General features: G+C 40.6%; 3 protein-coding genes across 3 annotated transcripts in view; 1 reads left to right on the forward strand and 2 right to left on the reverse strand.

The window, feature by feature from the left end:
- The first annotated feature begins 4937 nt into the window (after positions 1-4937).
- On the forward strand, positions 4938-16591 carry JCHAIN (joining chain of multimeric IgA and IgM). Its single transcript, XM_062199223.1, has 4 exons — positions 4938-5042; positions 9623-9749; positions 14850-14930; positions 15576-16591. Exons 1-4 carry the CDS (start codon positions 4979-4981, stop codon positions 15784-15786), a joined length of 483 nt encoding a protein of 160 aa, XP_062055207.1. The 5' UTR covers positions 4938-4978; the 3' UTR covers positions 15787-16591.
- Positions 16592-25035: 8444 nt separating this feature from the next.
- ENAM (enamelin) lies at positions 25036-42292 on the reverse strand. Its single transcript, XM_062198927.1, has 9 exons — positions 42221-42292; positions 40683-40751; positions 40530-40574; positions 39781-39822; positions 37282-37542; positions 36246-36308; positions 34852-34899; positions 28447-31284; positions 25036-25200 (listed from the first exon to the last, which is right to left on the reverse strand). Exons 1-9 carry the CDS (start codon positions 42272-42274, stop codon positions 25036-25038), a joined length of 3585 nt encoding a protein of 1194 aa, XP_062054911.1. The 5' UTR covers positions 42275-42292.
- Positions 42293-64681: 22389 nt separating this feature from the next.
- AMBN (ameloblastin) overlaps positions 64682-71729 on the reverse strand; it is a 12682-nt gene continuing 5634 nt past the window's right edge. The window contains exons 5-11 of the mRNA XM_062199224.1: positions 71242-71352; positions 69221-69520; positions 68339-68377; positions 68039-68098; positions 67892-67936; positions 67415-67459; positions 64682-65227 (exon numbers count right to left, since the gene is read on the reverse strand). Coding sequence (XP_062055208.1) covers positions 64682-65227; positions 67415-67459; positions 67892-67936; positions 68039-68098; positions 68339-68377; positions 69221-69520; positions 71242-71352 — 1146 coding nt within the window. The remainder of the gene's footprint in view (positions 65228-67414; positions 67460-67891; positions 67937-68038; positions 68099-68338; positions 68378-69220; positions 69521-71241; positions 71353-71729) is intronic.

Here is a 71729-nt window from a genome sequence, read left to right on the forward strand (position 1 = left end):
CCAAGCACTTGGGCCATCCTCCACTGCACTCCCTGGCCACAGCAGAGAGCTGGCCTGGAAGAGGGGCAACTGGGACAGAATCCGGCGCCCCGACCGGGACTAGAACCCGGTGTGCCGGCGCTGCTAAGCGGAGGATTAGCCTGGTGAGCCATGGCACCGGCCCTGAAACAGTATTTTACACTTTGTGTTTCTGTGTGGGTGCAAACTGATGAGCCCTTTACTTAATATATACTAAATCGATCTTCTGTATATAAAGAGAATTGAAAATGAAAAAAAATCATTTATTTTTATAGCTGATTAATGGATGTGGCATAATTTTTATGTCCAATTTGCTTATGTACCCTAAGATCGGTTCCAACTTTATGCTACTACAAATGATGATAGCACTTCTTCCCAGTGTCTTTTCTCTTCACCTACCCTGTTATAAAAACAGAATATTTTCTTGTTTTTCTTTTTTAAAATTTTTAATTTTAAATTAGTTTTTCACAGATTCACTGTGCTTTGTAGATAAAATTCCGAGAACACAACGATATTCTCTTCCTCCCCCCTCCCTCCACCTCTCTCCTTTCCACTCTCCTTCCTTCTCCCTTTATTTCTTCTACTTTTGGAGATAACATATTTTAAATTTATATTGCAGGAAAGAGGCTTGATACTTCACTGAATAAGAAGTTTCATGAGTAAAAAGCAAAAATACCCTGGTTTAGTGGTAAAATAGACGTCATACTTTGTATAGTGTGAGCACCTACCAACTTCCAGGTTCTGCATACCTGCAACCCCAGGGGACGTGTCAAACTCTTCCAGGAACACTTTCCTCAAGCTTCACTGCATTTGGTAGCTGCAGGCTGGGTATGCATTTTCTGCAACTCAGCAAGGAGCTAAAGATACAATGCTGCTGCTGCTGCTGCTGCTGTTGGTGATTGTAATAACTAGTGATTTTTTTTAAAAGTTTACTTTATTTGAAAAGTAGAGTTACAGGAGAGATACACAGAGAGACATCTTATAATCACTGGTTTACTCCCCAAATGCCTGCAATGACCAGGGCTGGGCCAGGACGAAGCCAGGTGCCAGGAGCTTCATCCGGGTCTCGCATACTGGTACAGGGACCCAAGCACTTGGGCCATCTTCTGCTGCTTTCTCAGACCATTAGTAGACAGCTGGATTGGAAGTGGAGCAGCTGGGACTGCAACCAGTGTCCATATGGGGTGCCAGCATTGCAGGCAGTGGCTTAACCCACTGCACCTCAGCGCCAGCCCCTGGGCTAACTTCTTCATATGAAATACTACACATTAACTCTCACAGGAATCCCATGAAGCATGTTTTGTTATTTTTCCCAATTTGACAGAGAGGGGAATTCTAATAGATCAAGTGATTCGTCCAAAGTTTGTCCAATATCACATAGCTAGAGAATGGTAGGATTGGCAGATAAACCCAGTCAGTCAGGGTCAGGGTTCTTTTTTCTTAACTATTATGCTGTATTGCTTTTCAATTTCTCCTTCTTTCGGAATCCCTGATCTCTTTGAGTAATGTTCTTGAAGTTCTGTCTCACTGACTTTGAAGAGAGGAAAAATTTCCCACTTTTTGTTCTCCCAAAGGAAAAGGAAAGGTGAAAAGTCTCTTAGCACAAACATCATTATTTACAGAAGGCTAACATCTCCCAGCATGCTCCCCTCTTTGGCCTAGCCCACCTCTGTGTTTGGAGAGTGAACCAGATGATTGATGAAAGGTGGCGAGACAGACAGACAAGAGATCTTCCATCACCTGGTTCACTTTTCAAATGGCTGCAACAACTATTTCTTGTCTAGGCCAAAGCTAGGAGCTAGGAACTTCATCTGGGTCTCCCATGTGGGTGGCAAGGGACTCATATACTTGAGCCATCCTCTGCTGCCTCCTAGAATGTGCTTTAGTAGGAAGCTGGACTTGGAAGTGGAGTCAGAATGTGAACCCAGACACTTCCAATTGGGATGCAGGCATTTGCTGTGCCAAATGCCCTGGGGTGCTTTTTGAAAATATATATTGCAAGACTACATCCTCAGAATTCCGTGTGAATATAGCTAGGAAGTCTGTATTTTAACCAGTCCTTTAAATGATTCTAGGTAGATAATCCTAGACAAAGGTCAGACACTGGTCCTGATCCTATATTGTATGCAGGTGACTCTCTTCTGATGAAAAAAGTGTCACATCGTATTTTTATTAAATTAATATCTTTTAGAGGCATAGTTTACAAAACAGAAACACAAAACTGCAAGATTGAAAGAAAAAAACCACCAAATATAGAATTTTTGTTTAGGTTGGTAATTATTTGTTAAATAGTCTTCGATTTTATAAAAAAGAAGCTTTTAGGAAAGCTTTAATTAGTTCCCAAGGATTTATCCAGTTTGTCTTGAGAAGGCAGTTCAGCTTTAGGTTTATTTTCAAGGAAATAATGACTTAAGAAAGTACCCAGCTAACTTTTAACTACTCTTTTTCTTGCTTCTGGAGCGGTAGAATAAATCAGAAACTACAGTTAGGTGTAAGCAATATTTCGAGTGGTTTATATTTGTTTTGACACCCTGCCACAAACTAAAATAATGTGCTTTCAGATCTGTTTCTTTTTCTAATAGACTAAATTGTTCATGTGACTCTAGGGTATTTTTCTTAAATCCAGTAGTTTCTAAGTCATATATAGATAGTAGCAATTAAAATGAGAATAAACTTTGGCAGTATAATAATATTCCATATTCTAGTACCTGGCACTTTGTTCTTATTGAAATTTGAATCATACTTTTTTTTAAAAATAAAAGTTTATTCATTTATTTATTTGGAAGGCAGAGTGACACACAGAGAGAAAAGGATGGGGGCAGAGATATCTTCTATCTGCTGGTTCCTTCCCAAATAGCCACAACAGCCAAGCAGGTCAGGGGGGCTTAAGCCAGGAGCTGAGAAGTCCATCCGAATCTTCCTCATGGGTGGCAGGGTCCAAAGCACTTGGGCCATCTTCTGGTGTCTTTCCAGGCACATTAGCAGGAAGCTGAATCAGAAGCAGGGTAGCTGGGGCTCAAATATGGGATGGAATGTCACAAGTGGCAGCTTTACCTGCTGCATCCCAACACTGGCCCCTATCTTTCTTCCTTCCCTCCCTCCCTCCCTCCCTCCATCCCTCCCTTCCTCCCTCCTTCCTTCCTTCCCTCCCTCCCTCCCTCTCTTCCTTTCTTCCTTTCTTCCTTCCTTAGATTTATTTATTTATTTATTTATTTTATTTGAAATGCAGAGTTACAGAGAGGCAGAGGCAGAGAGGGAGAGATAGGTCTTCCATCTGCTGGTTCACTGCCCAAATGGCTGCAATGGCTGGAGCTGGGCCGATCTGAAGCAAGGAGCTAGGAGCTTCCTCCGGGTCTCCCACATGGATTCAAGGGCCTAAGGACTTGGGCCATTCTCTACTGTTTTCCCAGTCACAGCAGAGAGCTGGATCGGAAGTGGAGGAACTAAGACTTGAACTGGTGTCCATATGGGATGATGCCGGCACTGCAAGCAGTGACTTTATCTGCTCTGCCACAGCACTGCTGCACCTACTCCCTCCTATCTGTCTATCTATCTACCTACCTATTTTTGAAATGTAGAGTGGCAGAGGGAAGGAGGGAGGGAGGGAGGGAGGGAGAGAGAGAGAGCGAGCGAGAGAGAGAGCTTTCATTTGCTCGTTCACTCTCCAGATTTCTGCAACAACCAGGGCTAGGCCAGGCTGATGCAAGAAGCCTGCAACTCCATGTGGGTCTCTGATGTGTGACAGGGACTAAAGTGCTTGAGCCATCATCTGTTGCCTCCCAGGATGCATTAGCAAGAAGTGGGATCTGAAGCAGAGGTGCCAGGATTCAAGCTGGCACTCTGATATGGGATGCAGTTGTCCCAAGCCATGACTTTACCCCTCAATACATGTTCTTTAGAGGAATACAATTACATATTAGCTTTTAATATCTATTTCATTCTGCCATTTCCTACATATGCTATATGAAGTGTCTGAAAAACTAGAGCTGAAGACAAAACAGTCAATCAGATTTGGTGCTGTTGCATATAAATATAACCAGCATATTCGTGGGACCAACCCTCCCTAGGAGACTGGAAGTTCTAGGATGTTTGGTTGTGGGTAAGGGGTAGGAGTGCTCTGTCTAAAAGCTAAGTTTTTTTTTATTTCTATTTTTAAAAATTAAGCTAAAAAAAGTTACACAAAATTCTGTAGTGATTCAGTTTTCTATTGTGGCATCTCAAATACAAATCTCATGGGTTTACAATTCTGAAAGGTGTTACTAGATGAGCAAATATAAGGTCTGCCTTTTATCAAATGAGAACAAGGCAATCAATTTATCTAGTATCCACCAGTTTCTAATTCCAACTCCATATTTGAGCTTATAAAATAGCTGAAAGTAGAGTATACATTATAAATTTAAATCTACTAGTTTGGTTAATTAAAGATTACTAGTAAAAATGGACATAGATTCAGTTAGGACCTTACAGTGCTTTCATTTCTTCCCTTACTTCATTCCTTCCCTTCCATTCCCAGCAATCATTGTTCCCGGCACAACAAATGTCAGATATTTGGTTGGAAGTCCAATGTTAATATATCTAAGTAGTAGAGCTAAGAACCCCTATTTAAACATTTTGAATGGGCTTTTGATCTGAAATGACTATTGGTCTTCTAGTTTACACATTTCTATAACATAAATATAAAATAGAAATGATTGCATCAAATCATGGTAGTTTTTCTGGGGGGTGGGGTTAGGGGAGAGGGGCTGCCTTGGAAGAATAACTTAAATGTGAATGATACATTTCTTTCCAGTGCAGCCTTTAAAGTTCAGACTTCAACCGCAGTTGTGATTGTTTTTAGTTTGTTAGTTGCCAGGAGTGTTATTTTAAGAAAGCGGAAGCACCATCATTTGCACACTCCTTAGCGATCACACACCTTAACCCCGACTTTCTGGCTACAGCTTTTCAAAAGAAGGAAGTCAAGATGAAGAGCCATTTGCTTCTCTGGGGCGTCCTGGCCATTTTTGTTCAGGCTGTTCTTGTCACAGGTATGTAGTATTTAGAAGAAGAACCCAGAAAAAGGGTAAATACAGCAAAGATCTATTTTTTTTTATTTTAAGATTTATGGGCATGCTTTGGTTGACCAGTTAGCCAGCCACTATTTTGTAACATGCTTTGGACTTTGTGTGGGCTGTGAACTGGACACAGACAAGACTCAGAGAGATTCTTTTTATTCTTTCTTTCTCTTCCTATTACAACTTACAGAATAAAAGAATAGTTATTTGTGGGTGACTAGCCATATTTTTGTCAATGTCCATATTGACTTAAAAATCAGTAATACTTCCCTTGAGTCTCTTTAATTAGTGTTCTGGAGAAATGAAGTAATAATTACTGTAAGTACAATATATGATACATTGGGGTTTTATTTCCCCAGAGACGCTGCTATCAGACCTAACAACTTTCTTGGATCAGAGCCCACAGATTTATGATGGCCCTTTAACAATGTTTAATGGTATATAGATTGCCTAGAACTTACTGGCTAATGTTCTTTGTTTTGTTTATTGACTTGCTCAACAACTGTAGAAACTAGAATACATTCTGAAAATAGAACTATAGTATTAAATGATTTTCATATAAAAGGGCACATGAATTAAAAGTGATATAATTTGGATTGTTTCTCTTATTGAGCCTATTCTTATTTCAGGAAAGAGCATAGTAGAAATATAATTAAGAATCATCATTTTATGGGCACCTTGGGAGGAAGCAGGTGATGGCTCAAGTAGTTGGATCCCTGCCACCCATGTGGGAGACCTGGATGGAGTTCCTAGCTCCAGGCTTTGGCTGGCCCAGTCTCAGTTGTTGTGGGCAGTTGGGAAGTAAACTAGCAGAAGGGAAATCTCTGCCTGCCTCTCTCTGTCTCTCTTTCTGCCTTTCAAAATAAGTAAAACTTTAAGAAAATATTAAAATAATCATTGCATATATATATATATATATATTGACAGGCAGAGTGGATAGTGAGAGAGAGACAGAGAGAAAGGTCTTCCTTTGCCATTGGTTCACCCTTCAATGGCCGCTGCAGCCGGCGCATCTCGCCGATCCAAAGCCAGGAGCCAGGTGCTTCTCCTGGTCTCCCTTGCGGGTGCAGGGCCCAAGCACTTGGGCCATCCTCCACTGCACTTCCCGGGCCATAGCAGAGAGCTGGCCTGGAAGAGGGGCAACCGGGATAGAATCCAGCGCCCCAACCGGGACTAGAACCCGGAGTGCCAGCGCCGCAAGGCGGAGGATTAGCCTGTTAAGCCACGGCGCCGACCAATCATTGCATATATTTTAATACTAAATATTAAGAATAATAGCTTTCTAATGATATTTTTAAAATATATAAAACAATATAAAACAGTAGTAAACCATATATAATATATGTATGTATATAGATATATAAATTACATATATTTAGAAACATGTCCATATGCCTATAAAATATCTGCAAAAATATAGTAATATATAAAATAGCTATCATTTATTGGATATTATATTCTGTTATTATGCTGCTTTATATATAGCATTCCAGTTAATGCTTATAATAATCAAATGAGGATAGGTTCTATTATTGTTTCCAACATATAGTTGAGATAGTTGAGACTTAGAGAGGTGAAATAACTTAGCTGAAGTTACAAAACAGCAAGTGGTAGTTATAACCTAGGCAATCTGACCCTGTAGCCCGAACTTAATTATTGTCCTGTTCTGTGGGCATAAGGGAATTGTCTTTTTAATAAACTCATTGTGGTCATATTTAGCATGCATTGTAATGTTAAGCCTATTTTCTTATTTTTGAAAACTGAATTAAATATAACACATTTATTGAGCACATACTTTGTCTCAGATATTCCTGGAATAAAGTAAGATACAGTTCCTATCAGTGAGAGAGAATTTTAAAACTGTCTTAATAAATTCAAACTATTTGTACATTTCTAGTAGATATATTAGGCTACCTGATATCCTTTTATTTATTTTTTTAATATTTATTTATTTGAAAGTCAGAGTTACAGAGGCAGAGGCAGCGAAAGAGAGAGAGGTCTTCTATTCACTGGTTCACTCCTCAAATGGCCGCAATGGCTGGAGCTGGGTCCATCCAAAGCCAAGAGCCAGGAGCTTCTTCCAGGTCTCCTATGTGGGTGCTGGGGCCCAAGGACTTGGGCCATCTTCTACTGCTTTCCCAGGCCGTAGCAGGGAGCTGGATCTGAAGTGAGGCAGCCGGGACTCAAACCAGCACCCATATGAGATGTCAGCACTGCAGGTGGCAGCTTTTCCCGCTATGCCACAGCTTTGACCCCAGCCTGATATTCTTATATAAAAACAGTACTGATGGTCTCTTTCTAAGTTGCTGGTAAAGAAATAAATTATATGCCATAATAGACTAACATTTTCTATCTAATACTAAGTATTTAAGTCACTTACTTGACTTAATCTATATTTTTGGTCATATATTACTGAACATTTTATTGAGGAAAATTGATGGCTCATGGATACAGAAGCAGGGAAGGAGATATATCATTAGAATCATTTGCTCTTTTTAGAATGTTAATAAGGGTCCTATCATTACCTTGAATGTCTCCATAACGTTTCTTCTCTAATACTATATAGACTCGTGTCTGGAGATTTATTAAGAACTATAAATAATAAAGTACATTATAAAGTACTTCAGACAATTATGAGTACAGCAAGACTGGTTTTAAAATGTCTTTGTAATGACTGTTATCATAAAGACTGCAATACCACAATGAGGTCCTCTCTGCTCTGGGAATCATCTCTGGAGAAATTAGACTTTCAGTTATGATGATATCTATCCTGGTCATTTAACCTGAAATTGAATTTGTGTACCAAATATTTTTAAAAATATTTATTTTATTTATTTGAAAGTCAGAGTTACACAGAGAAAGGAGAGTCGGAGAGAGAGAAGTCTTCCATCTGCTGGTTCACTCTGCAGGTGGCCGCAATGGCCGGAGCTGGGCTAATCCGAAGCCAGGAGCTAGGAGCTTCTTCTAGGTCTCCCATGTGGGTGCAGGGGCCCAAGGACTTGGGCCATCTTCTACTGCTTTCTCAGGCCATAGCAGAGAGCTGGATGGGAAGTGGAGCAGCCGGGTCTCGAACCGGCCGCCCACATGGGATGCTGGTGCCTCAGGCCACTGCGCCACAGCGCCGGCCCCCCCAAATATTTTTTAATTGAAGCTTAATGGAAGGAATGTTTAAAAGTCAGCTCAAATTATAGGAATGAATTTATATTTAATAAGATTATTATTTTGTTTGCACTATTGAGTAAAGCTTAATAGATAACCTGTTCTTCAAATAACCTGTTCACTGCTCCAGATTCAGAAAATAAGAACTTTTCTTGGTTTATTCTTTGTGACATTCACTGAATCTGGACAATAAATGTTACTCAAAATATAAAGCTTAAATGGCACCTGTGCATTAGTTCATTTATTCCTATTATATTAAGTTGAGCTTATACCACACAGTATTTTCTAAATTGCTTTTGCAAATTTCCAGTACTCTGTATGTAGTCTACTTTTTAAAATAATTCTTAAAAGAACTATTATTAATATAGCCTTTTCCAACTTGATTGAATGGTTGTACCATGGTAATTTGATTGTTGAGAAGAAAAAAGAATATATAGGAAAGTTGTGGTGGAGAATATTTAAAAGTCCTACAAAATAAGTTTATCTTGGGGATAAATATGCCTGTTCTTAGCTGTAATGCAATTAAAGCATTGCACACACATTTTTTTTATTAACAATTCTGACAATTAACTTTTTTTCCAAATATTTATTTATTTTATTTGAAAGTCAGAGTTACACAGAGAGAAAGGAGAGGCAAAGAGAGAGGTCTTCCATTTGCTGGTTCACTCCCCAGCTGGCTGCAACAGCTGGAGCTACGCCAATCTGCAGCCAGGAGCCAGGAGATTCTTCTGGGTCCCTGACCCGGGTGCAGGGGGCCAAGGACGTGGGCCATCATCCATTGCTTTCCCAGGCCATACCAGAGAGCTGGATCGGAAGTGGGGCAGCTGGGACTTGAACCAGCGCCCATATGGGATGCTGGTGCTGCAGGTGGTAGCTTTACCAGCTGTTCCATAGCGCCGGCCCCCACACACATTTTAAGTACAAATAAAAGGTTAAGAAGGATGTGACATTTCAAATTGGGTTTATAAAGGCTAATGCTAATTCTTGTTCATTTTTAAATGAATTCCTTTGGTCTGGGAGAAATCCAGTTTAGATTTGTGTTTTCTCACTCACTTTGGCATTTGCCACTGATGTATAAGGCCACGTCATTCAGAACACTTTGCCTCTATTAGAAGCGTTATCTGAAAATAAGAATCCTCCCAGACCAGATTCTTTCTCATAGACTGGTCCCAGGAAAAGAGAAAATTCCTTTTAGAGCACACTGGGATATCGTTCACTATGATGTGAGACTCCACTTAGTTATTATAGATTATAAAGAAAATACATGGGAAAAAGTGAGATTGATCAACAATAAAACTTATTTTTTTCTACAGGCAAGAAAGATAAATTAAATAAATATGATTATATAAATAGACTTTTGTTTTCTCTTCTTCTTAATATACTTTACACTCAAGCCCAAGGTGACGACGAGAGCACTGTTCTTGTTGACAACAAATGCCAGTGTGTCCGCATCACTTCCAGGATCATCCGTAATCCCGAAAACCCCAGTGAGGACATTGTGGAGAGAAACATCAGAATTATGTACGTGGCATCTTATGCTTTCTGTTTCCGGTTGTAAGCAGAGATACTTTCCAACGTTAAGCATTGTTTGAATGTCTTTACTCTCCATTTGGATATACAGCATCTTACATGAGATTCAACATTATTAGTGAGCTTGAGGTGATTTTGTAGAAGTTAAGGGCAGGATCAAAGGATTGCAGGCAATTAAAACCAGTCAGCTAGATCAAGTTACAACCAAAGGTTATGATGTGGTCATCCACTTGCTCTGTTTCTATAGAGTTGCTCCTATTTGAATTAGAACTATAATTGCCATTGGTCAGTTAAAACTGAAACTTCAGATAACACAAAAGCCTCCGTTTGTATCATTTGTGGACTACTGAGTATTTTACCCTGCACTTAAATATCTGCATGAAGACTAGGCGGAGTGATCAAATTGACTAATGGACTCAATCTTCACTTGTAAAATGGACTTCAGCTATTCGTTTCATTTTCCATATATGAGTGAGCAGTGCAGTTATATGCTTTGTAGCTCTTACTCAATGGCAAGACTACTAATAATATTTGAGACATGACATTTCTATGTAGTCCAATCAGTAAATAAGGTTTCCTTGTGAACTACTCCTTCCTTAAGAGTTTCCCCTCAATCAAATACCTCTTATAGAAAGAGAACATAGAATTTAATCTCATTCAGTTGATGGGAAAAGTTTAATGTGTTTAAGAATTGTGTTTCAAATTCAGACTGGGTCACCAAATAGCTCTTATATGCAAGTTCCTTATTCACTGTAAACTTCACCATCTTTTTCAAAAAGATTTATTTATTCATTTCATGCCTTCATGAAAGGCAGAGCGAGAGCGAGAGCGAGAGAGAGATTTCCATCTGCAAGTTCACTCCCCAAATGCCCGAATTAACTGAACTGGACCAGGAACCAGAAATCCCATCTGTTCTCCCATGTCGCTGTCTACTGAGTCCTAGGTACATTAGCAGGAATCAGGATGGGAAGCATAGAGTAGCCAGGACCCAAACTGACATTCCAGTAATGGGGTGTGGGCCTCCCAAGTTGGCAGCTCAATCTGCTGCACCACAATGCCACCACAACTTTATCATCTTTAAACAAGGGGAAGATAGTTGCTGTTTCGTAGGGTTATTATAAAAAATGGAGTTTAGCTATTCCTTTTATGGTTTGTGTAGTTTCTGACACATATTCAAAAATATTTGCTATTGTTTGTTCACCTAACCTATGTGCCAGTTATTATGTCATTATCCTGCTTAAAATCCTTTTGATGATTTCACCAACCTTGTTCTTAGGTTATATTACAAATCTTTGGCCTAACCTACAAAGCTTAGCATAATTCTTAAGATGATCCATTGCCACATTTCCTTTATTTTTAAACATCCAGCAATCCTGTGGTGCTTTATTCCTTTCTTATGTTTACAACTATGGGTCCCTCTAAGGAACTCTTTCTTCTGGCCCTCTCAGCCTGGTCTCTCCAATCTGTTTGTCTTAGTTTAGCTATCACTCCTTCTAAGGCCTTGCCCTACAAGCTCCCTGTTAGGGACAGGACAGTTAGAGAAGCAGGTTTGGAAGGGGTGCATTCATGACACTGGCACTTCAGCCATGTTGAAGAAGAGTGTCTAACTAATGTGAACATCTCTAGGGGGAAATTTTAAGAAGTTTTGAATTTATTCATTTTTATTTTATTTGATATATTTGAAAGGCAGAGAGAAAGAGATGGAGAGAGAGAGAGTGAGAGACATCTTCCATCCCCTGGTTCACTCCTCAACTGCCTGGAACAGCTGGGCTGCGCCAGGCCAAAGCCAGGAGCCCTGAGATCAGTCTGGGTGTCCCCATGTACCCCATGTCCCCAAGTACCTGAGCCATCATCTGTCACTTCCCACCTAGTGCGCATTATCAGGAAACTGGATTGGAAGCAGAGTAGCCGGGACTGGAACCAGGCTCTCCAATGTGTCCTGCAGGCATCCCAAGCAAACTTAACTAACCCTGAGCCAAATGCCCACTCTCAGGTGGAGAGTTTTAAAAACAGCCCTCCATGATGTTTAACTCATCTTCTTCTTTTATGACATTTTAAAAAACTGTTTTATATTGTTTACTGATAATAGGTAGTTCAGTTACTTCAGGCCACTTTGCCTGATGTAAATTGATCTTTCTTGATCTCATTTCTCAAAGTACATTAACATTGCTGTGTCACTGTGGCATCATTCCCAACTCCATCACTTACTAAAATGATGTGACTTTGGGGAAGTCCTTCAGTAAATTGACCCTGATTCCTAAATTATAAGAAAGAGAGAGTCATGTATGTATGACTATATACACATATTATTTATAGGAGGACTAAATATAGGAATTCATAAAAGAATAGTGTTCATCTCATAGTAGACCCTCATAAATGTCTATTCGCTTGCCTTTCTCATTATTTAAAGCCTCTTACTCAAGCTGTTACAACCTAATAAGGAGTAGGCACATTTATTCATTAATTCATTCAATAAGTATTTGTTTAGCAAATGCCAAATATTAAGGGTTTGTATTAGGCTGGGAAATACAACAGTTTATATTAAACACAGAGTTTACTGTTTAAGAGGAAATTTTATGCAATTAAAAAGGCAACCATAGGCAAGTGTTATGGCATGATGGGTTAAACTGCCGCTTGGTACATCTGCATTCCAGATCAGAATGTCTGATTTGAGTACCAGCTACTCCACTTCCAACCCAGCTTCCTACTAATACCCATCCTGGGAGGCAGCAGGTGATGGCCCAAGTACTTGAGTCCTTGCCACCCAGGTGGGAGATCTGGGTGGAGTTCTGGGCTCCTGGCTTTGGTCTGCCCCAGCCCTATCTAATGCAGGCATGTTAGGAGTGAACCAGTGGGTAGATCTGTCTGTCTCTGTCATTCTGCCTCTCAAATAAATAAACATTTTTAAAAAGGCAATCAAATACAGTAAATTGTATGATAAAAGAAGGCATAGATGTTACAGGGGCACTGAGGAAGAGCACCGAGTTCAATCCTGGGATAGAGTTAGTGTTGGGGGGAAGGAGTGTGGTAATGGGATGGGAGGCAGGAAGGATGTGTTTGGAATAGGTGAGATCTTCATGTAACATACTTAGCTTAGTATCAGGCACACTAAGTAGTTTACACACTAAGTAGTTTCTACAAACTGACCATGCTTTTATCATTGCCGTAATAAAAGTGCCTTGGCAATGATAAAAGCATGGTCAGTTTATAGAATTTTCTTTTTAAAATTATTTATTTCATTTATTTGAGAAGCTGAGAGAGATCTCCAGTCCCCTGGTTCATTTCCCAAAATGCCCACAATAACTGAGTCTGTGCCAGTCCAGGCCGAAGCTGGGAACCAGGAACTCAATCCAGGTCTTCTCTGTGGGTGTCAGGGATCCAAATACTTGAGCCATCACCTTCTGCTTCCCAGGGCACACATTAGTAAGGAATTGGATTCAGAAGCAAAGCTGTGAGTCAAATCCAGGAACTCCCGCTGGATAGGGGAGGAGGCTGTCCTAGGCAGGGGCTTAACTGCCGCAGCAAATGCTGACCCCAGTTTGTGGAACTCCTTAAGCAGTTGTATACAGCTGCCAGAAGAGGGTGGTGTGGTGGGAGATGAGACTGAGTTGGGAGCACATTATGAAGTGCCTCCTGTGCTCTCTTAAGGATACCCTATTATCTGTGGGAGATGATGTCGGTTTTAAGCAGAGAAAGAAATTAGGGTTGCATTTTAGAAGGGCCATTTTGGCAATAATGAAGCCAAGGCATCAAGACGAAAGGAGGGTATTGCTGCAATCTTGGAGGAGTATGGTGTGGTATACTGAGCCAAGGCAGTCATAATGAGAAGAGAGACAGAAGAGACAAGTGCATAGGTTTCATACAAACAAGGAAAGAGAATCAGCTGGACTATGAGACTGACTAGATAGAGGCCTCATAAGGAAGGAGAATAGGGGCTGACATCTAGATTTTTGGCATGTGTGAATGGTATTGCTAAATATTGTGTTAGGAAACACAAATTTTTCTTTGTTTCTTTTATAATTCCATTTCTTTTTAAAAAAAGATTAATTTATTTATTTGAAAGGTAGAGTTACAGAGAGGCAGAGAGAGAGAGAGAGAGAGAGAGAGAGAGAGAGGTCTTCCATCGCTGGTTTACTCCCCAGGTGGCCCCAACGAGCGGAGCTGTGCCAGTCTGAAGCCAGGAGCTTCTTCCAGGTCTCCCATGAGGATGCAGGGGCCCAAGGACTTGAGTCATCTTCCTCTGTTTTCCCAGGCCATAGCAGAGAGCTAGATCAGAAGTGGAGCAGCCAGGACTTGAACTGGCATCCATATGGGATGCCGGCCCTGAAGGTGGCGGCTTTACCCTCTACACCACAGTACTGGCTTTCTTTGTTTCTTTTGTCAGGGAGGGATACATATGAGAAGGGATAATGACATAGATGAAAAAATGCAAAAGGTTAAGGAAATCGCTTGAATTAGCTGATAACCATTATCTAATCTTCCTTGGGATATCAGCATGAAAAAAATCCCAGCTTTGCTACATAGTTGTTGTGGGTAGGTAATAGCCTCTCTGATGTACAGGGTTTGCATCTCTAAAATGTAGATAAAATGTCTATTCATCCCACAAATAGTGGATATATTCCACATGCCACACATCTGGCCAGGTACAAAGAATACATAAATGTATTTTGCCTCAAGGAACTTATGTAGCTAGAGAAGCATCCAAGTTATAGATAAGCAACTATGATATGGCATTTGTTGCAATACATATATGTGAAATTTAATGAGACCATAGAGAGAAAAATTTGTTGAAGGGTGGAGAGAGGATCAAGGTAATCTCACAGAGGTAAAACTTGAGGAGATTTTTAAAAGAAAACAGGGATTTGTGAAGTAAACATAGATAGTTGACAGAGGAGCAGCTTTGAGGTTTATTTGAAATGGGAAATATTTAAAATAGTGCAAATTATTGTAAAAATTGAGTAATGGTATTACTATATGGTATATAAATGCAATGGTTAGTGCCATTGCAATATAGTATTGTTCTAGCAATATACCTATTACCAAAAATAACAATATTTACATTTTACTCCTTTTTTTTCCTCTTATTTTTAGCGTTCCTCTGAACACCAGGGAGAATATCTCTGATCCCACCTCACCACTGAGAACCGAATTCAAGTATAATTTGGCTAACCTGTAAGAGATTTTCCTTCATATAAATACCGTTGTGGAAGTCAGTAACTTTAACCTTGTTAGTCAGAAGGTTTTTGATGATATGTTCAGATATAAACAGTTACAAATATAATCTGAACTTTCAAATACATTTATTCTTATGTTAATTATTAGTTATCAAATTTGTATAACTTTGTCACAGATTAAAATTAGCTGTAAATTTATTCTAAAGAAGAAATTACTGCCATTCATAAAGGAAGGACCAATTTATTTTAATAGTTCAGTAAGTGTTTTTAGCTTATAAACATGCAGATGTTTCTTTGGAAATGATATAATTTGATATCAAGCAGTTTATTAAAAAAGTCTTCCTTTCTTGTTTATTGCTTATTTAAGTGTACAATTGGGAATAAATTTTAACACAGTAGAACTGACTGTATTATATAAATAAAGGATTCATATATCATATATTATACTGCTTACTTTCACCTAGTTTTTGTACACTGACAGTTGAAATATATCGCAAACTCTGCTGTGTTGTAGAGCTGTTTAGGTTTGAAAGGAATCATCATTTGCTGCAAGAATTAATTGACTAGGAAAAAATGTGTAGTCACTCAGATGTTGATACAGAATTTGCTAGGGATTGTCTAATGTGCTTGTTCTGTCTTTCAGCTGTAAAAAATGTGATCCTACGGAAATAGAGCTGGACAATCAGGTGTTTACTGCTAGCCAGAGCAACATCTGTCCCGAAGACGATTATTCCGAGACCTGTTACACTTACGACAGAAACAAGTGCTACACAACTTTGGTCCCAATTGTTCATAGGGGTGTGACCAGAATGGTGAAGGCAACCTTGACCCCGGATTCCTGCTATTCTGACTAACTCAAGGGGTCGCTGACAATGCACGACTCTTGAGATGCTCTCCTTTTTGATCCAAAATGTTAATAAATTTACTACCAATGAATTTGAAAGCAAGATTTATTTTTTTAGGTATTGTAAAACTACCCCCCTCTCCCCAAGGTAATTGAATTAATACCATTGCTATCTTTATTAGGTAATTACTCCTGAACCACATGCTCCTACTTTTAAGCATTAAAATCTGTCAATCATCATGTTTGTCTGAAAGGGTATGCCTCCTTCAGAAAATGGTTTCTAGCATTTCAAAAAATACACAAAGGGAGAAAATGAAACTCAAGAAGTAAAAGTCAGGAGGCATAGTTAAATGTTGCACCCACCTCTCTTTGTTTTTGCATTTGCCTTTGCCTAGGAGAGCCAGAGCTTTGCCCGTTCCCTGCTATTCTCTTTAAAAACTTTTCACTGTGTAGAGAAAATGTATGTGTGGTTATGGGTCCATTAATTGTCTTTCTGAGAAAAATAATTATCGCAAAACATATTTTGGAACTATTTGTAAAAATAATTTAAAATGAGATCACTAATGTTTATGAAACCAATTAACCAAAAGTGATGTAATTAAATGCATAATTGAAAATGATATTTTGACTTCACAGGCAGACTTAGCAGCAGATGATACGGATTTTTATTTTTATGGACAATTTTTGTTTTGATAATCATGTTACTGTAAGAAATTCCTATTGGAAATCATCTCTGTTGTATCCAAATCTAAGTATGTATCCCAACATATGTATTCTCTTACACAGTTGAACAATTAAATAGATTTATAAGCATATATCTGTGTGAAATAGTTTGCTTGTGTTGAATTTTTGTAAGTTAAATATAATTTGTTATTGATGAACAGTTTGTAAGCATGATGTAGTTTCATTAATCACTGCATTCATGTCTGTATTGTGGTGGCTTTGTCATTTCACATATAAAGTTAAAAGGCAAAGTCTTCATGGCACTTAAAACTTCTTTATGGCAGAATGCCAAGGCTAATTGACACATTTAGGGACACTATGGAAAGTAAATGTTGACTCTGGATTTTTTTTTTTTTTTTTGACAGGCAGAGTGGACAGTGAGAGAGAGAGACAGAGAGAAGGGTCTTCTTTTTGCTGTTGGTTCACCCTCCAATGGCCGCCGCTGCCGGCGCGCTGCGGCCAGCGCACTGCGCTGATCCGAAGGCAGGAGCCAGGTGCTTATCCTGGTCTCCCATGGGGTGCAGGGCCCAAGCACTTGGGCCATCCTCCACTGCACTCCCTGGCCACAGCAGAGAGCTGGCCTGGAAGAGGGGCAACCGGGACAGAATCCGGTGCCCCAACTGGGACTAGAACCTGGTGTGCCGGCGCCGCAAGGCAGAGGATTAGCCTAGAGAGCCGTGGCGCCGGCCCGACTCTGGATTTTAAGTGATGGGAGATTGATCAGAAGAGACATTATTCTGTTTCCTTTTTTATTTTATTATTATTATTATCTTTTATTATTATTATTATTTGACAGGTAGAGTTATAGACCGTGTGAGAGAGAGACAGAGAGAAAGGTCTTCCTTCCATTGGTTCACTCCCCAAATGGCTGCTACGGCCAGCGCTGCGCTGATCTGAAGCCAGGAACCAGGTGCTTCTTCCTGGTCTTCCATGCGGGTGCAGGGGCCCAAGTACTTGGGCCATCCTCTACTGCCCCCTGGGCCACAGCAGAGAGCTCGACTGGAAGAGGAGCAACTGGGACTAGAATCGGCGCCCATATGGGATGCCGGCGCTGCAGGCGGAGGATTAACCAAGTGAGCCACAGCACTGGCCGCTTATTTTATTATTTTTAAAATATTTATTTATTTGAAAGGGGGAGAGAGAGAGATCTTCCATCTACTTGTTCACTCCCCAGATGGCTGTAGTGTTGAGGGTTGGGCTGGGCTAGTTTGAATCCAGGAGCCAAGAACTCCATCCAGGTCTCCTACCTGGGTGGCAGGGGCCCAGGCTCTTGGGCCATCTTCCACTGTTTTCCCAGGCCCATTAGCAGGGAGTTGGATTGGCAGTGGAGCAGCTGGGACTCAAACTGGTGACCATAGGGATGCTGGCATTGAAGGGAGACTGCTTCTGAAGAGGCCTCTCTACTCTCCTCACTCACAACCACTGTGTGTAGGAGAGCCCTCTCCACTCTTTACCCATCTTTGCCTCAGTTTCTCTGTGGACCCAGTGGGAAATTTTTTTGTTACCACATGGCAGATTCTTATATCAAAGACCCCTATTCCAGGTCCTGAAGGTCATCCTTCTTTCATAAGGTCATTAATTGTAACACCACAATGTTAAGTATAATTTAGTACTTACTATGTGCAAAGCATCAAACTAAGTGCTTTATAAATTTTAATGCATTCAACGTAAGTCCAATGTGGGATGTTGTATGCAATTGGGGGAGTGAATCAGCAGTTGGGAGCTCTTTACTCTTTCTGCTTCTCAATAAATAAGTGAATAAAAGCTTTTCTAGAGTACATGAGCCGTTTCCCAGAGATGCTGAGTAAGTCGTTCTGGGATGCAGCTGGGAAAATTGCAGTTCTCACACACTGAGAATTGCTTGGGATCCACAACTTTAGAATTATAAACCTTCACTTCCACCTAGTGGTTGAATTACAAAATACAATGAACATGCATTTTTAACATTCGTTTCACCTAATTCTCAAGAAGCCTATGAAATAAGCACTACCTCCATTTTGCAAATGACAAGACTTAGATGTAATGAGGAATAATCTGCTTAAAGTTTTACAGGTAATGTATGGAGAACTGATCACTGGATCCATGACAGGCTCCAGGGCCGATGATCTCATAACATTTGTATGTTATCCTGTCTATGCATGTTTTCAGACCATGTCCCAGAGGTGCAACTCCTGAGGAAATAATCAGAAAACTCCCACAAAGAAGAATAGAAGTATTTTTCACTATGGTGTTTGTGTTTATGAAGATTCATGAGAAGCTTTAAGTCCATCATCATGGGAATGATAACATAATGATACATTGCCCAGTGTCACTTCTTTGTCTTTTTAAAAAAATTTTATTTCCCACTTATAAGAGAAAACATGTAACATTTGTCTTTCTGTGTTCAGAGTTTTTACTCAATATGATGTCCTCCAGTTGCATCCATTTTTGCTGCAGATGGTAGAATTTCATTCTTTTTAATAGCTGAATAATATACCATTGTGTATAAATGCCACATATTCTTTATCCATTGATCTGATGATGAACACCTTGATTGATCCATATTTTGGCGATTGTGAACAGTGCTGCTATAAACATGGTGGTGCAGGTATCTCTTTGATACAATGTGTTCATGTCTTTTGGGTATATACCCAGTGGTGGGGTTGCTGAATCATCTGGCAAGTCTATTTCTAGTTTTTAAGAAATCCCCATACTCTTTTTCACAGTGGCTGGACGTTACATTCCCACCAACAGTATAAAAATATTCCCTTTTGTCCACATCATCTTCAGTATTTGTTTCTGTCTTTTGAATTTTAGCCTTCTGACAAGTGGTTTTGTCCCTGACAGCTAGTGATGTTGAGCATTTTCCGTACATTTGCTGGCCATTTGTATTTCTTCTTTTAAAAACTGTTGTGGTCCTTCACCTATTTCTTTTTTTAAAAAAGTATTTATTTATTTATTTACTTATTTTTGTATTTATTTATCAGTCAGAAGGGGGAGGGTGGAGAGAGAGAAAATCTTCCATTTGCTGTTTCATTCCCCAAATGGCCGGAGCCAGGAGCCAAGAGCTTCTTTAGGGCCTCCCACGTGGGTGCAGGGGCCCAAGCGCTTGGGTCATCCTCTGTTGCTTTCCCAGGCATATTAGCAGGGAGCTGGATCAGAAGTGGAGCAGCCAGGATGGGATGCTGGCACTGCAGGCTGTGGCTTAACTTGTTGTGTCACAGCCCCTCATTGCCTATTTCTTAACTGGATTATTTTTTTTTGTTATTGTTGAGTTTTTAAAGTTACTGATATATTCTGGATATTAATCTTTTGTTGGATAGGTAGCTCACAAATATTTTTTACCATTCTGTTAGATGTCTCTTCACTCTCTTGATTATTTCCTTCGCTGTGCAGAAACTTCTGAGTTTGATATAATCCCATTTGTTTTGTTTTGATTTTGTTGCCCATGCTTTAGGGTTCTTATCCAAAAAAATTGTCACCTACATCAATGTCTTAGAGTGTTTACCTTGTATTTTCTTCCAGTAACTTCATAGTCTCAGATCTTAAATTCAGGTCCTTGATCCATCTTGAATTGGTTTTTGAATATGATGAGAGGTATGGATCTAATTTTTTTTTCTCCCGCTCCCTTTCCCATTCCATTCATATCAAGATTCATTTTCAATTATCTTTTTTTTTTTTAACAGGAAGAGTGAACAGAGAGAGAGAGAGAGAGAAAGGTCTTCCTTTGCCATTGGTTCACCCTCCAATGGCTGCACGGCCTGTGCACTGCGACCGGCGCACCACGCTGATCCAAAGCCAGGAGCCAGGTACTTCCTCCTGGTCTCCCATGGGGTGCAGGGCCCAAGCACTTGGGCCATCCTCCACTGCACTCCCGGGCCACAGCAGAGAGCTGGCCTGGAAGAGGGGTAACCGGGACAGAATCCGGCACCCCGACCGGGACTAGAACCCGGTGTGCCGGTGCCTCAAGGCAGAGGATTAGCCTATTGAGCTGTGGCGCTGGCCCTCAATTATCTTTATATATAGAAGATCGATTTAGTGTATATTAAGTAAAGATTTCATCAGTTTGCACCTACACAGAAACACAAAGTGTAAAATACTGTTTCAGTACTAGTTATAGCATTACTTCACATTGGACAACACGTTAAGGACAGATCCCACATGAGGAGTAAGTACACAGTGACTCCTGTTGTTGACTTAATAATTTGACACTCCTGTTCATGGCATCAGTAATCTCCCTAGGCTCTAGTCATGAGTTGCCAAGGCTATGGAAGTCTTTTGAGTTCACCGACTTCGATCTTATTAAGACAGGGTCATAGTCAAAGTGGCAGTTCTCTCCTCCCTTCAGAGAAAGGCACCTCCTTCTTTGATGGCCCCATTCTTTCCACTGGGATCTCACTCGCAGAGATCTTTCATTTAGGTCTTTTTTTTTTTTTTTTCAGAGTGTCAGTATGAATCTAATTTCATTCTTCTGCATTTATACATCTAGTTTTGCCAGCACCATTTGTTGAGGAGACTATTTTTTAATTCAATAGATAGTCCGAGCACTTTTGTAAAAAACCAGTTGGCTGTATGTGCATGCATTAACTTCTGGGTTCTCTATTCTGTGCCCAGTATCACTTAGCCATTTAGAGTATGTAGTCCAACTCAGGCCATGGTTTTATCCATTAGACTACATTGGTGTCCCAATGCCAAGACCTGGAAAGAGTATTCAAGGATGCTTATCCTATCCCCCTGCTGACAGGCCAGCTATTATGTGTGTGTATGCATATGGCTATGCACACATCTGTGTATTTGTACATTTGTGCAGAGATGAAATTTTAAATATTCTTTTTAAAAAATATTTATTTATTTATTTGAAAGAGTTACAGAGAGACAAGAAGTGACAGAGAGAGATCTTCCATCTGCTGGTTCATTCCCCACATGGCCGCAATGGCCAGAGCTGGACTAGGTGTAAGCCAGGAGCCAGAAACTCCATCTGGGTCTCCCATGTGGATGCAGTGGCCCAAATACTTGGGTCATCTTCTGCTGCTTTCCTAGGCACATTAGCAAGGAGCTGGATGGGAAGTGGAGTCGCTGGGACATGAAACAGTTCCTATATGGGATGCTGTCATCCCAGCTGGCAGCTTAACCTGCTATGCCACAATGCCAGCCCAAATTTTGAATATTCTTAATTTTTTATAACTTACTTATACAATATGAAGAGGAAAATTTAAGATATTACATAAAAGAATGACCTTAAGAACATCCCCTACACATACATGAGAAAAGACTTGAGGGAAATCATCTAGATGTTATTTTTTATTTGCTTCCATTTACTTTTCAGTATTTTCCAAATGTTCCTTAATATTTAATATTATTTAATATTATAAATTAATTTTTAATTTAATAAGTTTTATGAAATTCTATTTTTACATTATAATATTTATATAAAGCAAACAAATTTCATGTATTTCATTTATGCAGCTTTTTAAATATATATTTTATTTAAGTTATATAAGTTTCATATATTTCCATATGTTCCTATAAAGGAACATTTAGGATTAGCCTAGTGAGCCATGGCGCCAGCTAACTATACTCTTTAGGAACAGTGGTTTTTCTACTTCTACTTATTGATTTCTTTATTTACTAGAGGATTAAGCTTGTGATTATAAAGTAAATTGAAAGTATGTCATTGTAAAAATAAAAAAAAATAAGAAAAGGAGGAGGGAGGGTGGAAGTGAGGGAAGGAGAAAGAGTAGGATGGGAAGTATCATTATGCTCTTAAAACTGTATATATGCAGTGTGCCAGCCGCAGCGGCCATTGGGGGCGAACCAATGGAAAAGGAAGATCTTTCTGTCTCTCTCTCACTGTCCACTCTGCCTGTCAAAAAAGAAAAAAAAAAAAAGAGTATAGTCAAGGACTATAAACAATAATCAAATCTCAAAATGTCAATTTGGCTGATATGCATTATATTTTCTTTTGTACTCTGTAGATAGTTACCACAAGTCAGGGAAGACATGGTATTTGTCTTTTTGGGACTGATTATTTCACTAAGCACAATGGTCTCCAATTCCATCCATTTTGTTGCAAAAGACAGGATTTCATTTTTTTTTAACGACTCAGGAGTATTCCATCATGTATATATACCACCTTTTTTTTTCATTCAGTCATCAGTTCATGGACATCTGGATTGATTCTGTATCTTAGCTATTGTGAGTTAAGCTGATATAAACATAGGGATTTAGGTAACTCATGTGCCAATTTAATTTTCATTTGCATATATATAGAAGGAATGATGTTTACTTAGGATCTACCTCAGCAGTGTCAGTTGCTATGAGATATTTAAGAATGTACCTACTTCTTCTATAGGCAAAAGTAACAAAGGTAAAATTTGGCACATGACATACAACTAATGTATGATTAAATGAAGATAGTGAGCTGCAGGATTCCAGAGAAGCTGGGAATGTTGCCATGGGGATAATCTTAGAGAAGATGTTAACTGCATAAGGCTGTGGAACTTTCTAGAACTATATGTGCCAGGCAAACAGGAAGGAACAACATAAATCAAGGAAAAAGGATCAGCCTACTCCTCTTTGTGTTCTCCATCAAGTCTTTCACTTACATGCTTCATTTACACACATTCCTTCAAATTGGTGAAATTGTTTTTCCAGTAGTGAAGACCTTTCTCTTTACTGATGAGTGTTCAGTTGTCATTCATTTACAGGAAATAGCTTAGCACTTTGCCACCCCAGGCTTGGTCCACCAGCTGGTTGAATCATCATCCACTGGAGACATGTTAATACTTCGAAAGGGTAATCTGCATTTTAACAAGATTCATATGTGCATCAAAACTTGTGAAAGACCAGTATGGCAGGGAACACTATCAGAACCAGGCTGAGCCCTGATTAAAGGAGGCAACTGTCCATGTGGTTTAACAATGGAAGGACTTGCAAACAAAATTTTCTCACATTATCATTCTCCAGGTATGCCATGCTTACACTCCTTTTTTTTTTTTTTTTAAGATTTATTTTCTTTATTTAAAAGCAGAGTGACAGGCCAGCGCGGCGGCTCAATAGGCTAATCCTCCGCCTGCGGCGCCGGCACACTAGGTTCTAATCCTGGTCGGGGCACCAGATTCTGTCCCGGTTGCCCCTCTTCCAGGCCAGCTCTCTGCTGTGGCCCAGGAGTGCAGTGGAGGATGGCCCAGGTCCTTGGGCCCTGCACCCACATGGGAGACCAAGAGGAAGTACCTGGCTCCTGGCTTTGGATCAGCGCGGTGTGCTGGCAGCAGCATGCAGGCCACAGGGGCCACTGGAAGGTGAACCAACAGCAAAGGAAGACCTTTCTCTCTCTCTCTCTCTCTCACTGTCCACTCTTCCTGTTAAATAAATAAATAAATAAAAGCAGAGTGACAGAGTTAGGGAGAGGTCTTCTATCTGCGAATTCACTTTCCAGCTGGCTGCAACAGCCAGGTCGGGGCCAGGCGTAAACCAGGAACCAGGAATTTCATCTGAGCCTTCCACCTGGGTGGCAGGGGCCAAGTTCTTGGGCCATCCTCTGCTGCTTTTCCAGGGTCTAGATCAGAACTGGAGCAGCCAACTCAAACTGGTGCTGCAATGTAGGATGCCAGCGTTGCAGTGGCAGCCTAACCTGCTGTGCTAAAAACACCGGCCCCTACACTCACTCTAGGGAGTGGTGCGTGATCTGGGAGGACTATGTATTAGTGAACATTTGAGAAAAAAACGTTTTTGCCAAGTTACACAGTGCAGAAAGAAATGATACAGGATTATTTGGATTAGCTCTGAGCTAATTACTGTCCAGGCTCTGATGAAGCACAGAACTGAAAGTGCTAGGTGTCCAGACAGATGAGGGCAAGAGGACCTTAACTGGGTAGGTAATGGGCACTGGCAGCAGCTTCATCTGTTTCACAATTACATGTGTGTCAGATGACATCTTGGTCTCCTCCTTGCTTCTTTGTTGGGAGATTTTCCTCTTCCAGCAGAGAATTTTGCCTGCGACCAGCTGAGACATGTTTCTAAATTAAATTGACTGATAAATACAAATTGAAAGAAAAATGTCCAGCAGCTGACATCATTAGGCTAGGGGTGAGGTGCAGAGGCAAGGAAGACAGGTGGACGAAAGCAAACGCTCTCCTCTGCTTTAAAACAACGACCACCTGTTTTCCATCAAGTGTGGCTTTCTGCTGGGTTTTAATTAGTCAGTTGGCCCGAGTCACAGCAAAACCTTGAAGGCTTAGTGAAGCAGGGAACAGAGCTGCTGCTTTTAAGTTCAACATTTCTGGTTCCCTTTTTGGTTCTTGGTAGAGAAGTTTGGTCTTCTAGTTCTTGGTAGTGAAGTTTGATTTTCTGGAGACAAGATGAATCTTCTTAGGATTTCTTAAGGACATGACTGAAGGAGATGGGGATAAGTAAGCAAGGGAAGAAGAAACAAATGGGCAGAGATCTAAAAAACAATTACTAAAATATCTTACAGGTAATTTCTTATCAATTTCTTTTAAAGTTAAGACTGATGTAAGTAACCCAATGTAAAACATTTTCTACATTTTTAGGTGCCTCAAAAAGCCAGAGGACAACTCTCAACTATGGTGGTTAGTAGGCTGAGTTTGTGTAGGTTTGGTGGAGCCTGCATTTCATCGCCCTCCTTTGCTTCCAACGTAGAGTGAGGCTGTGCAAGACTTCCCCCAGCCAACTGGGCACTGTTACGAAGAGAAGTCTGAGGCTGTGCAACAGGGAAGCATGTAAGACAGGTGTGTATGAGGCTTCCTGGATTATCTTATGTTCATGTAATCCTCAGATACTATTTCCTTCTTCTTTATTTACATTATCAACTAATGATATTGTAGGCTATAACTAGCTGTTTTAGAATCAGCAAGTGACATGACCCCTAGACATAGGAACTTGTCATAGAAACAAAGCAGTAGTCAAGGGTAGGGATATTAGAGACAATGAAGACCATGTTCAGAATCTCCCCATCTCTACCATGTGCACTTTAACTTTATTTTTAAAAAGTTTATTTGTTTATTTGAAAAGCAGAGAGACATACAGAGACAGGGACAGGCAGATCTACTGGTTCACTTCCCAAATGTCTGCAACAAACAGAAGTTGACCAGACCAAAGCCAGGAGCCAAGAAATCAATCCAGGTCTCCCATGTGGATGTCAGGAACCCAAGTACTTGACCCATTACCTACTCACTGCCCGGGTGCCCATTAGCAAGAAGCTAGAATCAGGAGTGGAGCTGGGATTCTAGCACAGGTGATTCAGTTTGGGTTGGGCATCTTAACTGCTAAGCCAATGCTCACCCCTACCTTAACTTTAAAGCAGAATTTAAAAGCTTTATCAATAACTTATCTAGGACACATAGAATAAATGATTTCTTTACTGGGAGGAACTCGGGTCTGGAAGATGCAGGCTTTCCAAAACATTCCTGAGCTGATGGGATGAAGAGTCTTTTTCTACAGGAACGGTTCCCCTTCTTTTTATTCTACTTGTATGTTCTCAAATTCAGTAGATATTTGTCTTACTTTCTGCATTACCGAGGTCTCAGACGATAATTTAAGCAGTAGCCTGTCATAGACTCAGAAGTGTCAGCCTATGTGCCAAAATCACTGAGTGACCCATACATTTTGGTGTACTATAAGAAGAGAGTGTTTTGCAATGAAAGTATTCATATTGAGATTTCCAAAAAAATTGAAAAAAGTAGTGAAACATAATAATAAATGTAGTTTTATTTTGAGTCGGTAATTCTTAGAGAATAAGTCAATGATTTTTCAACATGTGTTTAAAATATAAGACTGGTGGGGCAGGGAGGACATTAAACAACTAGTGGATTGCATAGATCATCTGAAATTTTATAAATCAAATGTTGCTGAATATATCAAGCTACTGAAAGTGGTGCCTCAATCAGTATCCCAGACAGTTCACTTCAGGAGAAACAGAGTGGTCTTTTCATGGGAGCTCTGAAAGCCATTCAAACATCAGCCAAGTAATAAACATTTATTGAGTACCTTTTATGTGAAAACCACTGTGCTAGGTACTTTAGAAGACTCAAAGGCAAGATTCCTTTTCTCCTCAAGTTCTCAATATGGTATTTCCCCAAATTTCTGAGATCTTATGAACTCTGTCCCAAAATTTTCTCCAAAGAGATTCCTTAGAGTTAGAAGGAAACTTTCTATGTAATTCTGAGAATTTTCTCTTCTAGATTAGGAATATTCAGAGAACAGATCAAAATTCCATTAACAATATTAATAATAATAATAAAAATAATAAAAACCTTAAGCAAGACATACTACTTTACAAAATAATTTACACTATGTAATCAAGGCTCCAGGTAAGTGTGTCTGAATAATTCTACAAGGATATGAAGAATGAGTTATTAGTAGTAGCATATATGGTGAATCACTTAGGCTGCAATAGTTATAAAACACTAAATAGTGAGTGTTTTATTTGTTTACAAGAGTACTTTCCAAAATGCCTCCCATAGACCCTGCAGATTCTGAGCTGGTAACAGGATGTGGCAAGTCCATGTCTTTTCTTCTTGATGTTCAGTCCCAGAGTGGCAGTTTCTTCCGTTTGCCATTCGCTGCTTTCCTAAACCTTTCCCCTAGGATGCTAGTTCTGGTAACTAGCCTGTCTCCCCTTCTCCATGAATGTGTTACTCTAACTGAGCTGTGTCTACCTTGTAGATACCATAAGAAAAAAAGTAGATATCATTCAGTACTATTTCCAAAATATATTCTACAATGATGGTTAGGCTGGGTCAAGAAAAAATTTAGGTAGAGTTTAGAAAATAGAAATAAAAAGGGGGAAAGTGACATGCAGTATTAAGATATGAAAATGGCATAGCAGGGAAAAAGAATTGAAGGGAAGAAAGGAGTTAGTGAAGAGAGGGATTAATGGACAAGTGACACATTAGGAGACAGGCAATATGATAGGAGTAGAGGAAGACATAACAGAGAATATAAACATAAAGGAAAGACTAATGGTAATTAAAGATAGCTAGCTTAGAATGCAAGAATTGACACTGGAAACAAAAGAAGGGGTGGAAAATAGAAAGATAAATATAGGATGGTTCTGGGGGACAGAGAATAAGGAAGGATGGTAAGAAAGGAAATGGTAAAGGAGAGGCAATAGAAGAAAAAAAAGCCAAAAGGGAATGTAAACTAGGAATAAAACCTGATAAAGACCAACTCAAGAAAAAATGTACAGTGCATTAGGGTTTATACCAACATGTAGATCTCCATACGCAACATGGGACATTCATCTTCCAGTCTAGGAAAATCAGACAATTTTCTAAGCATGAAACTTTGACAGAAAAAGGAGGGGTAAGCAAAAAAAAGGCAACTAACCCAGACAAGTGTCTTCCAAGTTGCAAGGCAAGATTGATCACAGCCTGCCTGCCTTTTTGTAGATCTGCAGTAATTTGTGATAGTGTTGGATGTAGCCACCTCCAGTGGACAAATAGCATTAGTTCCACCTGGGTCTTTTATTTCTTCTTAAAATTTTATTTATTTTTATTTATTTGAAAGGCTAAGTGACAGAGAGGGAGGAAGGGAAAGGGAGACAGATTCACTGGTTTGCTCCCCCAAATGCCCACAACAACTGGGATTGGGTCAGACCAAAGACAGGAGTCAGGAACTCCATGCAGATCTCCCATGTGGGTGGCAGGGACCCAAGTACTTGAGACATCACCTGCTGCCTCCCTGGGTGTGTGTTAATAGGAAGCTGGTTCAGAAGCAGAGGCGGGACTCAATCCCAGGCACTCTGATATGGGATGCCAGCATCCCAAGTCGTGGCTTAATCCACAATGTCTGCCCCACTATTTCTATTTCTGAGAGGAAGAAAAGCTTAAGGGTCACTAGGAGGGTCAGATAATGAAATCTTGGAAAAAAATGTTTGGAAACCATTGGTATTGAATGTCAGTTATTTTCCTTTCCCAGGGATGCTCGGTTGAGATAATCCCTATACCTGAAGTAATAAGCAGTCTTGTACCTGGTCTTGTGGATTGGTTCCTGTTTGAAAGGATTCATATGGAGTGTGTTCATTTGCATTAAATGAATTTACATTTATATGTTTAAACTGTTCTCCAGTAGCTAACCCAACTGATGTACTAGGATTTCCAGTAGGCATAATTAGATCCCCATCAATTGGGTCTTGTCTTCCACTGGTAGAGGGAGTTCCAGTGCTGACAGAGTGATGGTCTGCTAATTTGGAGCCAAAGCATGGTACATGCAGGATTCTTGGTGGTCTTTGTTGCTGCTTTTCACTCTCATTTCCTTGGACTTCACTTTGGATACCTTCTGGCCTGGGACCTTCATCAGGTGTACCCATAATGAGCTGCTCAGGTGTAAGGGCAACAGTTCTCTCATTGAGCTGATTGCCTTCAAACATTTGTTTCACAATGTTGTTCCCATCTCCTCCAAGATCATTTTTGAGACAAGGTGTATTCTTTGACTGAGGGGAATTGGACATAATTTCCAATTGGCTCAGTTGATTCTTCATAGAACATGGTATATTCCTTCTTAGAGTAGACACATCATCTCTGAAAGAAATTGGGCTTTGGATCTCTCCAGGAAGTCTGTTCTCTGAGCTGTTTCTTTGGCCAGGCAGGATGCTTGTTGGGGAGACAATAGGGCTTGGATTATTGGTATGACTACTTTCTGTATCTAGAGGATTGGTGTCTTGTTTCTCCTCTGGCGCAAGACCATAGGATGATGTGTAGGCTTGTAGAGACAGTGGGTTGTCCTTGGGCCCTGTGGAGCCTCCAGTACAGCAGGGACCCTGCTGACTTTGGTGATATAAATGTATTTCTTTTTGACTTGATGGGTAATTTTGAGTGATTAAATCTGAATAAGCCAAATAGTCCCTGTCTGGTGAATTTAAACTAGTGATTTGCATGCCATAATTCAAATTCTCATCTTCATGCCACTTTGGGTTTTTCTGAAGCCCAGCTGGGGAACTGGTGTAATAGAGCTGAGTCTCTTTCAGGTCTGGTATACTAGCTGGGGTTTGCTGTAAATTTGTTGCCTGATCCCAGTAATTTCTGTTATAATATGGCTGTTTTTCTTTCTGCTCTTGAGCTTGAAAACTGTAGTCCCAGGAGTTCCATGATGGAAATAGAGTGCTTTCTTCTTGTCCAACAGCACTGGTAGTATAATAACCCTTGTTCTGCATGGGTGGGGTTACAGTGGGACCTGTATTATATGATGGGAAATTCTCATCTGGGTTCCAGGGGTAAAACTCGTTATAGGGAAAATCCTCCCTAGGTTTTGATGGATTATCTGCTGGATAGGGGAAATTTTCCTTTGGCTGATTTAAGGCATATTGTCCACCTCCATACTGCCTAACTGTTGGGTCTCTTTTAAAGCTCAACTCTTCCTCACCCCATGTACTTTGCCCTGGAAAAATTTCATCTCCAGTTGGATCTATAGGGTCCTCTTCATTATAAGTCTCCTCCTGGTCTGGAGTATTCATGGGGTACCGTGGATTTTCTGGTTGCCGCATAGTACTAGGAGAATCAACTATCTCACCCCACGTATTGCTCCTATGGTAAGGCGGATTTTCCCTGGGATCATAGGGGCTATATTTCTGGAAGAAAACATTTCCTCTAGAGCCATGAGAAGAAGGAGGAGAAGGAGGTAAACGTTTTGCCTGCCACCTAGGATGTTCCTTAAAGCGTGGAGAGATTTCTTGGTGATTCCAAGTATTTCTTCCAGTAGGAAAATGTTCTCTTGTAGAAGTAGGGATTTCTTTAGGGTATACAGGCTGATAAATTCTGTGTTTTAATTCTGGCTGATTAGTATGTGGCTGATATGGAGTTCTTTTTGGCTCTAAAACAATCCCTTTGGGCAAATTCTGGCTTTGGATTTGTACACCAGAATTTGGGATTCTTCTGGAATCTCCTCTTGGGTTATAAGAATTTTCTTGTTGACCCATAGAATTAAAATTTGGGCCTTGAATGTTACCCTCAGACCAAGGCAGTTTATAATTTGGTTTATTCACTCCATAAGACTGAGAGTTTTTCCAGGGGCCAGTTGTATCCTTTGTGGGAACAACAGTCCTTTCTTTTTGACCTATTGACTTCTCCTTTGGAGTCTGGATTTTTTCATTGCGGCCGACACTACCTTGTTTGGGACCCAATGAGGCAACATTGGTTCCCATAACATTTTTATTTGGTCCCTGAGGCCTTCTTCTAAAGTTTGCTGGATTTCCTGCATAATTAGTATAATAGCCTCTGGTAGTGGAATGGAAAGTTTTGCGATAAGTTGGATTTCCTGGCTGTGTGGCTTGTTTGCTTTCCCAAGCAAAAGAATTCCATTGAGTACCTCTTTGAACCTGTTGATTTCGGTAAAAAGGCCCATTTGGTCTGTGCCCCACAGCAGTACCAGTGTGATGCCATTGTCTTTCTGAAGGAAAATTTCGGGTGTTGTGATTTGGATAATTTTCATAAATATTTGGCTGACTTGGTCTCCATGGGAATTGACTTCTGGGTGCTCCCTGGCCTGAAGTATTAACTGCAGGGGATGGGTTGACTCCATTCTGAGCTGTAGGATTGCTCCCAGTGTTCTGCCCTGGGGCACCGTTTCCTACTGGACTGGTGTCATTTCCGCCCTGACTCCCTCCAGCGTTTGGTTGGGTAGAATTAGTCTCATTTACTGTTGCATTTGTTGAAGTTTCTGTGGCTGGACTTTCTGCTTTAGGGGGATCTTCTTCTTTGGGTTTTTCAATGTCATCATACATCTCTTCTGAGTAATAAGGGGGGCGGCCCCCAAAGCCATGATATCCAAAAAATCCAAAGAAAGGATTCTGTAGGAAAGAAATTGGAAATCAATAATTGTTCTTAGGTTCTCCCTATGATATTAACTGGAATTTTTTTGTGTAATAGGGAAATCTTACCAAGCCACGTGCTTATTTTACCACCATTGGCTATGTATTCTTTCTCAAAATTTGACTCCTTGGTTTGTGTGACTCTACAGTCTTGTGGCTTTCTCTTCTGGAACATTTTCTGGCCTTTACCTCGCAGTTTTCTCTTCCTAGGGGATCCTAAATCTGAAGGTTTCTTGTTTGTTTTTAAGGAATTCCATCCTCTGTCCTCATTTTTCTGTTGGCCTCATTATTACTTCTAGTTGATTGTACCCATTCCTGGGCCCCTCTCCTCCAAACCTCTTTCTCTGGTGATTTATATTTAAGCAACTCTTATCAATATTTACTCAGTTTCCCAGGTTTCTGCTCTTTTATGTTCCTAGACAATTAATGGCCAAGCCCTATGGAATTTAAACTCTCATCCTTGTCCCCTCTGCTGTCAACCTCAGTACTTTTATAAATACCATGTGCTACCGATTGTGCAACTGGAGCCCTCAGTACTCTTGAACTCTCACAATAGTGCTCCTGCTGGCTACTGTGAATCCTCCTGGGTTTTGATGGATTATTTACTAGATAATCTACCTACCAGATCTTCTACTCTTGCCTTTCCACTACATCACAGTTGTGGAGGCTGGGGGTGGGTAAGTGGGAATCCTGCCACTTTCTGCTGTGGTATGTATTTAAAGATTCTCTTATCTTATTGGATCAACTCTAAACCCCTTAGGATGACATATTAAGCAGCACATCTTGATGTTAAACAGTGGGATTCTAGACAGATATGGGTAAAAATCCTTATCCTATCAATATTAGTAGTGTGACTCTGGGCTAATCTCAATTTATTCATTTGTAATATAGAGATAATAATAAAATAATATTGACTTTGTAGATTGTCATGAAAGTCCAATGTATGTCCAATATATAAGACTCAGTGCCTGGCACTTAGCAAGTGCCTAATTAAGTGTTACATATAATAATTTTTAATAACTGGGGCCGTTGCTGTGGCGTAGTGGGTAAAGCTGATGCCTGCAGTACTGGCATCCCATATGGGCACCGGTTTAAGTCCTGGCTGCTCCACGTCTGATCCAGCTCTCTGCTATGGCCTGGGAAAGCAGTGGGGGATGGCCCAAGTCCTTGGGTCCCTAAACCTGTGTGAGAGACCCAGAAGAAGCTCCTGGCTCCTGGCTTTGGATCGGGGCAGCTCTGACCATTCTGCCAATTGGGGAGTAAACCAGTGGATGGAAGACCTCTCTCTCTCTCTCTCTCTTTTTCTCTGCCTCTCCTTCTCTCTCTGTATAACTCTGACTTTCAAATAATTAAATCTTTCAAAAATATCATCTGTGCCATAACTATTACAGTCAGCCTCATTTCTTATCCACTGTACTTTATGCAATTGAAATCAAGTTGTTCTTAGTTTTCTGGATGCTAAATTCTCTGTTTCAGTACCTTTGCATACATGGCTTCTTTACTTCAAAACTTCTACCTGTACACTTAATCTCTTGTGGCAAACTCGACTCATCTTTCAGAACGCAGCTTGACTTTTACCTCTGTGTCCTGACTTTTGTGGCCATAACTGGACTGTACTCCTAGATGCTGACAGCAATACAGACTTTTTTTTTTTTTTGACAGGCAGAGTGGACAGTGAGAGAGAGAGAGACAGAGAGAAAGGTCTTCCTTTGCCATTGGTTCACCCTCCAATGGCCACTGCGGCTGGCACGCTGCGGCCGGCGTACCGCGCTGATATGATGGCAGGAGCCAGGTGCTTCTCCTGGTCTCTCATGGGGTGCAGGGCCCAAGCACTTGGGCCATCCTCCACTGCACTCCCGGGCCATAGCAGAGAGCTGGCCTGGAAGAGGGGCAACCGGGACAGAATCCGTCACCCTGACCGGGACTAGAACCCGGTGTGCCGGCGCCGCAAGGTGGAGGATTAGCCTATTGAGCCATGGCGCCGGCCAGCAATACAGACTTCTATCATAACCATCATCCCACTGAATTTCAGTTTCTTGCTTTTCTGGGATTCTCCCACATAAACTTTTTGAATGAAAAAATTATGTTTTCCATCTTTGCTTTCCAGTACCTACCACAGTGGGAAGTGCTTGGTACATTTTCATTTAATGGATGATTCCATCATCATGAGCTCTGTCACTTTGTTAGGCATTTGTAAAGCATTTAGGTCATTTAGCTTTTCTTTAAAAACAAATGCATTCTGGAGAAAAAATGTTTTTATCCCCATCTGCAGATAGAGGTGATGAGAGAGACAGGTGAAGTGATATCTCCAACATCATACAGGAAATCAGGTAGTATCCCAAGAGGAAGAATTTAACTTCTTAATACTTGTGCCAACTACCTGGTTGCTCTGTTTTACTTTCTTACGTTATGTTTATGAAAATTTGAAATGCCAGTCTAGGTTGTATATAATTACCTGAATCATTTTTATTTGGATGTTTTAGAAAGCATCTTATATCATTAGTGACACAGTAGACTTTAATGCAATTATTTTAAGAAAAACCTAGCCCTCCCTTCCCCCTGCCAACCTATCAGTTCCCTGCATTTCACTGAGGTATCCATATCACACATTTAGGGGAAAACAGAGAGTAACCTTCAAGGCTGGGGTGCTATGTCAGAATCACTAAAATGACTGTTGACACAGTGCCAGAGTATTTTACAGGTATATTACTGGGTGATACACATTTGATTCTTTTTGTTGATGTGGAGAAAAGCAATTGGATAGGGTATCTAAAGATGTGAGTTCTGGGTTTAGATCATCCACTAGCTCAGTAAGTGAAATTAAGTAGTAATTTCTCTTCTCTGACCTTCAATTTTTCTGTACAACTGGGAAGTTAGATGACTACTGAGGATAACATACTTATACTTCCTTTTCTGTTTATCACTGTCTAGCATCAACCTTGCCAAAGTTCCTTATCTGAGAGAGGGAGACAGGAAGAGAGGCAGAGAGATTTCAATACAGGTAGAGAAGAAGAAATGATGTGTCACATTTTTTTAGGTCACTGTCTTTTTTTTATTTTTATTTTTTGACAGGCAGAGTGGACAGAGAGAGAGAGAGACAGAGAGAAAGGTCTTACTTTTCCGTTGGTTCACCCCCTAATGGCCACTGTGGCTGGCATGGTGCGGCCGGCGCACCGCGCTGATCCAAAGCCAGGAGCCAGGTGCTTCTCCTGGTCTCCCATGCGGGTACAGGGCCCAAGCACTTGGGCCATCCTCCACTGCCCTCCCGGGCCACAACAGAGAGTTGGCCTGGGAAAGGAGCAATCAGGACAGGATCTGGCGCCCCGACCGGAACTAGAACCCAGTGTGCCGGCGCCGCAGGTGGAGGATTAGCCAAGTGAGCTGCGGCGCCGCCTAGGTCACTGTCTTTATTGTTTCACTTTTCTTTCAATCTTTGGAGCTTGAGCTATGGGTTCATGTGTTAGGTTTTGTCTTTCATATTAGATGTGGGTCACAAAGCAGAGACTACTAGATTGTTGTTCCTGATGGAGCATGCTGTTTACTTACCCCACCTTCTTCATTGCTGAGACGTCCATAACCTGGTGGTGGCATCCTCTGCAAGGTGAAAAACAAAATGAACACAGGAGAACCGCTTTCTGTGCTACCCTGTGTGTAAGCTCCAAGTGTCTTAAACTAGCTCAAGCCAGTGACAGGGTGGTAACAGTGCGAGTGTGTGGCCTTTGAGTTGTTAGCTCTCACAGTGTAGCTATTAAGAGTTATGATTCATCAGTGAATACTGGTAAAAACAAAGGTGTCAGCTGGTTCCTGGCTTATTACACTCAAAATTCCCTGTATGGCTGTGTATTTAGCAATGACCCCACCCCACCCCCTCCAGCACTCATTAACACTCCCTCCCCCCATTTTCCTTGCTCTTCAATCACACACACAGAGGATGATGAGGGGTAGGGAGGTGGGGGGTAGTGAGGGTGTGGGAGAGGGAGTTGGGCAGGTGGGAGGAGAGAATTTCACTGCCATTGTGATTGAATTCTCCATATTAGAACATTTAACAACAGAGATTAAATGATATTGTAAATATTTTTATTTATTGTAAAAATTATTTAACTTATTTATTGAATATACACAGACACATACACACCTCCTATCTGCTGCTTCATTCCCCAAATGCCTGCATGCTGAAGCCAGGAGCTGGGAACTCAATCCAGATCTCCCATATGGGTAACAGAAACTCAGTGACTTCAGTCATCACTGATACCTCCCAAGGTCTGCATTAGCAGGAACTTGAAGTGAAGTGCTGTAGCCAGGTTCTGGACCTGGGTACTTCGTATGAGATATGGACATCTTAACCAGTATCTTAACTGTTAGGTTAAATGCTGACCCCTGTCATTCATATTCTAATGCCCACAATACAATTTCAATGTTTTGATTTATTTTAATAATTTTAAGAATTTAAGGAATTATTTGAGAATTGTTATGAACATAATTTTATAAGATTCTTTAGGATGATATACCTATGGCTAGAAACAATAATATATAATAAGAGATCTTAGCCTAACCATAGTTCATGCGATGGTTTTCAAACTCCATTTTGTCCCAGTTTCCTCATTACATTAAATGAGGGTCATCTTAGTATTTTCCAATCTCTTAGGAAAATGGATAAATAGTAATAAAATAGTATAATCCTTTGAAGTTAACTTATTTCTAAGCTATTAGTAGCTCTTTTCTGACTTAAGCTGGGTTCACGCCACTAATCAGTCTGAACAAAAAATCCATTTGAAAATTCCTTATCTCTCCCCTGCATAATGACTGATGTGATGATTTTGTTAGATACTCTCTACTAATTCATACATGGCATTCTCTTAGAGTGCATGGACTGATATTGATGTAAAATAAAACATGGTAGTATTATTTTTCATTTTAGTATAAAGAAAAAAAATTCTCACCTGTGGAAATGGCCATGGTGGTTGTTGATAGGGAAATAGTCCATTGTTGAATGGTGGGAATGTCTAGAGAGAAAGAAAGAATCATAGTTATGTGGAAATGATAAGGATAAATGAAAAACAAAATAAATCAACTAAATAAAATTATTTGAATCATATGTGGTCTATATCTCTCTTTACATTAAACTGTGTGTGTGTTTTAGGGTAGAGATGATAATTGTAATGACAATAATAGCAATTAGGGTTACTGAACACTTATGTTCCAAGCTCTGTGCTGAGCATTTTATATTGTTAAATTCATTTTATACTCATATAACCATAGAAGATATGAACTATTATCATTCTCATGTTACCTAAGAATTTGAGGTTGAGAAAAGTTAAGTCACTTGTCCAAAATCTCAAGGCAAGGGAATTATCGAAACCCGGATTCAAATCCAGGAGTGTCTTTTTATTCAGTTTTGTGTTTCCTACATATCTAATGCTGGCTGATATTAAATAACTGAAAGCCATTTATTTTTGAGACTCCACATAGGACGAGATCTGAAAAAATCATTTGTACCTCTTGCTTTGTGTCAAGACTACAGTTATGTCGTCCTGAAGTACTAGAGGCAGTGTTAATTTCAGAACAATGTTTTAGAGCATCAAACATAGATCTGGAAGGGCTTTGCAGACCATTTGGTTTATTTATGGGGAGATATGATTTGATGAAGATCATATAAATGATAAGAGCTGGGAATAGAACTTGAATCTTTGATTCTTAGATTAGTGTGCATGTTATTGTACCATGTTGACTCTGAATTTCAGAAGGAGATTCTTGGAGGCTATGGTGTTAGCGTAATTTTGAACCAGACAAAGCTAGAAATGACTTTCCAGGCATTTTGGATAAATGTCCAAACTACATTTTGCATTGCCACCTAGTAGCACCTGTACTGCATCTTGGAGGAAGTGTTTAGGGGATGGGGGAGGAAGGACATGACTCTCCAGATCTCTTTGAGGCTATGGATAACTCAGATCTGGAATTTCTCTGGACAAGCCTCACCTGAGTTGGCTGGGTTTCCTCTTTGGCTGGAGTTGGGGTAGGTGGCTGGTTTACAGGCTGCTGTTCTGGTGGTGTTTTTGTCTGAGGCTCGTTGGGTTTCTGGGTCTCTTGGGCTTGGTCAGTATTGCTCTGGCGTCTGAATCCTGCGGGTTTTGGTGGGAGCCACATGTTAGGTGGTGGTTGAGGCCACATAGGCATCTGGTACGGTGGGAACTGCTGAGGGAATTGGAAACCATTTCCATAAGGGCCCATTGGTGACATCTGAAAGAGTAGCAAAGGCACGGAAATCACATTGGAGTCTGGCTCTCTCTACCTTCTAGCATCAGTCTCCAAAACTCAGCCAAAGAACTGAGTCTGTGGAACTTGACGATTAAATAATGGAAACTTCAAGATCTTTAGGTGGCATTTCTTCAAATGCTGTCTTACAGAAAGGAACTTTAGTCTCCCAGAAAACCAAATAACCAAAGTGACCAAAAGATACAATTAGATGAGAAATGTCAGTTTAAGAATTTGAGGATTTTCTAATTCTGAATTTCTGACCCAAAAATGTGCAAGCCAGGTTACAAAGAATTTGATGTCAAATTCAAAATCTGGGAGACTTGCTATAAGGCTGGACAAAGAGAGAAAAAGCAAAAAGAAGATAAATGAAGTGAGATTATATGAAACAAAAAATGCCCAAAACAAAAACACAGCAAAGAACAGAAAAAAAGGGATTAAATTAAAAAAACTCTGTATAAAACACCCTTAAATAGTGCCTATACTTTTTGGTTTCTGATAAATTCCTAGTAATTCCATTTTCATCATCAAAATCTTCACAACAGGAAGGTTGGACAGGTAAGCAAAAGTAGCTTTAATCTGAAAATTCTAATTTATGAATTGACATTGGTCTTACAACATTAGTCTCTATATTAACATTTCTCTCCTGGTTTAACACTACTCTCTTATCTGTAGTCTTTATTAATCAGTCTCTAACTATTGGATGATGTACCCATAATATAGTGCAAATTTTTAATTTTAATTTTATTTGAAAGGCAGAGCTACAGAGAGGCAGGGGCAGAGGCAGAGGGGGAGAGGGGGTGAGAGAGAGAGAGAAAGAGGGAAGGAGGGAAGGAGGGAGGGAGAGAGAGAGAGAGGTCTTTCATTCACTGGTTCACTCCCCAAATGGCTACAATGGCTGGAGCTTCGCCAATCCAAAGCCAGGAGCCAGGAGCTTCCTCAGGATCTCCCACATGGGTGCAGGGGCCCAAGGACTTGGGCCATTTTCTACTGCTTTCCCAGGTCACAGCAGAAAACTGGATCAGAAGTGGAGCAGCTGGGTCTCATACGGGAAGTGGGCACTGCAGCTGGCGACTTTACCCGCTACGCCACAGCTCCAGTCCCAGTGCAAATGTTTTGGGAGTTGATGGAAGGTAAAATTGCAAATCCTTTTTAAGATGCAGGATTTCTTTCTTTCTTTTTGACAGGCAGAGTGGATAGTGAGAGAGAAAAAGGTCTTCCTTTACCGTTGTTTCACCCTTCAATGGTGATCCGAAGCCAGGAGCCAGGTGCTTCTCCTGGTCTCCCATGCAGTTGCAGGGCCCAAGGACTTGGGCCATCCTCCACTGCACTCCCGGGCCACAGCAGAGAGCAGGCCTGGAAGAGGGGCAACTGGGACAGAATCTGGCACCCCGACCAGGACTAGAACCTGGTGTGCCGGCACCGCAGGTGGAGGATTAGCCTATTGAGCCATGGCATCGACTTAGATGCAGGATTTCTTGACAATTAAGTTGGTGAAAATTTCAGATTACACTCAGTAATTACAACCAAGAGTGAAAGTTTGAAAAGTTATGTGAGTAAAAAGTTGAGTAAGAGAAAATTGAAAATGATTTTAAGCCAGGGTCTTTAAAAGAAAGTGATTTAAATGAAAAGAATTAAGAGAAATCAATGAAGTCTTCAATCCCCCCGCCATGGCCCTCATGATCATGCTACAAAAATCCAATGTGTTGTGTTATTGTGCTATCATACAACATTGACAGAAAAATTATGTGCAAAAAAAAAAAAAAAACAAAACCAGCTGATAATTGATTCATTATTTTGCTCCAAAGATTAGCAAACAAGGACAAAGAACAGCCCAAATTCAGTTAAAAGATAAAAAGCTTATTTTACACTTTTAGTCTTATCTTTTAAGATAAAATAAAATTTACTCCCAAACTATATTTATTAAGCAATTTTTGTGTTCATTACTTGTATGATCTTTTCCTGGAACCAATTTTTTCTAGATTTAATAATTAATCAATAAATGACTTTGAGTTATGTGAAAGAGCAATAATAATGTGTAAGGGGAAAATTTGGGGTGAGGGGACAGGTAGGATGATTTTTCTCTCTTGAAACTGTTATGATTATATTGTAAATAACGCATAGGGGTAGCTACTGATGTCTGCTTAGCTAAGACAAACCTTATAATGTAGCTATCTGAATATAAACAAGAAATCCTCAGAAATAAGATAAAGAGGAACTTACGTGTGGGTAGTTCATAAAGGGGAATGGACCATACCGCATCATCTGCAACCAAAGGAATCCATTAATATAGCACAAAGTGAAAATTTTTTATTCGATCCACTCACAAATCACAAGAAATAAGTTTAATTTCTGATTTTAAATCACAGTAGTCATAATGTCTTTCACTAGTTATACATACATTTAAACTAAGAGTGCATTTAAAAATTTATAAAGCACTTTAATTTTTAAGTTAGATTTTTATTTTGAGAAGAATCAGTATCACTATAGAATGATAGATAAACGTTTGGTCTACTTTGAAGTTTTTCAATGTTCTGTTCATTTGGAGTTTAGGATTGGATAACAACTCCACAACAACATGATGATTCTTTTTGATGTGTATTGAATTTGTCTATTGACCCCTGATATGAGTGATGTAAAAAATGTTCATGTCTTTAAACATCTACTTCGATCGATCCTTAGAAGTGGCTATATTTCGTAGCTTAAGAAGTCAGCAAAAAAAGCTAATGTCAACTAGATTTTAACACAAATCCACATTTACCTTGACAAGAAATATCGAAGCATATAGGTAGGATGACACGGGGGAAATTACTACTTTGCTTCGATTTGGAGTTTAAGATTTTCAAGTCTCCTCCTTTCATGTCTTTCATGAGAAATTTTATGTGTCAGAAAGTTTGCCAATATTCTTGTTTTTAATGAACTTCTAGGAAGGGCCTGTAGAAAACTCCTTCCCTGACACTGAATATACATACCTCCTCACTTTTACTGCTAAATCCAGGCATTCGGGGCATGTGCATCTGGAAATGAGAGAATATCAGTGACAAATGCAGAACAGCAGTTGAAATGAGCTCAACAGTTGTCCCCAAGAATAGAAAGAGAAAGCCTACAATCTGAAAAATACTCACGGGCATAGCCATGGCATTACCAAGCAGACCTAGAAAGGTCAGGAGAATCTTCATTTTTCCACTTGGTACCTGGAACACAAAACTAAATTTTATTTTTGGACTGTGGACTAATGCTCAGGCCACTCTGCATTCATATAGGTTCTAGCCCCCTTGTCTGTGAAGAAGAGTTACAGAAATAAAAGGGCCTCTGCAGCCTTCTTAGTTTATGTTAAGAAACTATTATGGAGTTATTACCTGGTGTTATTCCAAGCTGACAGAAGGATCCGCTCAAAATGAAAGGTAAAGTAAGGAGGAGGGAGCAATGATGTTGGAGGAGATAGTGCACAGTACAAGAATGTGAAAACCAGATATTAGGAGGCTACCAAAATCTAGTGATATTGATGGTTTTGAGTTTCCATTTGCCAGACTGGTTTAGGAAGGCACAGTTATGACTGGCTATATTCACTGTATAGAGTAACCTCAGTTTCTGTGATTATACACTCCAAAGCCGGGACTTAGCACTGCTTTCTGAGTTTCAGACATCCATCAATAGAGGCTTATAATAAATAAACAGAAATATTCCAGAATTCTATTTTTCCTTCTTTTTCTATTCTTTCTATTATTGTTATTTTACCCTTTAAAAATCACTTATGGGGGCCGCCTAGTGGCAAAAGGGTTAAGCTGCTGCCTGCAGTGCTGGCATCCCATATGGATGTCAGTTCGAGTCCCGGCTGCTCCACTTCAGATCCAGCTTCCTGCTAACATGCCTGCGAAAGCAGCAAAAGTGTCCCAATCTTGGAACCCTGTACCCACATGGGAGACCTGGAAGAAGCTCCCAGCTCTAGGTTTAGCTTGGCCCAGCCATTGTGGTCATTTTGTGGGGTGAAACAGTGGATAGCAGACCTCTCTCTCTCTCTGTTTCTCCCTGTCTCTCTGAAACTCTGCCTTTCAACTAAATAAATCTTTTTTAAAAAAATCACTTGTGTGCAAGGATTGGTCACAATAGGAAGAAACAGGCAGAAATGTAAATTTATCTATTTGATAAATAACAGCTGAAGCTACTGTGTTTAGGAAAGACTACACAAGAAAGCTATTAAAGAGAATGTTGGAGAAAATTTTCCTTTCTATATGTGTTTAGGATTATGGTCCAAGATTTTGGTGAACTTTGCTTAATTGTCTCATCTTTATGGTGGATGTCAGAGGTTCTTGATATGTTGCATGCTCATATAGGAAGATGTGGCCTTTATTTACCAAGTATAAAATGCTATTCATTTTCTCATTTGTAAAATTAATGCATTATGTTGGATGACTTAAGACCCTCCCCATCTCTCAAAGTACATGATTGGATGGAATGTATTACTATATTGAACTGAAGATAACACTCGTAAGGATCACTACAAGTGCGATGATTCTAAGTTCTTCCTTCTCTCTCATTTGTGAACACAGATGCTCTTCAGTTCTGACATCTTTAAATAGTGTTTTGTCCCCTAAAGTATACTCCTGACAACACCTAGTTTGTTTGACTAAATGTACTGTGAAAAATGAATGAAAATACTCACCAAGTTATCTAGCTCAGGAAAAGAGGCTCCATTCCTGCACCAAAGCAGCAACATTTTTTCACCAAAATTTTCATAAGCCTTTATGAAAATAAAGATTTAGCATGAGAAGAAATTCAAATATAGAAATGGAACAAGTAAATGAAATAACTGGTGAAGCTGCAGCTCTAAAGTAGCACATACTGTGTTAATTATTTCATCTTACCCTACGCTTGTCAGAAGGTCCTCAAAATCAAGTTTAGTCTTCTGTCATTTTAGGATTAGCGCAAAAGTTAAATCAGAGAGAAAATGACACAGCCACAGAGACTTCTAGAGAGCACTGTTGGCAAAAGCACTGTTTTAAAGGAGGTATGAATAGGTTGGAAGAAAACTTTAAGAAAAGCAAATAAACCTAATAAACTAAGGAGTTTAAGGTTTTGTCCAAAGATTAGTCTGCAAGCAGTGATTACATAACTAACATCAAGAAATGTAATAAGGAATAAATACCTTTGAATTAAGTTCATTATTCGGTACTATATAACATATTGGTCATCTTAAATACTCACCCAATGCCAGTTAGAAGCAGCAATATGTGAAAAATAATTTTTACTTGAACTTTGCTAGCCTGTCTTTGAAATACATTCTTAATGGTCTGTAATGGAAATGACTAAATTGCTGAAGCCTGGGAGATCTCAAGGAGCAAGGCACATTTATTTCTTAATGACAAAACAAAAAGTCTTCATGGAGATGTCATGTTCAGTACCCAAAGAGCTTAAGATAAAAAGATCCTTCCTTGTCAGAAAGCTTGGCACTGCAAGGTCACATTTAAGCACTGCTGTAGTCATGCACAACCAATCAGGTGTAAGGAAAATGACTTTGCCGTCACAAGAATTTACGCTTAAAAAACACATCCAGTGTAAAATTGATAATGTGTTATTATAGAAACAGTCAAATGAAGTCTCTTATTATGTATAATAATAGTCCAGGAAAATGAGCTTACAGCAGTAAGATTTAGAAGATGCTTTGCTTGGTGAATTTGAATTTTGAAGCATAGAAACTTTGTTTATACTAAGATGAACCAAAGTGAATATTAACTATCTGCTATTGTCATAAATCACTGGCCATCATGAAAAGGTAGGCATCTGTGTGTTTAATTTAATATATTTAACATGTAATTAAAGTGAACTAGAATGTGAGATCCATGGACAACTCAGTGACTTCTTTTGATTTGTATTGTATAAGGCTATCAGAACATGATGTTCTTTTCTCTTTTCCCATTGGAAAAGTTTTACTGAAAAAAAAAATACAAGTAAATTCTCAGTTTGACAATAACAAAAGCCTATGTTCTCCTTTCACTCCCCATGTTTGAAAAACTAAAAAAGGGGAAAAAATGAACACTGAAGTGCACCCCACCCTGAGGCCTGGTGCCATTGTTCTTGACCACAAGCTGCCAGAAGCGACTCCTAGGAGCTATTTCCCCATCCTCCACACAAGGGCAGCACCCTTTGGGGTGGGGTGCATGGTCCTGGGGTGCTGCAGCAGTCAATCCTGTCGATGGGGGAAGTTGACAAGGGGCTGAGGTAGAGCCAGGTAGAGCCCAGAAGAGGGCTGGGTTGAGTCCCCAGCTTGAGCTCTTCTCACAGGTGGGAGAGTACATAGCTGTGAAATGCACACTGATCGAGAGGCAGGCTTCATTTGGGACTTTGAGGGCAGGGCAGCATGAATAAGACCCAAGTGCAAAGGGCGTGGAGTCTTAGCATCATGGTATCTGGGAACCCGTACCCAAGAGGAATGATTTTTATCTGGGGAGTTCTGCTCAGGCACACCAGAATCTAGTCTATTGTTTCATCCCCACACCCAAGAATCCTCGTCTGGTTATTTCTCCAAACTCCCAAGAGAGGACTCATGTTCTAAGAGCTTTCTGCAGCCTCTCGCCCTCTCATACCCTCTCTGGGGTGCTACAGTGCATCTCCCTTCTTGTCACCCTGTGCCGGCCAAGGCAGGGAGCCAGGGAGCCCCTTTCAGTGTTCTCACATCAGGGAGATAAAGGGTTGCTCAGTGAAGAACAGCTTAGGGCGGTGCAGCTCCTGGCACTTGTAGATGTCCCAGAGAAAGGAGCTACCCTCTGGGTCCCACTCAAAGTGGGTGGTATGGAACAGGGTGAGCAGCTGTAGGTTCTTCTCATGGTCGTGCCCAATACGTCTGCCTTGTTCTTGTCTGTGGCAATGGTCAGGCCCACCTAGTCAAGTGTTTCTCTACATCATTGGTCACCTCCATCACACCCTGGGGCAGGAATATGGTCAGAGCTGCCTTCTGCAGCAGCCCCACACAGATCCTTAGCTGCTCCTGGTTAGCAGCTCTTCAGGGTGCCCAAGGGACTCTGCCTGGTGGTGGAGGAGAAGGATGAGGTGTGACAGCACACGCAGGTGGACTGGACGCCTCTGATTTGCAGCTTCTTCTTGTTATCAGCACAGTAGTTCTAGGGGCCTGCCCAGTGCACGAGTCACCACCATACCTTGGTTTTCTACTATCTTATGACAGAAACATGTTGAGGAGCAGGGTACCATCTTTGTAGTGGGTTTAGGAGGTGACCTTGAACTATCTGCTTACTGTGGTGCTGCTTGCTGCTGTGCAAAAAATGGTCAGTGAGGCTGGCACGGTGGGTCCAGGCTGGTGACTACTCAGCTTCCAGGTCATGGTGTAACAACTCACTCAGGCCTGCCCTGTGACTGTCTTTCCACACAGTGGCATGAGGTCCAGTGATGAGGCCACTACCATGGGTGTCAGCAGGAAGTTCTCCTTTGGCCCTTGGCCATGGCCTGGTACAGGCCAAAGGAGGCCAGGTTGGTGTGGCACTTGGTCGGTGTGGCCACCTTGGGGTACAGCTCTCCAACAGCACCAGGGATTGCTGTGGCCCTGGGTATCTTAACTTTGGCTGCCAGGGTCAGACGTGTTGAGAAGCTGGAGGGAGTGCACTGCTGGGAGGTGGGCCTATGCACTGGGGTGATTTGTAAAGGCTGACACTATCTCACAGCAAGGTCAATGACTGCCCTTTTCCTTCTGGGCTGGATTGGGCTGGTGCTGGTTTGGGAGTTGTGCTGTTGGACCAGATAGTTCTGCTCTATGATTTTTTTTAGTCTTACATATAGTTTAGTCATTAGAGATTCAGAGATTCAGGAGAGCTGGGTAAAATGACAAACAAACTCTGAGCTAGTCATAATAATACAGCCTCATGAGAAATTCACCCAAGGGGTTATGTTCTGGATTATTTTCTGAGACTTTTCATAATCAAGATTTCACTTCTAAATAAATGGGTCCAATATACTTTTTATTTATTTATTTATTTTGACAGGCAGAGTGGACAGAGAGAGAGACAGAGACAGAGAGAAAGGTCTTCGTTTTCCGTTGGTTCACCCTCCAGTGGCCGCTGTGGCCGGCGCACTGAGGCTGGCGCACCACACTGATCTGAAGCCAGAAGCCAGGTGCTTCTCCTGGTCTCCCATGCAGGTGCAGGGCCCAAGCACTTGGGCCATCCTCCACTGCAATCCTGGGCAACAGCAGAGAGCTGGACTGGAAGAGGGGCAACTGGGACAGAATCCGGTGCCCCGACTGGGACTAGAACCCGGTGTGCCAGTGCCGCAGGTGGAGGATTAGCCAAGTGAGCCACGGTGCCGGCTCAATATACTTTTCATTGACAAGAGCAAGATTTGCCCTTTGCTGTTCTCTTAGGATTCCACAACAGAAAACATTTGTTGTAATGATGTTTGCTTATTTTAATGTTGGCATTTAAAAACTAAGAATGATTTTGATGTCAAAATCAGTTTCCTACTCTGAGTGTAGAATTTAGGCAGTAGGAGGGCACAGGAACATGGCAGAGAATCTGAAGCAGTTTACTCCCTTGAGCTTATTTTTCAGGGAATATTCCAGGAAAGTTTATCCTGCAATATTGGTCTCAGGGCTAGAGGGCAAACCTCCAGGGACAAGGAGAGCTGCAAGAAACTGGTGTCAGTGAGACTCTTGAACATGGAATGTATGGTACCTGTTGCTTGAGCAGGAAGGGTCCCCCTGTGAGCCCTTTTCCACTTCATGGATATTCACCTAACCCTTGCTATAAAAGCCCTAGAAAACTGCTTCTCTGAAACAGTCTTCGGGGAGCTCTATCTTCCCACTGTCTCCTTGATTTGTCACAAGTGTGTGAAATGCTCCTCTGAGAAATCCCCCAAGTGAACAGATCCCTGTGTCTGCTGATACTGCTTGGCATGACTGCGTGTATAGGTTCATCCAGTGGGTGCACGTGGTACTGTTCTTCCAAGGCATCACAACTGCCTTGTCCTTTCTCTTGGACCAAATAACACTGCAGGTCTCCCCTTTGCTCCCCATATTGAGTGCTACAAGAATAAAATTGAGCTAGAATCTTTGACTTCAGCCAAAAATATCTTTTCAGCCTGTGTGTCTCCAAGATGTGCAAAGATCACGTGCCTGGGACCTTTGTTGGATTTTGTGGAAACTGAGAAGTGGCTATAACCTGTGAGTGCATTGAGATAAATGTGCAGTTGTACTAGCGGACAGTGTATTCATGGAAGTGAAGTGGGAGTTGTGATGCTGGATGAACCTGGCCAATGCCTGTGACATTGGCCTTAGCATAGATTATTGGGCATTGCCACTAACTCTCACTTTTGATCACTTTCTCTGTTTACCCTTGTTCTCTTTGCTGTAAGGGTGGTTAGTGTTCATGAAAGAATCCAGGTTCCCAAAATTCCACCAAGCTATTGAAAGAGTAGACTTGGATTACAAAAACAATCAACTCTTTGTTTTTTTAAATAAGTGCTTAATTCTGTAAAATGTTCTGAAACCAGTCCCTCATGACTTCCCCCTCCTGACTCCAGTGATCTCTATTTATTTTGCAAATCCTTTTCCCTTACAAATACAACCATTTGTGAACATATTTATGATTTGGATTTAAAAAATTTTTAAAGTGCATCTCTTTTTTATCTCCTCTATATTTCCCTTTTCATCCATAAAACAAGCTGTTTTAACTTGTGATCTGCATCTAAACTCAGGAAACTTTATATAAGTATCTGCATTTACATTTGTGTGTAAAAGCCTATTCTCTCTCATGCCCCAGAAAGAGAACCCATATCCTCCATGGACCTGTGACCTTCCCATTTCTCTCTCCTTCCAATTACTAGATTTTACTCATGTTTCTCAAGATTTTACTCCACCATGAGCAGAAAAGTCTTGATTTCTTAAGATAAAAGTGGAAGAAAGAGGATGAGTTTTGGAGTTGCCATATCTGAATTTAAACCTTCTATGAATTATCCAACTGTCCAAATTCCTGTTCTGTAAGATAGGGCTAATATTCCCTGCCCCATACATTTTTCAAAGAAATAAATAAGTGTGTTGAATGCCTGGCACTGGGATAGGTGTTTGGTACAGTAGTTAAGATGCTGCTTGGGATGCTAGTATCCCATGTCATTGTGCCTGGGTTCCCAGTACTGTCCATACTATGTTTACAGTAGTACCTGTATAGTAGTGAAGTTCTAGATGGGTTAGATTTCTTATACTTCCTATAAACTGATTATAACATCATCTCATCATGGAAATGACATACTTAATCACTTTTCTTAAAACTTTGTTATGGTTTATTTTCTCTTGTCCTAGAAAAATAAGTTGTAACATCCTGTGTTTCCTTATCACTCTGATTTACTAGGAAACTTGGAGCTAAATTTGAAACAACAAATATCTGGGTAATATAAGGCCTAAGCTAATAAAAATTTTAATGTGTCTTTATAAAAAATAAAATTAGGTAATAATAAGTAGTTGTTTTGGTAAGAAAAAAGTTGCAACATACTTCAAATTTTGAAAATATGACATTGTATAAATACAACATCCAGAAAAACAAATTTTTTTTCTAATTGCCTAAAATTCCTCTCTAGTAACACTGCATTTTGTACCTTTCAAGCCTAATTTCTCCTATGTTTTCCATATTTTTCTTGCTTAGGCCGAGAAGGATCCATTCATGTCATAATACGACCTCTGGCCCTGTGTTTTTGGTCACATGTTAGACTAATAGGCATTGATAGTTAGGCATGAAAGGTAGAAATATCCCTGGAAGCCACTCCTACATGAGTATGGCTGGTAACACCCTTTAACTACACTCAGAAATTGAGTGTGAATCAAATCAAAGTATTCCAGAAAACACTAAGCATCTGTTCATCTCATCTTCTTCAAAATGCCCATGGCTATTGCAACCCCATTTGATTTTAGGAGAAGTGTGATGAGGCAACATGGGAGTGGGAAGAGACAGCAGTCTTAGACAAATTCTACATGGACTCAAGGTCTTCTGAACACAGTGTCTGGGCCCCTCCTAGTGTATGGAAGGGGCTCTGCTTCATTTGTGTGACAATGACCCTGCCTCTGTCCCTGTATTGAGTTTGCCTGCGAACTTCCTTCTTTCCAGTGTTTACCTTCTGCGTGTACCAAACCTATCACAATTTCTTGCTCTAAGCTACCTAAAAACCTTTTTGAGATGAGAAAGATATAAACAACATAGCTAATCACCTAAAATAGTGACAGCAGACCCTACTTAATTTATTGCTCTCTGACAGTGACAGAACCTTGGAAAACATAACAACATGTTCACTTGCACTGTACTAAATACTTTTGATGAGTCCCTTAATATTTACAAAACCTTGTAAGATGGATACTATTTCCCCCGTTAACATTGTACTGTTGAAAAATGGAATCTTGATGAAGGTTGATAAGCTGACCAAGGCTAATTGGTACAATCTATTTCTGTGTGCAGTTAACCATTTCACTGCATATGGTGTTCACGTATGTACTATATTTGTTTTAATCAGTGGCGCCAGATATCAAGACCAGTATTCTACAAAAGCCTTCTCTGTAAAAATGAAGTAGGGGTATAAACTTCAATGAAAGAAGTTTATGAAATTTTAATTCCAAATACTAACATGAATTATATGATTTTTTTTAAAAAAAAGTCTGATCACATGGAAATTAAAAAAAAAAAAACCCTTTTCTCAAACGAGAAAATATTCTCTTAGTATTTGAAATGCAGTTCCTGCTGGGCAGGATGAATTAACTTTTAAATAAACAGTTAGAGCAGACTACATAATTGAGTAAGTTGAAGCTGGTTGAGTCTATTACATCATTTCTTCCTAGACACCATCTAATCATTTTTTCCAAAAATGTTAGCACCTGCACTGACACATCTGTGTTCAAATGATGCACACATTTCAAGCCCCTCTTCCTGAACAAGCCTGCACACAGGGAGCAGCCTCTGTGTAGTGTGTTGCTTAAGTTCCCCTTCCTACCAGTCCCTTCTTCATTCACCCACCCATTTGCAAGGAGTGGATCTCAGAAGCCCACCCTCAGGATGTGGGAAGACTTCTTGCTTCAGACATGTTGGCCTCCTCTCACAGATCTGAACAGTATGCATTTGACACACGGGGAAACTGAGGATCAGGTGATAAGGTTAATAAACATGGCCTTAGGATACACAGAATGGGGGGCTTGCTGGAGCGCTGTTTGCCATTATACCCTCATTGCAAAGTTACTGGCAAAGAGTGGGTTTTGAAAAAATGGATGCTTTTCCTTCATGCTTTTCTTTTCTTTCTTTCTTTCTTTCTTTCTTTCTTTCTTTTTTTTTTTTGCCAGGCAGAGTTAGAGAGAGAGAGACAGAGAGAAAGGTCTTCCTTCCGTTGATTCACTCCCCTGATGGCTGCTACGGCTGGTGCTGCGCCAATCTGAAGCCAGGAGCTGGGTACTTCCTCCTGGTCTCCCATGCGGCTGCAGGGACCCAAGCACTTGGGCCACCCTCTGCTGCTCTCCTGGGCCACAGCAGAGAGCTGGACTGGAAGAGGAGCAACTGGGACTAGTACCCGGTGCCTCAACCAGGATGAGAACCTGGTGTGCTGGTGCCGCAGGCGGAGGATTAGCCTAATGAGCCATGACGCCAGCCCCTTCATGCTTTTCTAAACAAAGGTTTTTTTGCTATAGACTTTATTGTAAAGTCTTCTCAAGATGGAAAAAATGTAAAAGATATATACTTTTAGTTTTTAGAGACTCATTTCTGAATGAGTGGGAAATTTTACCATGAAGAAAGAGAGCTTTTCCATGTCACCAAACCTCAGAGTCAGAAGGGGCCTCAAGGATCATCTAAAGAGTGCATCTCTGTTTTTCCAGTTCCATAGACACAAGCCTTGGCGTCATCCTTGATTCCTTACTTCTGTCATTGCCGGGCTACCTGTCAGCCCCCCCTTGAGCACAGATCCGGAAACAGCCCACTCGGCATGTCTCCGTCCACTGCGGTGAGATCCTGACACCTTATTACAGCCTGGGCTGCCTCGCCCCCTCCAGTTGATTTTCAAATGGCAGGCAGTGGTACTTGAGAAACAGAAGGCAGATCATGACCTTCCTCCAGTGGTTCTTTGTCTCACTCCCCTGGGTTCACACTAGTCTCTGTTCTTCTTCTTCTGTTATGGGCGTGTGGGCCTTTCTGCTTTATTATACCAGGCATGCCCCTGCCTCAGGACCTTTGCACTAGTCACGTCTTTTGTCTGGAATATTTTTCTCTAAGGCTTCGTGGCCCATCCCTTTGCCTCTTTCAGGCCTTCAATCAGATGCTACCCTCTTAGTGAGGCCTTATCTAAAAGAACATTGGAAACTCATCATCTTTCCTAATCACCTTTCTGGTTTAATTTTTTTCCATTGAACTCACTACTAATTTACATATTTTTTTCTAACTTCAATTTTGTTGTCTGTCTTCTTTTATTGCAATGTAAGCTCCATAAAGGCAGAGAATTTTTTCCCATTTTGTTCTTTATTCTATCCCTACTACCTGGAACATAGTACATGCTCAGTAAATATTTGTGGAATTAAATAAAATCTCACAATTCAGCTGCTTTATTAAATGGATAAGGGAACTAAGGAGAGATTAATACATTTTTCCAGGATATCTGCCACTGGTAAGGATCAGAATTCAGGTCACTGATTTTACTGCATGATACATTGTTTTGAACAGTTCTTAACAACTGATATCACATTCTAGATTTTGGAGTCAGTGCACCCTGTAATAATGAAGAGACACAGAGTGATGGAGAAAATGAGAGAAGAGTAAGATAGTGTAAAAATCACACACACACACACACACACACGGAGGTAAGGGACAGAAATAAGAAAGAAGAGGGTAGAATCAGCCTTACCTGGATTCGTGCCTCCAGTTACTCTTCAGACAAGCAAACCTCCAACCCTTCTGGCTAGTACCAGAGTAATTACCCCTAAACCTGTTATGATCTATAGCACCCTTGTTGGTTCCCGAGGAGTAATAGAACAAAATGTAAACTTCTTGGCTTGGCATACAAGTCACCACCTGCCTCCTCTTGTTTTTTTTTTTTTTTTTTACAATACAGCAACCCACGATTTCCTTCGACATTACCATAGTGATCTATTCCCCCTTCCCAGATTCTCCAGGTCTTTGCACAATTTTTGTCCATTTGCATGTGTAAGTTTGCTGAGCCTGATTCCCTCTCTACTTCTCTCGTGCGGACAGTTCCTCCATATTTTTTCAAAGGCAAGCTCAAAAATCCCCTCCTCTGTGATGGTCCCCCCTTCTTCCCCTTCCCGTTAAGCTCAGCTTTTCTGTCCTCTGCATGCCTTTGTCCCTTGAGTCCAGTTCTTGGTGGTAGAATTTACCACAGCATGTTTCCTATTTATGCTGATGTCATTGTTTATCCATATTTATGCTGGTGTTGTATGTTTATCCATAGTGCCAAGGCCTAGCAAGTGCTCAATTAGCCCCAATTGTGGCAACTTAACTAAAATGTGGTTCTTATGAAAAGTGATTTTGCGGGCAGGTTTTTAGCCTAGGGATTAAGATACCAAAGACCCATATTGAAGTGCCTGGATTCCATTCTAGGCTCTGGCTCCTGCTAAAGAAGTCCCTGGGAGGCCTCAGGTAACAGTTCAAGTAATTGAGTTCCTGCTACCCATGTAGAAGACTTAGATTGAGTTTCCAGACCCTGGCTTTGTTTATAAGCCCGGCCCTGGCTGTTTCAGATATTTGGGGAGTAAGTCAGAAGATGAGAGATATCTTCCTCTCTGCCTCTAAAATAAACATGAAAAAGTGATTATGGACAGTAAGAAATGAAGCATTATGCATACTACACTTAGTTGAGTACACAAAATAAATTTAGACTCAAACTTAAAAGTCTCTCTTGGGACAACAAATAGAGTTCTGGATCAGAACTTCAGTAAGTCACTGAGCACTGCTGGTTTTTAACTGGCAAATTTTCCATCAGCTTTGCTCTCCTATCCAATGGCTATGGAAAAGATGCATTTAAAAATTCATTAGTTAAATGTTTAAAGCACTTGTTCTGTGTCAGGCTCTGTTCTCGGGTCTGAAGACACAGAAGTAAACAAGACAAACACTGTCCCTGCCATCAAAGAGTTTATGGGCTTGCATTGTGGCTAAGTAATGAAAGTCAACAGAGTGCTTTCCCCTAGGAGGTTAACACCTCCCTTAGGATGTACCCCATGTGAAGAGATAAATAGGTCTGGGCCTCTTAACTTACAAGGCCTAAAGCCTACCAGATTATTATCAAGCCCCTTCTGTCAGGTTCTATTTGCCTCTCAATCAGAAAACTTAATTGTAGCTTAGACAGCACCTTTCTTAGCTCCTCTAATAATGACTCTGTCCTTTGTTCTAGACCCTGTCTAGTGTACTTGGGCCTCATTCCTTTGTAATCATAACCTCTACTCTACCACCAATGGCTCTACTCCCAACCTGTGTGTACTGATGGTCCTCTTCCCCACTTAATGCTGTATAATTGTTCAGGCCTGGTAAATGCCATTCTTAGGATCATTGGTTACTATCCTCACCCTGTCTTTTATGACCTTGTCTAAATATGATCAGAGTTGGCGAACTTGGAAGGCTTCCATAGCCTTGGCAACTCATGACGAGAGTCTAGGGTGGTTACTGGCGCCATAAACTAGAGTGTCAATTTGTTGGGTCAACAACAGGAGCCACTGTGCAGTTGCTCCTCATGTGGGATCTCTGTCCTTAATGTGCTGTACATTGTGATTTAATGCTATAACTAGTACTCAAACAGTATGTTTCACTTTGTGTTTCTATGTGGGTGCAAACTGTTGAAATCTTTACTTAATATATATAAATTGATCTTCTGTATATAAAGATAATTGAAAATGAATCTTGATGTGAATGGAAGGGGAAAGGGAGCAGGAGAGGGGAGGGTTGCGTGTGGGAGGGAAGTTATGGGAGGGGGAAGCCATTGTAATCCATAAGCTGTACATTGGAAATTTATATTCATTAAATAAAAGTTAAAAAAAAAAGATTTAGTAATTGTAATGACAGATGCTACCTTTAAACAGCACAACAGCATCTAGTATTTGCTGAGTTCTTAATATGTGAAACTCATTGTTGTAAGTTCTTCACATGCTAAATTGTAAACTTTTCTGGACCGTGAGGATTGGTTCTACTGTTATTATTTTGTTTTCAGATAGGGCAACTGTGGCACAGAATTTAGAGAACAAGGTCACAAGTGAGGAAGGGCAGAAGTGGGATTTAAACTACTATGCTACATTACTGTTTAGTATTCTCATCAAAGGGAGTATTTTCAAGTTCTAATGTAATCAGGCATGGTGTTTGGGTTGCTTTACACATTTCTTTCTCTCACTGGTGAAACGCCAGGACTAAGAAGATGCTTCAACTCGGGGCAGAAGGTAGTCAGAACACCAGACAGGATACGCTTTGGTCAGGACAACATCATGCTAGCTTTCAATTATGGGTCTCTTTTTCCTCTCTGTGCAAAGTTGAACAAGTTATTTAGATGGTTTAGCATTCATTTTTGAATGTATATATTTGATGAGTTGTCCCCTAAGGATCTTTCCATTTTGAAGTTGTTACATTCAAATCTCCCTTCCTTAGGTGGTCTTGCGACTGTCCCAACATCCCTTCTCCCTCTGTCTTTCCTCACTCTGATTTAATTCTCTTCTAAGGGTTTTTCGTGACCTGACACAGTATTATAAATTTGCTGTTTTGTTTACTGATGTATCCTGAAGGTCTAGAACTGTGCTTAGGATGAGGTGTTCACTTGAATTTTTATGGAACAAGTTTTCTAGGAGATGGGATAGAAAACAATCTGCAGAATCAGCATGGGATTTTTCCCAAAAATAGGTTTGGCACCAACAGTTATTGAAATGCAGAAACTGTATCTTTTAGAACTGTGTCTTTGTAGGGAAAACTATATTTCATGAATTTACTTAAAAAGTAGGAAACTGGGCCTACTTGAGCACTGGAGGAATGTGAACGAAAACCTTAGAGGTCAACACAGAGATATAGTCTCAATCAGGATTTCTTTCATTCTTTCATTTTTTTTCCCAAGGTGAGGACAAGAGTAGCTTGTCAAGTTCTGTAGGTTCTGACTCCTGGAGGTAGTGCAGTCTTCAACATTCACATTGAAATGCTATCCAGAGGATGCCAGACACATAACTCCAGGGTTGACTTGTTCTTTCATGCCAGTTCTTCCAAAAACACACCTCTACCATCCATACACGTCTAGTTTGTGAATAGATTAGTATGTAAATCCCAATCCACTCTGGAAAACCCACAGTCATTTCCTTCACTGTGCTTAAGGCAGCTTATCTTTAAGTCATCATCAAGGTGGTTGTTAGGCGGGGTCTTTGGGTAGAAAGTTGCTGAACCTTGGGGAAAGATGAAAGGGTAAGGAAGGAGTCAAAGACATCAGCAAAAGATATTATGGCAAACAGCTTCATAATAATCATATCTCAAAGCTGAAAATTTCTGTTTCTAATGTCTGGTTTCCATGGCATGTGGTTAGCACTGTTTCAACTTCCCTCCAGTCACTACTGTTTTTGGAAGAAAGGAATCGTCTGAACTTCTGTCTTGATCTTTTTGGCACGATGCAGCATAGTCTGTTGATGTAACTTGACTGGTAGCCACATGCTGTCCTCAGGAGTCAACCTTTGCATGCTGAGCAGTTTTGGATATAATAGGAAAACACTTAGAAGTTTAAAGGTTTTATGTGTTTGAGACATATTCAAGTTTGAGTATAGTTAAGTTGTCTTAAAATTCAGACTCCGAGTGGGGCATTTTGGATATTTACTTCTTTGTACAATACCAGATGCTGGTGGGTATTTTAATGATCAAATTAGGGTATTTTTTTTAAAACCTTAGATCCACAGAATTTATGGTAATTAGTCACTGAAATTATGAACAGTTTTGTGTGTTTTCTGTTTACTTTTTGGGGAAGGTGATCCATGGCTTTCATTAGACACTTAAAACAAGGCTTGACCATTGTGGACAGTGTACATGGGAAAGCATCAAATGGGAAATCTGGAAACCTGGGTTCTTCAGCTCTCATACCTTTTAGAACTTGAAAAAAGACATCATTACTCTTCTCACCTATAAAGGAGAAGACTGAATTAATTAGTGTTTTCCCCAAGTTTATTCATTTTCATAGGCATTTACAGATTCTCTTTATGATTTTTGTCATATCTGACTACAACCTGTACTACTAACTTAATATTTTCTTTCATCTAAACATTGAAAAATAAAATTTGTTTGAAAAGGAAGCTTTTTAAAATATCTGTAAATGAAAATCAGCATCACCTGATGTAAGTTTTTTCCCCAAAGAAACCTTTTATTTAAGGAATACAAATCATGCATATCATAAGTACAACTTTAGGAATATAGTGATTCTTCTCACCATACCTCCCCCACCCACACTCCCACCCCTTCACTTCCTCCCTCTCCCATTCCCAGTCCCATTCTACACTAAGATACACTTTCAATCAACTTTATACACAAAAGACCATCTCTATACTAAGTAAAGAGTTTAACAATTTCCACACACACACACACACACACAAAACCAAAACTTATTCCTCAACAGTCAAGATAAGGGCTGTTCAAGTCATTGCATCTCCAAGTTAATTTCACTTTTTTTTTATTTGACAGGTAGAGTTATAGACAGTGAAAGAGAGACAGAGAGAAAGGTCTTCCTTCCATTTGTTCATTCCCCAAATGGCCGCTATGGCCGGAACTGCGCCAATCTGAAGCCAGGAGCCAGGTGTTTCCTCCTGGTCTCTCATGCGGGTTTAGGGGCCCAAGCACTTGGGCCATCCTCCACTGCCCTCCTGGGCCACAGCAGAGAGCTGGACTGGAAGAAGAGCAACCAGGACTAGAACCTGATGCCCATATGGGATGCCGGTGCCGCAGGTGGAGGATTAACCAAATGAGCTATGGTGCCGGCCCAATTTCACTTAAAAAAAAAAAAAAAAACTTAGTTAACTTTAAAGAAGCACTTAAGAATGATACATATTTTTGGAGCACTTAGACATAACTATAACTTATGAGACATAAGAATATCCTCCACTTAATACATTAAAAGAAAGTAAGTCCTTGAGAACAAATTTTATCATTAATTAAGGAAGACCAGAATAAATAGGCAATGGACTTGAACACTTAGGCATAACTAAAACTTACGAGACATAAGAATTTCTTTCACTTAATACGCTAGATTAAATAAATCTTGGAGAACAAATTTTACTCTTAACTCTCATAATACAACTCTTTGAGGACAAAAGTCCTGCATGGAAAGTTAAAGTACAGTGACTCCTGTTGTTAATTTAAGAATTAACACTTTTATTTCTGACATAAGTGATAACCTGAGGCTCTTGACATGAGCTGCCAAGGCTCTGGAAGCCTTTTAAATCCACAAACTCCATCAGTATTTAGACAAGACCATAAACAAAGTGGATATTCTTTCTTCCCTTCAGAGTAAAGTACCTCCTTTTTTGATGACCACTTTTTTTTTAAGATTTATTTTATTTATTTGAAAGACAGTTATAGAGAGAGGTAGAGACAGAGAAAGAGATCTTCCATCTGCTCGTTCACTCCCCAGATGGCCACAATGGCTGGAGCTGTGCTGATCTAAAACCAGGAGCCAGGAGCCTCATCTGGGTCTCCCATTTGGGTGCAGGGGCCATCGAAGGAGGTAAATTTCTCTGAAGGGAGGAGAGAACTTCCACTTTGACTATGACCCTGTCAGAATAAGATCGAAGTCGGTGAACTCAAAAGGCTTCCATAGCCTTGGCAGCTCATGACTAGAGCCTAGGGAGATTACTGACGCCATAACAAGAGTGTCAAATTGTTAAGTCAACAACAGGAGTCACTGTGTACTTACTCCTCACGTGGGATCTCTGTCCTTAATGTGTTGTCCAATGTGAATTAACGCTATAACTAGTACTGAAAAAATAATTTACACTTTATGTTCTGCGTGGGTGCAAACTGATATGGGAGAGGGAGCGGGAGAAGGGAGGGGTGTGAGTGGGAGGGAAGTTATGGGGAGGGAAAAGCCATTGTAATCCATAAACTGTACTTTGGAAATTTATATTTACTAGATAAAAGTTAAAAAAAAAACCATGATTCTATATATAGGGGTCCAAAGGACTCCACTAAGAGGCCATTGGAAGTCTTAGATGAGTTTGGTAAAGTAGCAGGATATAAAATCAATACATAAAAATCAACAGCGTTTGTATACAAAGACAATGCCATAGCTGACTTTTTTGGTAGAACTATGTTGTGGGTATGTACAAGGAGCTCTGTTCAGTATTCCAGGGTGAAGGGAGTGTTAAGGTGACAACCAGGTCGGACACGGTAAATTTCTCTGTCTCTGTCTCTCTCTCTTTTTTTAATCAGAGGGAAGGTTTGTTTTGTTCTGTTGGCATAGGCTCAGCTCACCTCCTCTCTTCAAAGGACACCAGTGCCTGGCTGCTAGCCCCAGTAGATATAATATTTGTCCTCACTGCCACAAGAATCATATAAAGGATTTGTGCAGTCCTTGGTGTAAGCCCAGATTCCATAGCAGTGTCCCTCACCAGGGAATCAGGGAGCCCTGAGCATGTGGAGCCTCTGACAGTGACTGCCCAAAGGCTCAAGCACACCCTGAGCCCTCATCACATAGCCTGAGTGTGTCCTAGGACACAAGCCTCCCACAGTTATGATCACCCAGCCCTCTGTCAGGAGTCTCAGCTTGGCTGGTTGCTGGGTTCAGACATGAGCTGACATAGCTGTTACATATATCCAAAATGGTGCCTGTTCTCTGCTGGCTTGTTTCAGGATGCCATTGCAGGGTGATTGGGGAGAGAGAAATATGCCCCTCCCTTATTTTTCTGTTCTAAGTTAGCAGGTACAGTATCCCCCACAGGGCTCCAAGCGGGATTGCCTCCAGGCTTTTTCTACAACTTTATCACCAGTGGCTTGGACTGCTGCAAACTGGTCTCAACTCACTCTCCAAAGCTGGTGTGGAGGACTGCAGCTACTAGAGACCTGAGTTGTATGCATCCACACCCTCCCCGTAGGTCCACAGTGTCTCTCTAATTTGCGTGGAGTTCCCTCTGCCATTTTCTCCCTAACTTCCCTGAGACTGCAGTATCTCTACTTTTTAAGAACTATCTTCTTCTAGACTAGAGCAGTAAGCTACCTTCCTGCCCTGCCATCTTAATACTGATTTGTAAGTTTTGAAAAAGGTGATTTGAGGCAGGTGCTGTGGCATAGTGGGTTAAGCCACCTTCTGCAGCACTGGCATCCCATATGGGCTCTGGTTAAGTCCTGGCTGCTCCACGTCTGATCCAGCTCCCTGCTAATGCACCTGGGAAAGCATCAGAAGATGATCCAAGTAATTGGGTCCCTGCACCCACGTGAGAGACCTGGATGAAGCTCCTGGCTCCTGGCCCAGACCTGACCATTGCAGCCATTTGGGAAGTAAAGCAGCAGATGGAAGATCTCCCTCTCCCTCTCCCTTTCCCTCCCTCTTTTTCCTTCTCCCTCTCTCCCTCTGTAATTCTAACTTTCAAATAAATAAATAAATAAATAAATAAAATTTTTAATAAAAAAGGTTATTCATGCCCTACATAAATATTACTGTCTTTATATCAATGGTAGGTGTGCCACAGCTAACATACTGGTGTAATGTATATATTTATTATATTTACCATACTAGATTCACTGGCCACCTTTCTCTCTACACAAGAGACCAGGAAACTTTTCCTCTCCAAGGCAGTACAAAATTAAGGGCACTGTGGTTTCCTTCTCTATAGGCCAGATATGTTGGTGAGGGTGTTTCTTTGGAATCTCACTGGGACAGATGGGAATCGAACAGTGGTGGCTAGGTGGTGATGCTCTTCCTAAGAGGCAAGGAGCATCCACAGTAACATAGGAGAGAATGCTCTTCAGTGGGTTTTGACTGATAGGGTTCCTTGGTGGTCATTAGTTGATCATAGATTTCTAGCAAAAAGGTAAATGGGCATCTTGTAAAAGTGCTGCTTGACATAAAAGGACAAAAGCATCTTAGAGTCATGGATCCCAACTCAAACCTCCATAGTGGTATTTGTGGTATATTACCTGGTTCCTAGACCTACATTCTGCTAATGTGCCACATGTGTAAACCATGACAGTATCCCTAAGTTTTCTCTAGAGGGACCTGAGGTAATTTAATAGAGTGAGTAGGGTGGGGTGTGGAAAGGGAAATACCTAGACTTTCTAGGGGTTACTAGTGGTCCTGAACCTGAAAAACCATCATAATTTACTGACTAAAGCTTATAGAAATCAGATGAGAGGTAGAATCTTGGTCCACATTCATCTAACAAGGACCTAACATGTAGATATTTCTCCAGTTCTAGAATGTATAATTGGGAATAGGTATATCTACTAACTGGAAGAATTCCACAATGATTTCCTATGCCATTAGAAATAAAGTTATATTAGGAAGGTCCAAGTGCAAGCAAGCTCCTGGAATTGTGCTCTTTCTCATTCCCAACAGGGCAGGAAGTCCTATGGGGAAATTACAGAGATTACTGTTATCATCAGACTTTAGAGATACAGGGACAGTGAACTACCACCTCCTCATTTAACTCACTTGTTTGGTGAAAAAGCTAGATTGTACACAGGGAATTATAGTGGATTACTGCAAACTCAATCAGGCAATGATGCCAGTTGCAGATGTATTTTCAGATGTGGCAACTTTATTGTAGCAAATCAGGATAGCCTATAGTACTTAGTGTGTAACTATTGATCTAGAATATTCTTTCTTTCTATTTCAATCAGTAAGAAAACTCAAAATCAGTTTGCTTTTAAAAGATAGGGACATCATGTCTCAACTGTTGAGTAACAGTTTTTTTAAAATATTATTTGTTGAACTCTGTACTTAGTGTAGGGTTAATCTTATGTGTATAAAGTCAATTAAAAATCGATCTTAGCAAAAAATAAGAATGAGAGTAGGAGAGAGAGGATGAAGAAGGGTGGCAATGTGGGTGGGAGGGAGGATAGGGTGGGAAGAATCACTATGTTCCTAACTTTGTATTTATGAAATGTATGAAGTTTTGGTACCTTAAATAAAAGGTTTCTGGGAAAAAAATAAGTAAAACTGGTAGAAACAGTACCAACCTATAGTGTCTCCACTTAGGACTATCTCTACTAGCTTGTAACGTGTCACAGTATGGTCCTCAGTCCTTAATTATTTTTATATCCCACACCCCTCCAATATATTAAAGGTACAATGCAACAGAATTTGATTTATAGGAAGTAGCAAATCAGAGGGTGAAAAATAAATACTGTAGTTTGTCATGACATTTCTAGGGGTCCAGTAGCCTGAGACATGTTGGATAGCTAAAGTTGGGCAAGCTGTTGCTTCTTGAACCATACTACAAGAATAAAGAAATACAGTGCCCATTGGACTTGTTTTTTGAAGGTTAACACATAGCACCCATTGTGTAGCTTGAAAAGCTGGTGATTTTGCATGGGAGTTACAGCATGAAAGGAGTCCATGCTGTGATGGAAGCTTCCATGTCACTTGGGCATCATGATCTAGAAGACTGGAATGAATTGAAGCATTAGCCTCTGTATGGGACCTGCGTGGCCAGGGCTGGCAGGAGAATAGGAACATAGAACCTTAGAATCTTCTTTGTGAAAAGTAGTTCTTGCCTTGCTACTGGACCCTGATAAAGCAATGTATCCCACTATGGGATGCCAAGTGATCTTGCTATTTGAATGGTTCATAATGCACTAGGCAATACATGATTCACTGAACCATAAAATTGAACATAAGTAGCAGGATTCCATGGTAAATAGAAATGATAAATGTGATACCAGGTTCTCCACTTATCAGGTGTGGAGGGCACGAGTAAATTTCATAGTAAGTGGTTCAGACTTCCACATACTTCCTCTTTGGAATATTGTTGCCTTTCGCTCAATCTGTAGATTTGTCTTCATGGGGAGTTCCATATGAGTAGAATGACCAGGTGTCCAGATACCCTAGGTAGTATTAGTTTGTGCCTGTTGTCCAACACAATCATTAATAATGTCAGCCCTTTCATTGTCAAAAGTGCTCCAGCTTCAAGGATCAATTATATGGTCACTTCGTCTCATATCAGTTACCAGAGAGGAAAGAGTAGGTGCTTGGCTCATGGGTTTCTGCATGCTGTTTTGGCATTAACTAGTATTAGGCAGTCAATGAATCACAACCCCTCTCAGAATACCTGATTGTCTATATTGTGTGGTAAGAGAGATGGCCTGGCCAGCGCCGTGGCTCAATAGGCTAATCCTCTGCCTGCGGCGCCGGCACACTGGATTCTAGTCCTGGTCGGGGCGCCGGATTCTGTTCCAGTTGCTCATCTTCCAGGCCAGCTCTCTGCTGTGGCCCGGGAGTGCAGTGGAGGATGGCCCAAGTCCTTGGGCCCTGCACCTGCATGGGAGACCAGGAGAAGCACCTGGCTCCTGGCTTCAGATCAATGCAGTGCGCCGGCTGTGGCGGCCATTGAGGGGGTGAACCAATGGCAAAAAGGAAGACCTTTCTCTCTGTCTCTCTCTCTCTCACTGTCCACTCACTCTGCCTGTCAAAAGAGAGAGAGAGAGAGAGAGAGAGAGAGAGAGAGAGAGAGAGATATGGCCTGATATACAGAACTACACTGACCCAGGAATGTATGAGAAAGTTACCTGGTCATGTGGAAAGGAAGGGAAGGGAAAAAATTTGAAGACTGATGCTACGGAGTGCCTGGAAGAAAGGTTACTGGGATAGACCTCTGAGAATGGGACATCGTATAAGAATTTTTTTTCTGTGTAAATGCCTGCTGGAGGAAATTCTCAATAATCAAGATGGCCCCTCTTGAGCATGATATTTAACCTCTTTCCCTGGCCACTTTGGGGTTTGCTCAGTGGGTCAGTATACAGAATGACTATGGTAGCAGAGATAGGGGTTATTCAACCACTCAACAATATGATATCTGTCTTCACTGAAACGGACTTAGCTCTCACCACGATTAACTGCCCAGCCTGCTCGCAGCAGAAGTCTGCTCTGTGGCTAGGATATGATAGTTTTCACCCTCATATGGAGCCTCATGAATGCACGCTCTGAATTATGATGAAGGAGCAGCAGGGTAATGCATTGTGTGTAAATGGAAAAGCACAAATCCATCAGGTAATGGGAACTATTCTATCCTGCATTGTTACTACTGCTGCTTCGCTGAGTTCACTTGATGAAATGGATCATTTGGAAAGGAAGGAAACTTCCACGATTCAGCAGTTTCATCTGTGTACTTTCTCTTTTAGTTCTGACTACAAGTCTGTGAGCTAGGTTTTGCCCATATGGCAGTGAGAACACAGGCACAGAAATTCAGTTTCATACCTAAAGTCTCAGAAATGTTAAGATGTGATGTCAAGGTTTTAACTCAAATCTGCCTATGTGTATGCCTTTTACCCTACTGTTTTTTAGGAGACTATCTGGAATGCTAAGATGGGTTTTAGTAGGTACCTGTTGGCTACTGTGAAAGTCATTCTTCTATCTTTGCACCTTTGCCAGAGCTGGGAGGAAAGTTGACTTTATCTTCTGTGTGTCTACTGCAGCTCTGGTCCATGGAGTGGAGCTGAACAGAGCTTTGCCAAAAGAGGGAGGCTACATTCTCCTGCTGAGGCTTCTGAAGTTTTCCAGGCTGGGAGGCATCCCAGGGCTCTCTTTTCTGGCTATTTCTCCAGACTCTTCAATAAAGGTTAAAGAGGAGTCTGAATCCCAAGGAGTTCAAGACCTGGCTGGGAAACTTAGGAGAGAGTGGGATTAGGAGACTACTTTTCAGGGGTTACTATTTCTGGTCTGGGAACCTCATAAGTTATGCATATAGCCCTAACTGACTCACTCCTAGCCTTGGTGACAAGCAAGGATCACTTGCGGCTTCCCCCTTTCCCATGTCATAGTCCATAGGATTGAGCTATTTCTCACATGGCACCAAGTTTTGCTTGTGTTTCTTCCTCCTGGAGGCCTTATTCTGTAGCTATCTTTGAAACTTCTCTGAGAAAACTCATCTAATGTCTCCCAGACCCTCCAGTGACCTGCAAGTGTGTCACGTGCCTCTACCCTATGGTTCTAGGAGCACCTGTATTTGGCCTCTTCATAGTACTTTTCAAATATGTTATGGGATTGAGTACACTACCAGGGAACTTTGAAAAATTTGTGGAAAGTAGAATTAAAAGATGAGTTTATTTAAGTGCAAAAATTTTGAAATCTATGCAGTTTTCCACAACACATATTTTCATGAGCTTTTTGAAGACTGCTCATATTTTCCAGTCTTATGAGATAATAGATGTGAATTACTAAGCTAGACCTAGAATGGTGGTTTCTGTTATTGAAATTCTCTATCTACTTCTCAATCATGTCCATTATAAACTTTGTTGCCTAAGACGAAGGTGGATATTCAGCAGACTTTCAGATGAAAGAATGAATGAATTGAATAAAATGAGTTAAGAGTAGCAAAGGTAAGGGATGAGTATTTTTTTTTAGCCATTTGAATCTTTATAAATAATAAGCATATAATTCCTGATTATTTTCAGTGAAAACAATCCTTTATTTAAAATAGTCTAGATTTGCTTTTCCCTAAATTAAATAAAATACTCTACAAATGAGAATTTTAAGTCCAATATACCAAACCCAGTCATACCAGTCAGGGATTCTCCACCAATCCTCATTTAATAAAGTTTAAATGAAATAGTTTAGAATTCTGAGAACATGTGCCTTTGCTTAGAGAAGAAAGCAGGGCAATGCTTCCTAGGTATAAGAGTGTGAGGCTAGTGAGAAAATTCTATAATGATGAGACAGCCAAGAAACAATGATTATCAAATGCTGAGACTCTCAGATTTCTCTGATGTTATCAATCATATTTTTAAATCACAGAGACAGTCGACACATTTTATTTCAATAAGAGAATGAAAGCAAGAAGGGGACCTACACTATTTCTAGCCACGTGTGTTTATTAAGACATGCTTTGCACTTTTAATGCCTTTGCTGCAGAAGGGTGATAAGTGTTTTAGCAAAGAGGTACACTACGGGGACTAAGCTGGGCAGCTTATGCATACAGAAAGCAGCTGAGATCTCAAGGCCTTCAGGGCTCTTGGAAACGCCACGCATTGTGCATCATCTGGGGGTGCTGATCTTTGTTTCCCGGTATGGATGTTTCCTGAGTGTCTGGGGTCATGGTGGTATCCGTGGTTGTTTCTTCCTGGGTACCCAGGGGTGTGGTCACATCCGGACCATAGATATCATAAACCCCAGCTAATTCAGGGGTCGCCAGTGGGTCAGCATCTGAAGGGGTGACCCTGGGGACTCCCATTTTCTTCCCTGCTGGGCCCCTTGCCATGCCGGGAATGTTGTCCTTAGGGAAAGCAAGGAGCCCTGCGTGGTCGCCATGTGCTACCTCTTGAAGGAGAGCTGGGTTTTCTGGATTGGATGGGTTGGCTTCCGGCATGGGGGCGTCTTCCGCAGCTCCTTCTCCTTTCTCGGGGCCTTTAGTTGCGGCCACTGGGGAGTCAAACTCCAGAGTAAAGTCCCCACCCATGGCTGGGTTGTGGGGCATTCCTCCAAGGTTGTGCCTGATGCCTCCAAATCTTGGGAACATGGCTCCGTAGGCCATGGGTCCTCCTCTTTCTCCCTGGAAAAAAGGATCAAAGACATTATTATCACATACTAGTAACTCTTCCATGCAATTATGTCTGGTCATATTCAGCAAGAATCTACAAAGAACTAACAGAGAGCATGGAGTGAGTTGGCTGACAGCTTGATATCAGCACATTTCTTGCAAAACTGGCTTTGAAATATAAGGGAGAATTTCTGCACATATCTGGGTGGGGAAAGGCCGGTTCTCTGAAAGGGAGCTTGAGATCTTTCACTACACCTAGCTAGAAGGGCTAGGTGTGGGGATGTAGGGCAGAAGCAAGACTTCAGCAAAGTTAGTTTGAACTGAATTTTAAGAAAATAACATGTGTTTGGAATGGGAACCACCATCACAAACAAACAAAGGCTGAACTTTGGAACTGCATTTGTTGAGGGGTGGTTTGGAGGGTCTTGTCAATGGCATTTCTCAGTATCTTCCCAATGGATAAAGTCTTATACAAGATTTTTTTAAAAAACAAAAGAAAAGGCTTGATTTCTCTGGAGGAACTGTAATGTTTTCTTCTTGTGGACAGACAGAACACCAGAACTGATCATGTTTCTTTTTCTGCCATAATGCAGACCAAAACCTTGGGCAATTTGCAGGAAATATTTATGGCTATGTGGCTTGCACATCTGTATTCTGATTTCTTTGCAATTTGTACTCATTTTTAATCCTATCTTCAATTATTTGTTATACTTATTGTGTGATTTTTCAGAAGCAGACTATCATTTGGGAATGAGGCATAATATAGATAATTAATACTATAAATATGTCAATCAACACTTATTCTGAATTTTCAGCCAGTGTGTATGTGTGTATGTGTGTGTTGTATAGAAACAATTCTCTTTCCTTGTGCCTTTGCCTGCCTCTTTACTGAGTCTCAGCTTTGACACTATCTCCTCCAGGGATGGCACTGTGAGCCCCTTGGTGAAGCTAACTTCCTATCCTTTCCTTCTCTTTCCCTATAATAAAACTATTGATATCATTATTACATTAATTTGACATTGTCTGCCTTCATAACTATATTTTTCATCATGAGACTGTAATCTGCTTGAGAATAGTAGTATTATTCTATCTATCTTGCCTACAATATTTACCTATGTGTTAAGCAAGAAAAAGTTCTAAAAAATGTTGTGTCTGGGGGCTGGCATTTATGGCACAATGTGTTAAACTACCTCCTGCGATGCTGCCATCCTATATTGGAGTGTCAGTTTGAGTCCCGACTGACCCTCCCTGCTAATCTACCTGGGAAAGCAGTGGATGATGGTCTAAATCCTTTGATTCCTGCCACCATGTAAGGGACCAGGAGGGAGTTCAGCCTGGCCCAGTGCCAGCTGATGATGCCACTTGGGGAGTGAACTAGCAGATGGAAGATCTCTTTCTCTCTCTGTCTCTGTTCTTCTGTCACTTTGCCTTTCAAATAAACAAAATAAATCTTTAAAAAAGTTATGTGAGTTTTGTTTTAGTAATGGCATATGTATGTATATTTATTCCACTGGATCTGTAGTTGCTAATGATATATTAAGGCAGTGTGGTTTTTGTGCTTCCTGTGTGTGTGTGTGTGTGTACTGCAACAGATGTAACACATAGGTATTTCTGAGGGAAAAGGTTGAGTAGTGTGAGTCTACTGATCTCAAATCTTAAACTTGTGATATGTGTGGATAATAATAATAGAATAAGAACATACTCTCCTAGATGTAATGAACATTGAAGTTTACAATAATCAAAATTTAAACTTGTTTCCTTTCCTTTTCCTTTTTGATATTTCAGTCTTTGAAGCTGAAATATTTCATGCTGTTGTTGAATTTGGTGTTGGGGAGTAGGACTTTAAGGTCTTGCAAAGAATGGGAGTTCTGTATGAACTACACATGTCGTTTTTTGGCTTGAAGTGTTTGCAGCTCAATGAAGATGGCCTTTCAGGAGAAGTTTCTTCACAAATATGCAATGAATGGGGAAAAAATCCTATGCTCTTTAATGGTAATCACTCACTTATGAGTGTCAATCTAGGAAACACGATGTAATCCTTGGATACTGCTTTGGAGTCAAGCTCTTGGCTTTGGAGTGAAAAAAATCTGAAACCTGTGCCCGTATGGCTGCATTTGTAACCAATCATCCTGCAACCATTCATCTGGGACTGTCCTTCCCTGACTATTATTTTAAGCAGAGCTAGAAGACGTTACTCACGGGCATTTCTTCTGAACTCAGGATGCCAAGTCTGGCAGGGGCATTCTGTTCAAAAAGAAACATTGCATCGTATTATGAACCAGCTGCCTTCTATTTACCTTCTTATCTGCACAAGACAAAGTTAATAAAGTCATTTGGTTCTCCATCAAACCGTAATATTAATGCTGTACCCAGAGGCAGAATAAAGCAGAGAGATGAATCATTATTGAATCAATGTATCCAACTTGGGTAATTCATATTTAAAATTTACTTTTTCCTTAATGCAATTGTGTTATTGTGTGTATGTGTGTGAGTGCATATGGCCAGAATTGTCCAAATATGTAGGGAATTGTGCCTCTTTACTATTTCAGTTGCTAATGTAAGCATTCAGAGAATATTTATTTGAAATCTATTTTGTGAGGTCTGATTTTAAATTTTAAATGTTATCTTAAGATAACATTTATTAAGAATGATACCTTTTATGGAATATAGACTTACCAGTTGATTCGCTCCATAGGACATGTAAAACATACCTGGATAAAGCTAAATAAAATACAATAATTGTCACAGAATGCATTTTATAAAGGGCAAGCTTTTTACTAAATTGCAAGCAGAGAAGTGGTATTAAAAAAGGAAACAACTTACTGCAGCATGTCTATTTTGAGGCAGGGGTCCCCGAGGTATCAAACGGGCTATTTGGAACACCTGTAAGTAGTAGAAAACAAAATAATTCACACAGGTAAGTCCTTGTTACAGTGATTTCTGAGTTACTGAAACACATTTTCAGATGGATCAGTATGAAAAATCAGTTTTTAATATTAAAAACACAAATGTACCCATTATATTTCATACCCATGGATAAATGAGACAATTTAAGCATTTCATTCAATTTTTTTGAATATAGAGAAATTACCCCAAGAAAGTCTCATTGAGAGCTGTACTTACGGTTGGAACTTGTGGGCCAGCAAAATCCATTGCTGGGAGCTATGATACAGACAAATATTAAAATTACCAGTCAAAATAGACAAAATGAGCAGAATACACACTCGTATACAATTACATCAAAACATTCTAAAGCAAGTCTCTTTGTTTTTGTTCTTTTAGTCTCTTGGGAGATATGACCCTAGAGTTTTCAATGGTCTTCTACTGATACGAGTCAAGTGTACCTGCAGGGAACTGAGGCCTGCCCATCATGGATTTGCTATCCCTTATAGAGTCAAAAGTCATGGGTTTCGGAACTGAACCATACTTGATTGGCTTGAATCTTAGCTCTGTCACTTAGATTCTGTGTCTTAGTTTTTGTGTGATCCTGGGCAGATCCAAGTCTGTCTTCTCTTTAAAATGATGATACTATCGAACTTTGTGGGACTATTGTTAGCATGATATGGGGGAAGGATGTTAAGTGTTTGCAACATTTCAGTTCCACAGCATCTTCCTTCTCTGCCCATTGTTCTTTTGTCTACATTATCATAATGTGATTTTGCATGGTTGCTACCCCTCAGCCAGAGAAATAACAGCATGGAATCGTACTTGTGATGTTGAGGGATCAATTTCTCTTTTCAGCATTTCCAACACAGTAAAGACACAACTATGGGAAGCCTCTCTGGGCTGTCCTGTATCTTCTGGAAGCTTTCATGTTTTACAACTAAGATAGCAAGTTCTATGGCTACAGGGTCTGTTAGAATCTGTGCCTGGTCTCTGATGGCAAACGATAGAAATGGCTGTATTCTACTCCAAAACTAAATCCCTGATGGGAAAGACTGATTAAGAACATCTTTGTATTTTATGAGTACACTTTCAGGCCATGATTCTCTACCAGTGTCCTACAAACTGGGGTCCTTCCGTTAGGTTAGCAGGTGATCCTGACCTGACTTCCAAGAAGGGAATTACCTCAGGCTTTGGGGGCTTCTCTGATGGCGCCACCTGCTCTTGAATCTCTGGCATTTCTCCATCCTTCAAGGGCAGCTGTGCAGGGTGAATCCGAAGCTGAGGCCCTCCCTTCTGGGCTGTGCCCTGGATGGCAGGTGCAGCAGTTGGCTGGAGGAAGGGTTTCAGTCCTGGCTGTTGAGGCTGCAGGGATGGCTGTGATGGGAGAGGTGGGGGATGCACAGGCAAAGAATATTCATACTGCAGAGAAATTTGAAAAGAGTGTCAGGAAGGGATGGTTCATGGAGCTGTAGTGCCTAGAATTTCTAAAGCAAAGGGGCTTAGGTGCTTTCTCTCTGGAAGGGAGGCTTAAGGGACTTGTCTTGAAGAAGTGTTTTCATCAGAAGCACCAATTTTCTTTAAAAATATTTATTTTCATTTATTTGAAAGGCAAGGTGAGAGAGCGAGCCAGAGAGAGAGAGCAAGAGAGCGAGAGAAAGAGAGAACAAGAGAATGAGAGAGGGAATTCCTTCATCTGCTGGTTCACTCCCCGAATGCCTGTTAACAGCCAGGGCTGAGCCAGCCTGAAGCCAGGAGCCAGAGACTTCACCCAGATTTCCTACATGGGTGGCAGAGACCCAAATGCCTGAGCCACAGTGTGCTGTCTCCCAGGGTGCACATTAGAGGAATGCTAGATTGGAAGCTGAGATGGGACTCAAACCTAGCACTCAAGTTGTGGCATCCCAAGTGGCAGCTTACCTGCTGTGCCACAAAGCCTGTCCCAGGAAGCACCACTTTTCTTAGAGTGAGTGTTGGGGGAGGTTTTGTGTGTGCTTGCCTCCCTTACCTCCTTGGGGACCACCATTGTTCAAGAAGGGAAACTGCCTGTTTCTGGTGGAATGAGTCATTTCTTCCACTGTGTTCAAGTAGCTGCCCACATGCATCTTTATTTTATTGTGCTGTCACCAGATTATAGTAATTTTTTAAATAAATCTTTGCTCCCTCCCCAAGTTGACTGAGAATAATGTGTCTTATTTATCTTTGTAGTCCATGTAATTAACTTCCTTACAAGCACAATGGCACATGGTGGGTACTTATTTTTTGAGTTAGCAAAAGGATTAAGTAATTAAGTAATTAATTAAGTAATTAAGTAAAATACCCATCCAATTCCTGCATAAGAATCCATTTTGGTAATAATTCTTTAGGTGGAGAAATAGTCACCATGAATATAACTTATTGTCCTACTAAGTGTGGCTTTGTGGGTAATTCTCCTGTTGTGGAAGGCTGTCTGGAATTAGAAGTTCCTATGAAAACCCCTATGTTTTATTGCCTCTTTTAGAAGTTACTTGTGGTGAATGGTAGACGGCCTGTGGATTGGTTACAGATTCCTCAAACCTGCAGTGAAGTCTCACAATAGTTTTGTTTTGTTTTGACTCTTAACCTCTGGCCCATCACTAAAATCCTACGGCATTCATTATAATTTATCACTTTGAAATATGTTGTTTTATGTTATCTACAAAGCAAAAATGGAATTTCATTAGCTTTTGAGCCATTCTTCTTTACTTTCACTCCCAAACCACAATTTGGCTTATGTACTTACTAAGGACCTAATAAATAATGATTAATGGATTGCTATATTTATTGTGTAGAATTCATTGTGGTTCAGGAGGATGTATATTATCATCTGAAATTAGCCTTTAAGTACTTAATTAGAGAATTTTGTTGATTAAGGTGAAATTTAACAGTATATCACTTGCATCCATTTTTTAAGGATTCTTTACCTGTTGCTATTGATGATATCTTAACATACTTTTTCTACTTGAGATAAATATGTAAATAGTAATAGGCTCTATTTCCTATTAAGATAATTTTTTATTAGCTGCTGGTTCTTGTGTATTGCTAGTATATTGTAGCTCAAGAGAAAGCACGTGTGGAAAGATTTTGAAGGTTGAAGTTCAAACAAACTGATGCAATTAACTTACCTGTTGAGTTTCATGTTCCCTTGGCCTCATCCATGGGAAAGAGGAAGGTGGTGGTAGGAGACCTTGCAGCCACAGGGAATTAAGTGATTTTCCGAAGCCATATTTAGAATACTAAAGACACGGGGAAAAAGACATGCTTACATTTCTTTTTTTTTTTAACTTTTATTTAATGAAAATAAATTTCCAAAGTACAGCTTATGGATTACAATGGCTTCCCCCCCCCAACTTCCCTCCCACCCGCAACCCTCCCCTTTCCCGCTCCCTCTCCCCTTCCATTCACATCAAGATTCATTTTCAATTCTCTTTATATACAGAAGATCAGTTTAGTATATATTAAGTAATATTAAGAAATAAAAACACAAGTAAGAATGATTTTGGTTAATTGAAAATGGATAGATAGATTCTCCCAAAAGAATCAAATTTCATTCTGAGCCCCACTACAATAGTTCTTTTTTTTTTTTTTTTTTTGAGATTTGGCTTTCTAAGAA

This window comes from Lepus europaeus, chromosome 8 (genome assembly GCF_033115175.1).
Source record: "Lepus europaeus isolate LE1 chromosome 8, mLepTim1.pri, whole genome shotgun sequence".
NCBI lineage: Eukaryota > Metazoa > Chordata > Mammalia > Lagomorpha > Leporidae > Lepus > Lepus europaeus.

What these genes read in the sequence shown, in the direction of transcription:
- ENAM (XM_062198927.1), bottom strand. Translation starts at nt 42,274, where the DNA reads ATGTTGCTGCTTTGGTGCAGGAATGGAGCCTCTTTTCCTGAGCTAGAT. An exon ending in TTCCTGAGCTAGATAACTTG is followed by an intron (nt 40,752 to 42,220) that starts GTGAGTATTTTC and finishes TTTGTGTTCCAG; the next exon opens with GTACCAAGTGGAAAAATGAA. An exon ending in AAGACTGCTTATTACTTCAG is followed by an intron (nt 25,201 to 28,446) that starts GTATAGGGATTA and finishes CCTGTTGCACAG; the next exon opens with CCTCAGACTTCTCTTCGTAA.
- JCHAIN (XM_062199223.1), top strand. Translation starts at nt 4,979, where the DNA reads ATGAAGAGCCATTTGCTTCTCTGGGGCGTCCTGGCCATTTTTGTTCAG. An exon ending in TCAGGCTGTTCTTGTCACAG is followed by an intron (nt 5,043 to 9,622) that starts GTATGTAGTATT and finishes TTTACACTCAAG; the next exon opens with CCCAAGGTGACGACGAGAGC. An exon ending in GAGAGAAACATCAGAATTAT is followed by an intron (nt 9,750 to 14,849) that starts GTACGTGGCATC and finishes TCTTATTTTTAG; the next exon opens with CGTTCCTCTGAACACCAGGG.